The sequence below is a fragment of the Lontra canadensis genome, unplaced genomic scaffold (genome assembly GCF_010015895.1).
Source record: "Lontra canadensis isolate GAN:19392208 unplaced genomic scaffold, GSC_riverotter_1.0 scaffold32, whole genome shotgun sequence".
Lineage (NCBI taxonomy): Eukaryota > Metazoa > Chordata > Mammalia > Carnivora > Mustelidae > Lontra > Lontra canadensis.
The window spans coordinates 8,942,503-9,014,131 of record NW_022631026.1 but is presented as its reverse complement, the minus strand read 5'-3'; the positions used below and the strand labels follow the sequence as shown (position 1 = coordinate 9,014,131).

The window sequence follows — 71,629 nt, the reverse complement described above, 5'->3', positions numbered from 1 at the left end:
CCACTTCCTTTCATTCCTTTCCTTTTTTGCTCCTTCCCTCCCAGCCCCCTCCCTTTTCCCTTCTTTTCACCTTTTCTTCCTGCTAGCTTTCTTGCTTTCTGAGGGCCCACCCCTAGGGTGTTCAGCATAACCCATGACCTAGTTTTACAAAAAACAAAACAAAACAAAACAAAACCTAAAAGACAAGAGGTCTGACCGTGTATATATTTTTAATATCGTGGAGATCTTGGTTTCCTAGGAGCCAAGTGCTGCTCTCTCTTCTGATTGTGGAGAAGACTTAGGTCTCTGGGTCTCAAGCCTTGGGGGTATCTCAGAGAACATCTCGTTCATTCCCCAGTGGAGGCCGGAATCGCCGTGGCAACACACACCACAGGTATTCTCCAAGGAGCTGTCGAGAGGGCTCAGATGTGGTAGAAGAGAGCGGAAAGGTGAGGGAGAGGCAACTCAGTAGAGCACCCAGCGCACCCTGGAGGAGCAGAGACTCCACTGAAAGCACCAGCTCCAAGGTGGCGCCCTTTGCTGAAAATTATTGAGTCCTTGGAGAAATCTGAGAGATAAGACATGCATCATGGCAAAGTGAGCCGAGCACATGAAGTGGACCTGGCCGTTCTGTGGGGTTCCATGGTAATGGAGCAAGACATTACAGTGGAAGACTCTCATTGAAAAGGCCCTTGCCCATCCCCGATTTTACAGAGGAAGAGAAGAAGGGAAAGGTTCATGTCAGTTACTCGCAGAGCTGGGACTAGAGCACAAGTCCTGTGATGGTAATTACTACGTCAGCCCATTGTACACAGTGATCTCCCTAAATAGAGCGGGCTGGCGTTGCTGAAAGACTTGGCTTCTGAAGATCTACCATTCAGGCACACGTGGCAACTACTCTCCTCTACCAAACCCTCCTACACATCCTGGCTCCTGCTTCCTCCTCCCCTCGCCTTCTGCCTGACCTCCCCTTAGTTCCTTTTATCCTTGTTGCTCAGATCTACTCATGACATATGGTGGCCTTCCCAGACTAGGGCCAGACTTTTGTCCTGAACAAGGAAGAAGGCCATGGTAACATGAAAAGGCAGGAGGCTTTCCCCAGTCACCACCTGCATGGAGTTCCAGAGCAAGCCTGCATTCCGGGACTCCAGCTGCCCCTGCCTATGAAACGGTGAGGTGCCAGATCCTGTTTTGGTTCACTCACTGTGGTTGCAGGGGCAAACATTGGTCTCTAAGATCCTACATGTCTAGATGCATTGGCCTGGAAGACCCTTAGGAGATCATCTTCCCCCGCATGGAAAGACAAAGCCCTGGGAGGGAAATGACTTGCCCAAAGTCACACATCATTGAATGATGAATCTGTGCTAAAAGCAGTCGGTCTCTCCTCCCAGTCTCGGAGTACCCACCACTGTGCAAGACACAGGAGTAGGTAGCAAATGCTGGTTTTATTTGTTTACTCCCTCACCCCTCCCTAGCCCCCTCCTCCCCTTCCTTCTCATTAGATTAAAGTAATTTATAAGGACTTTGTGCTTTTTTTCCTGTGATTTTTTTTTCCCAAATTTGGTTAGATTTATAGATCTATAATTGTCCCTTTTCATTCATGTCTGTAAATGCTCTCAAAGGCGTTCTGAGATCCTTCTGGGCCTCTTCCCTCTTTCCTTCCCATTCTAGACAGATTGGGGGATGCACCTGAATGAATGACTTCCTGCTTCTTCAGACTCTGACTGGGCTCACACAGGACTCCCTGTGGGATGGAAGGGGACTCAGGCAGCCAGACGCCCTCTCACTCAGTCTGCAGACCCCCACGCTGTCAGCATGGCCCAGGTCTGTGATCATGAGGAGCGGGGCAGACAGGGAATGAGCCGAGGACGTTGGAGGTGGTGGAGTAGGAGTTTCCCATTCTCTTTCGGGCTGTGTCAGTATGAAATGTGCAGTTGGGTTGGCCAAAGACAAAAGTGGAATATTTGCCTATAAATTCCAGAGGATTGAAGCCATTAAAAAAAAAAAAAATCTCAGTGCTGGGCCAATGACAGCAACAATCTTCTTGCCTCACTCCTGAGATGACTATCAGGGTTCCTTTCCCTCTGGGGGCGATGGGGGCGATGGGGGCAGGAAGGTGTAGGGTGTGAAGTGGAGCATGGCCGGGCCCTGATTCCATCCCCACTCTGTCACCCACAGGCTGAGGGACCCCAGCACAGGCAGTCAGAGAACAAGGCTGCCCCAGGTCCACCACTCACAATTGTGTGACCTTGGGGAGGGGATTTAACCTTGGCAAATCTCCATTTCCTCACATACATAATGAGGATGATGACACCTACTTAGCAGAATTGTTATAAAAATTAGAAGTGATTAACAGAGTACAGAATAATTGTTGCTGTCCTGATTATTATGATGATCATTATAGAGGAGAGAGGGAGGGCCCTTTGAAATCATCCTCCATTGAAGTGGGATTGTTCTGGACAGGACCCTGGCAGGCAGTTCAGCTGTGGCAGAGGGAGCCTTGGGCTCCAGCAGAAGAACTTGCTGTATTGGAGCTGTGTGTCTGGAGGGAAGCACCCAGAATGCTCACCAGATGGGTGTTGTATAAATAGCATCTTTGCCACGCTGTGGTTGCTGCCCAAATTTCCTTACCAAGAAGTAGGTTGTGTCTGCCCTTCTCACTGCCCCAGGCTCTCCCCCTTGGCTGCATGGCCCCTGGGTCGCCCTCGGACTTGTCCCCACTCCAGGGACTCTCCGAGCCGTGCGTAGCTCCCCACGGCTGCCTCCTCGACCACCTCTTCCATCAAGAGAGCAGCACCCAGGATCCGGCATCAACCACAGCCCCATCCAAGTTAACAGGCGCGTCTCCATCTGGCCCCGAGTCTTCTGTCTGGGCCGCGGCCACCCACACCATTCTCCTCCGATCCGCCAGCCGGGCGTGTGATGATTCAGCTCAGCCGGCGCTGCAGGACCCGTTCTCCTCTCCTCCGAGGCCGGCAGGCCTGTCTGATGAGTGAGCAGGAAGTGTGGGCCGCTCGGCGCGCCCGTCTCTGAATTTCGGAGAGCCCACTCACATCCCCAGGTTGGGGAGACGTCTCTCCTGTCATCATTTGTAGCCTTGGGAGCTTCATGTTATCTTCGCAAGATGAAGCCCGGGGAGGCTGAGAGAGGGAGCCAGGCCGTGTGGCTTCTACTTCTGGTTTTGTGGCTACTAACTGCGTGACCTTGAATGCTCATTTATACCCCTCTGAGACTCAGTTTCCTCATCTGTACAATGGCAATAGTACTGTCTGCCTCTCTTCCGGAGGGGGTTGTTGCAGACTCCGAAGACACGACCATGTGAAAGACGAATGTCAACTGCAAAACGCCAATGTTTAGTTGTCGTAAACTCACTACCCCCCAGTGAAAAGATACTTTTTTTTTAAATCCCCAAACTGTCCCTGCAGGTGGCTGTCAGCTGGAGGCAGGGCTTGTGACCGGGCTTGGGAGGTTGGAAGGAGAAAGAGGCTGAAGGTCTTCGAGCAAGTGGGGAACACATTCCAGATTTCTGCAGTTCCCTACATAGAACCTTCCTTTCCTGCTTTTCCCGCTCCCCACTCTCCTAGCATCCCTCTTGGAGGAGACTCCAAGAATCCGCTGCACATGCTGTCTGACCGTGACGTGAGATCTCCCAGGAGCCGAGCAAGTAAAAGGGGACAGGGCAGCAAAGCAACACTGAAATATGGCGGGTGTGGCGTGACAGAGTGTCAGAGAGTGAAGGGGCCAGCCTCGTGTGGGCGGTCTCTGGAAGCTTTGTGAGAGAGATCACATCACCTCTGTGTTACAGAGGAGGAAACACAGACGCAGGAAGTTGGATGACTTGCCTCAGGTGGTAAATCAGTACGTGGTGTAGCCTGGAGTCAGCCCAGTTGTGTCTGGTTGCAAAGATGCTTCTCTTTCCAGGATCACCGTTTTGAACAACTTTGGGAGCAAAGGGAAGAAGTAGGATGCTATTAAAAAAGAAAAAAAGAAAGAAAAAAAAAAAGCTTTTTCCTGTATCAAGATTCTTGGAGTAAGGAGGCAAAACCCTCTTCATGACTTTCTTATTCACTAGCAAAGGCCTTTTATTCTGGGACCTCCTTCCTCGCGTAACCTTTACTGTGTTCCATTGAGATCCAGGGGTTACTGAGATGGCCCTCCTGAAACTAACCTCTCTTCCTCCCTGTCTTTCCCATTCACAGAGGTGCTGCAGGCTCCGAGGGGCAGTACCTACAGGTCACCAGGCAGACTCTTGAGTCCCACGGAAGCTCTGTTACCTGCATCCCCCCTAACTTAACCCTCTGCAACTTTCTCTCAAGTTCACCCAACCAAACTTGATCTCTGCTCTTATTTCCTGAGGTGCCAGTAGCAGGTGCAAGGAGTAAAAAGAAAATAGCCCTTAGAGTCACAAGATCTGGCCTCGGCTCCCAACTCTGCCATGAATCCTCATCTGTCAACTTGAGAAAAGTCCCTGGGGTCTTTGAGCCTGTGTTTCTTTGTCTATAAAATAAGAACATGAACATTGACCCATAGGCTTGATGGGAAGCTTAGGTGATGTTCTTTATTACTGAGAGCCTGGGAAAGTGTAACATCTCCGATGGTTATCAACATAGAGGGAAATCCACAGATAGATAGGCTTCTGATCTGGAATCAGCTCTTTTTCTTTTTCTCTTTCTTTCCACTCCCCCAGGTTTACTGAGATACAATTCACATATAACATTATGTGAGTCGAGGATGTACACCTAATGATTTGTGCATATATATTACAAAATGGTCCACAAAACTGTTAACACCTCCATTGCTCACATAGTTACCATTTTTGTGTATGATGAGAACTTTAAAGATCTATTTGCTTAGCAACTTTCAAGTATATGATACAGTTTTGTTAACTATAGTTACGATGCTGTAGTTAGATACATACAACCTTCCAGTTATAAGCTCTTTTTCTTTAAAGATAGGACCATGCTGAATGCTTTCAATTCTATCTGTTTTGAAATGATCATCTTTCCAGCAGATGCCTCTTGCCCTTTAAGCTCTGAACACATAAATCAGTCCAATCCCAACTTGCCTGTTTCCAATCAATGCATAATTTTCTCTTCCTCCTCCTTCTCCTCTTCTCCTCCTTCTCCAACTTTCCCTCCACCTCCTTCGCTTCCTCCTCCTTTTTCCTGCAAAACGCATTTCTCTTTTCTAATGAAGAGTCCATCCTGATATTAGCTGGTTGGAGCCCAAGAGCACAACATTTGGAATGAGGTTCAGTGACTACATGCTAGGACATTTAGGCCCAGTATCAAGAGTGATCGCCTCCAGCACAGTCCAGACTGTTGACTGGGGTTCCAAGGGGAAGTAGTGGTAGCAACGCTGTCTGAGTCATTGAATCTTTGGGCCAGGACCTGAGTGAGCAGCCTGCATCTTTCTTCTCAGGAATGCTCTCTGGCTGGCAGCACCAGGCATGGGATGACTTTAGGGAGGGAGGCTCTGTCTCTCACTTCTTCGAATCTTCCTTGCATCTGTATGACATGGCAGCTAGCTGTAGGTTTTTCTGTGTCATTCCCCTGGAAGGTTTAGCCAAAAGGGATAAGTTACCCCTTGTGAGATTCTTTATGTCTCCTGCTCAGTCTTTAAGTGCTAAGCTTACCTCGAAACTGAGGCAGGGGGGAGCACACATCTCTACCCTCCTTCGAAGAGCCTGATAACCGTCATAGTTCACCTAGCCCTTCTTAGCCCCATTGTGTGTCTGGGGGAGAAAGCCTGTATGATTCCCTTTCAACATGGTAGCAGGAGGTCAGGAAGACAAGTTTAATTGCAGCGTCTGCCACCTCAGGCTAGAGACGAGACTTCCCTGAGCCTATTTTCTCAGCTGTAGAAAATATATAATAATGTTGCATTTCATTGAGTCCAAGCTGCCATTATTTTATGCAGTTCTAAGAAAGAGAAAAAAAGAAAAAAACTGCTGCCAATTATACTGATGCATATTGACAATGAAATACATCCTGAAATCAGAGATGTTGGAGTGTTAAAAAGGAGGGGTGGGAGCGTGCGAGAACAAATTAAATGTGGCACCTATCTCAGAGGGACTCCTATGAAGATTAATTAAGATCATTCATCTGAAAGTGTTTTGAAAACTGTCAAGTATGGTAGATAAGCCACTATCTGTAATAGAGATACCACATTGCAATAGAAAAGCATGGGTCTTGAGATCAGCAGCCTGGGTTCACACTCCAGCTGTGTGATCTCGGGCAGTGTCTCTCCCCCAGTGGATCTCAGCGTTCTGCTCCATAGAGGAGTTGTGATTCCTGCTCTGCTCCTGTCACATGTGTGTGATCACAAGGATATGCAGGACACACATTGCCTAAAAATTTATTATCTGAAATTCATATTTAACTGAAGATCCCGTGTTTGTATTTCTAAATCTGATAGCCCTGTGTTAACCACAGGGATTGAAAAAATGTAAAGTATCGGCCACTCTGGGTCAAAGGATTGACACTTGAGTACAAAGGGCAGAATTAAAGGTGAATTGATGATAATCTGAGGCTAGGAATTCTTTTTTTTTTTTTAAGAATATTTATTTATTTATTCATGTGTGTGTGAGAGAAAGGGAGAGAGAGCAGAGCAGGGAGCCTGATGCAGGGTTCGATGTCTGGACCCTGAAATCATGACCTGAGCAGAAGGCAGCTGCTTAACTGACTGAGCCACCTGGCTGCCTCCGAGCCTAGTAATTCTTATAAGATCCCTGGGCAGGGCCAGAGAAGGGGTGAGGGGGCTATTCTGACAGTGTGAAGGAGGGGGGTATCCCATGAGACAAGGAAGCGAGTAGACACCATCTCTGAAGGCTGAATGCTTAGGTGGTAGAATTCAGGCGGTGCTCTGCTGGTGTCTTAGGAAAAGCCAGGAGCAACAGACTCCAAACAAATGTCTTAAAAAAAAAAAAAAAAAAAAAGAGGAGGAAGACGATGACTAAGTGAGTACTAGCTTGAGAAGGAGAACTCAAGAATTGCATTAAGAACATGTTCCAATGTTTTTCAATAAATGAAGGAAAAGCTGTAAATTATTCATTTGTTATTTTTTAAGATTTTCAAATCTCTGATTTTTTTTTTTTTTTCTTATTTCATCTCCAGTTTCTGCATCCGCCAAAATGTTTCTCCTCCTCCCTGGTAAGTAACTTCTTTTTTGCAGACAAGGTCTCAAACCACACCAAAACTACAGATGTAAAGCTCATTTCTCCCACTTGGGTCCCACTGGACAGAATCCGAGGTTGGCTGTGGGCTTAATACTACTACCTTGTTCCGAGGAGAAGACAGAGTGTGTGTGGCGCTGGGTTTGTTTTGACTCTAGGAGTTGCTAAATTCGGGTCTTTGATATTTGACCATGTTGCTGAGCTATTGAAATAGACTTGGATTTCAGTCAATAAGAAATGAATGGCATTTGTATTTTCTCAGAACACACTCATACCTGTGAATTAGGTAAGCTGGGGTCACTGTTCCTGGCTCACCATGTGGGGAGACTGAGTCCCAGGGCCATAAAGTGCTAGCCCTCGCTCTCGCAGTGGGTTGGCGAGAGCTGGATGGCAGCCCTGGGTCTCCTCCTTCCCCACTAGCTGTCTTGGCACTTCGGCTAAACCATCTGGGTCTCATTGCCTCATTGAGGAAACAGGATGAGTACTGCCAATGTGCAGGGTTATTTGTGCAGATCCTGTGAGATAGTAGGTATGGGAGGGTACAATAAACTGCAAAATGGCATATCAATATAAGCAAGTCTTCCATACTTAGTTTATGGGCAGAACTGGGAGGAGAATCTCAATATTTTTAGATGAAGCCTTTATTCCTTATTTTCAACATACACACACCCTCATGTAGGTAGAAGAACTATCTTTCCAAGGTTATGACTTGTTCCTGTGTTGAGATGTCTATCCCTTTCTTTGGAGTCAGGAAAAGCTAACCATAACATTCAGATGCCCACATGCAAGGTGGGGGTGGGGTGGGACAAACCCTTTGAATGACTGACAGATTTAAGTGCATAACACAAAGAGAAGCTACAGAGAAAAAAAGGTCTTTCAGGGCACTTTGAATCTTAAATTCTATTTGCATATTGAGGGGGAAGACTGTTCATAAAGAGTGAACTATTAAGAGCAATGGACATTCAACATCTTTTTCAACACAATGTAAGTTTTGTTAAGAAAAACAGAAAAAAAAAACAATAATATGTTGGAAATATGAAAGCTGACTGCCAATGAGTAAGACCAACTTCCAAAAACTACATGTGGAAAGCAATATTTTCACTTAACCAAACAGACATCATTTTTTCTAGAATTTATATTATTAAAAATATGATCTAGATATGGACATTTAAAGCCAGAAGAAATCTACTAATTGTGTAAACCAAGACCTTGTATTTTTCAGATTTTGAAAACAAAGTCTAAATAGAAAGAGATTTCGACAGCCCCTCATAGCAAATGAGGACAGAGTCATAAAGAGTCTACGTTGCTTGGCTCTCAGGATCATTATTTCTTAAGTGCACCAAGCCCTTTTTCCCTCTAAGTGGAATTCATGTGCATTCTCCTACCTAGAAAATAGAAACGTTGCTTCTTCTTTGTAGTCCTTGTCCAAGGAATGACAATGCAGCAATAATGCACCAGCATTATACTATGGGTATCAAAATTATCTGAAGGTGACTCCTGTGTAGTGACTTTCTCAATGAAGTTGTCCTCGTTTACAATGAATTCTCATGGTCCCCGTATTCTTACTGAGACAGAAGGAAAATGATTCCGTCTGAGGAGAGCATGGTTGGGGCTGGTACTTCCTGTGGCTCAGAAACTTCTAGAGTCATCAGCTGACCCTCAGCATTGTTACCTTCTTCAACACTGTCCAGCTCTCAGTAGCATGGTATTCTCATTTGAATCATGTTTTTATTTTTTTAAAGATTTATTTATTTATTTTAGAGAGAGTGTGCACATGTGAATGGGGGGAGGGGAAGAAGGAAAGAGGGAGAATCTCTGTGGGGCTAGACCCCATGACCCTGAGCCAAAACCAAGAGTTAGAGGCTTAACCAACTGAGTCACCCAGCACCACTGAAGCACATCTTTAAAAGATTCTGGCTCTGTTTACTTTTTGCAAAGGTTGGATAAAGATAAAGAACCTTCCAGGGTTGTAGAGATTGGATAGAAAGATTATCTGCTGGTAAAACAAACACACATACACAAATTACACAAATTCCTCATAGACAAAAGTGTCTGGAACAAACTAAAGTCAGATCTCTGTGGGAGAAAAAAAGTTTGTTATACCTTGGCAGCTAGATTCTAATATTAGTAAATGAAAATCATGCACCCAATATTCTCCTTCTACTTCTTTATCTCCTTCTTCTTTTTTTCTTTTTCTCCTCTTCCTTCTCCTCCTTCTTCTTTTTCTTCTCCTTTCTCTCTTCCTCCTTCTTCTTCTTCCACTCCTTCCCTTTCCCCTTCTCCTTTTCCTTCCTTGTTCTCTTCCCCTCCTCCTCCCCTCCTACCATCTCCTCTGCCTACCTCCTCCTCCTCCCCCTACTTCTCCTCCTCCTATTTCCTCCTCCTAATACTACCTCTTCCTCCTTCCTCCTCCTCCTTCTTTTTTCCTCCTCCTCCTCCTCCTTCTTCTTCCTTCCCCTGAAATTCTAGAAACTCACAGCAAAGATGGTATTCTCAGTTTTTATGTCTTCTTCCAGCTACCTCATCTAGGAAGAGTGTAATGTTCAGTCCGTTTTGCCTTTTACCTTGAAATCAAGGATTTGTGTTCTAGCTTTGCTATGCTTTAGTTTGAGGGGCATGGAAGCATTTTTGAAGTGAGTCAATATTAATAAAAATGGGTGATAGGCTACAAAGAATACTATATCAACTGAAAGAATGAAGTAGTATAATAGACTGTGATACCTTAGCTTTGGTCTTCCTACCTGCGCATACTCATCCTTCTTTTTTTTTTTATTTATAAAACTATTCTTCCATTTTTGTTTAATGTTGGTGAGACTATCCATAATAGTGCCTAGTCCTCTCCACTGGGGTTGGCACCTGAGCAATTGCTGGCTTCTAAGAGTGTCCCTCTGCCCTTGGCTTCACTGATTCATTCAGAGATAATCAAGCAGAACAAATAATACTCTTCCCTCGAATGACTAAATGCATATAGGGAGAGAAGATATTTCTTTCTTCTGGAAAGTATAAATCTAGGGCTGTCAATAGTCATATCATCACTACTGGAGGCCAGTTAGGACTAATGAAGCTGATCGGAGATAAGCAGAGTGGAGAAATGAAGAGGGAAAAGAAGAGAGAGAAAATCTGGATGTCCTTGTTTACGTTCTCAGACCTAGACTTATTTGATGCCAAACTAAAGGGAAAAGCCCTGTCAGTTTGAGCTCATTGACCTGCCTAAACTTAAAGCTTGATGCATCCAAAGATTTTTAATAAATTATACTGTTTCTGTTATCAAAATAATTTGAGTAGGTTTTTTGCACTTATGGATGAAAATTTTCTGAATAATAGAGGCAGTCTGGATTGACTTAGTAGATTAATCAAAGGAATCATGTCTTCAAGTGAAATTTTACATGAAGTCCCAGTATCAAAAGACACAAAATGGCACCTCTAAAGGTGACGTGGTGATGAGTGGAGGGAGCGGTACGGAGCCCAGCTTGATTTCCTCTGCATCCTCATAGTAGACCTTGAAACATTTCTGTGGGACCCGATTGCTTCAAACAAACCGGTTTAAAACCATGTATGTGGTGTCAACTCTAGAGCTCACTAGATTATAAACTTAGTGAGGGCAGTGTCCGTATCTGTCTTATTCTCTCCCATACCTCAGTGTCTAGCTCTGTGGCTGGGGAGTAAATGCACAAGTAAACTGATGTAGAATGAATGATAGAGTTACATTCTATTTTTGTCTCCTTCACTAAGTATCATATTTCCCTTCTTATCTTCCATCACTGCTGAGAGGTCTAGCAGGAACATGATGTGTATAGTATCTAGCATGATTCCTTTCCACCTAGACCCTCCTAGGAACTCTGTAGATGTCTGTTGCATTTAGTAGATTACACATGAGATGGTGTGAACTAATGCAACTTCCTCTCTTCTTTGAGCCTCCATTTCCCCATCAGTAAAATGAGGGAGCTGGGTTAGATGAGCCCTGAGATTCCTTCCAAATCTACCACTCCATGGCTTAGTATAGAGCAGGATATTGATGACTCACTTAGCAGGATAAACAAGTTCTCCTAATGTGCAGTCTGCTAAAGTAATGAGCAATGAGTGGAACTCTTTCTAAACAGAAAAAATTTTCACACCAGACAGAGTCCAAAACCTCTGAGGGTTAAATGAGGGGAACTATAATACTAAGCAGATGAATTCTCTAAAATAACATTGCAACACCTCCTGGCATTCCTATCCTTGTTTCCATAGGATCTCTCCTGAGTGATTGAACTACTATGCATGGGGACACCTGAGGTCACCTCCACCTCTGGCACTGGCCCTGGCCCCACTCAGCCCAGACCACTTTGCATATTGGGCACACGGAACATCCAGAGACTTCCTAGGGAAACCATGGATTCATCTACTGCCAACTGGTAGTCATGGTTCCTTTTTCTTTCCTCTTAGCGTGTGTTTGGTTCCAAAGATTGAGAGGGTTCATAAGAAGCAAATTAAGATAGAAAGACTGAAACTGGACATCTAAAAACCACAGGATGCCATTATTGAATCTCTTGCATGACTTATCCCAATATCACAATAGACAAATGAGGTAAGTAATATCATCCCCAAATTACCGAGGAAGGAACTGAAAAATAGAGAAGTAATTTAGACAACGCTCTGCTTCAAAGAGATAGAGCCAAAATTCAGACCAATTGTATCTTACTCCCCTCTTTTGCTTTCAACTCCATTATGTCTATAGGCCTGGGAAGCTGTGTTTTCTTTTAATAAATGTGAGAAAGTAAGTTTTTTGAAAAACAGGAAGAATCTATTTCTTCCAACTGCTACGATACAGGCAATATAACCTGAGTCTTGGTGAAAGAAGATCATGTGCTGGACTTTGGATCCAGAAGATAAAACGGCCCAAGAGGACGAGATTCTCCTTGAGCAGTGCTACCTGAGTTGATGGTGTAGGATGGAATTCGTTCTAAATGTTCCTGCTTGATTTTGCCCACTCTGGGCTGTCCTCCACAACGTTCTACAACAAGAGCATCTCGAAACTAGAGGGTGAGGTCCAGCTCTCAGCAAATTCAGAATCAAGAGTTACATAATCCCTTCTGGCAGAAATTTTAATCCTAGGAAATCAATAAAGGCTCAAATTTAGAGGCATCTTTCCAGAATGTCTTTCCAGATGACCTCAGTCCCCATGGAACTGTCTCTCTTCATTAAGCTTTTACATTCTCTGGCAGGTTGTACCACCCGTGTCAGTGCCGAGCACACATTCGTTGGGACTATTAGGGTTGTGAAATCTGATCAGATAAAATTTGTGTCTATGCCTGGGACAAAACTGATCCTGAAAACATTGCTTATCGTATTACTGTATGCTCTTTATAACACCTGAGGGGGGAAAAATTGTCAAGAGTTTGATGACAGGAAAAGTGTGTTTTCATGATTAATTCTTGATTTTTTTTACTCAGACACAGCAGATTTCATAACTAATCGTTCCAGCTTTGGGCAGTCACAGTCACGTAAGGCTTTCTGATAGTTCTGCCTAAAAATACTTATCTACCTTCTTGGCTCACATATTGTTACTTATCCTTCAGGACTTGGTCTGGCCATATTTTTTTCAGTGAGTCCTGCTTTACCTCCCCTGAGGCTATCAAGAGGTCCTTTAATGCCTCCAGCTTACCTGTATTCTAGTAATTCTCAAAGAACATTGTGATTGTTTCTTATCAGCTGCCCCATCATACTCTGAGTTCCTTCTGTGCAGGAATGATGTATCCTTCATGTCTACATATCCTGAACAACGTATGATGCACAAGAAGTCATTGGGGATATTTGCAGATTTAATGTCTGACTCAATAAATATACAAAGGAAGGAAGCGAGGGAGGGATGGAGGAAATGAAGAGAGTGGGAGGTCAGAATTAAATTTATGTTCAATCCTAAAAATGATTACCCTAGAGTTTTCAGCTATTTACTTTTTCTTCCTCTATCCTTTTTTTTTTTCTTTTCTTTTCTTTTAGCCATGATGGTCATGTTTTATTTCTGAGGTTGAATGAGTACCCAGGTCCCCATTACAAAAAATTCTGCACATTCTTTAAAATCTGAAAGATTTCATAACATGTTTTTAAGACCTCTTCCCCAACATGTACACACTCTCCAAAAACAGATACAGCAGTAACTCTAGCATCTTCCTCTATCCTTTTATTCTATGGTTTCTATTTTTAAAGTTGTATAAAAATAATTTATTAAGAAAGAGTAGAGGGGCACCTGAGTGGCTCAGTCAGCGGAGGATCCGACTCTTGATTTTGGCTCAGGTCATGATCTCAGGGTCCTCAGATCAAGCTCCACAATGGACTCTGAACCTAGTGCAGAGTCTGCTTGAGATTCTCTCTCTCTCCCTCTTCCTCTGCTCCTGCATGCTCTAACTTTAAAAAAAAAAAAAAAAAAGAGTAGAGTGATATAAGTAAATTCATAAATATGCGTAAAATCTCTGTGGAGTCACTTAGCTATAATAATACCAATACAATTGACAATTCTGCTAACCCCAGGACTCACCATAGCCCAGAATCACAGAGATGTGAATTGTTGGGACATCGGTGTCCTGAGAGGTAAATGGACTATAGGAAAACTGAATCAATAAACTTTATGGATCAGAACTGCAAAACTGTACCTTGAATCAAAGAGGCAACTGCAGTTTTCAAGCCCTTCTCCCTAATTCCAACCTGGTGGGGTGTGGGAGAGAGAAAATTAATGCCTTGAGATAGTCTACAACTAAGCGGTTCAAACTAAGAAGGGAGGCAAGTGCACTTGTCAGCCTGGCCTTCCTCTTGGCCTTGATGTTTGCAGTCCTCACCCCTACCCCATCCTTTCCAGGCTAACTCCATTCACAGAGTGTTTTCGAAATCAGCAAAATAGTTGTCAATACTCCAGTTTTATAAATCACACTTGGGCCTGGAGAGTCTAAGTGATTCACCCAAATTCACACATTAAAAGAGTCTCAGCACTGGAATTTGAGCCGTGACTTTCTCATCTCTCATTCATTATACTGCCTTTCAACTGCCAAGGGCCCCTGAAATTTCTGTGGGACTCCATGATACGGGTTATTGAGTCCAGGGTTCTGCTCTCATGATTGGATGGTTTAAGACTTACAGAGACATTTCCCACGGGGGAAGGTCAAAATGCCATTTGAGGAGGATGATACATGTGTGGCTTAAAAAAGCTTGTTTAATAACATAGCAAACTTATATTTAGAGAGATATGCATTCTAGAAATATATTAGTCTCATGCAGTTGAACAAAAGTGTCCTTGTTAAAATAAAGTTAACAAAAATCTCATCTTGAAAATAGCTGGAAATAAACTCGTGGGGAAAATACCAGAAAATCCAGCTTGATGGATGGGGAGCAAAGATTGCCAAGATTTAACCAAAGGAATACTGTCCTTCAAGAGGTTTGTCTAGCAGGAACGGCCTCCTATTTATACCACATTGAACATCTCCAGGCCACTACCCTAAGTATCTATCTCAACAGATTTCGAACTGGCACTGATAAACGTTGTAAAAATAACTTAATTTAAAAGAGTCTTAGTCACTTTGAAATGACTTCAAAATTACTCTCCAGAATAACATCCCTGGCACAAAGTTCTCCAGCTGCTTTGGCTTTGTGAAGATCCAATAGTCTGTTAAACCCCGTGTTTGTTCTCTCTGTGAATATTGGTTGATGGCCACTTACCAGATCCTGTGAAAGTTCAAGGATATAACGTGGTGCCTGCTTAAGATGCCCATAATGTCTAGATGTCAGTCCCTTAAATGGTATGAAGAATTCAGACATTCAATGAGATAGTGGCTACACTGCAGTATATTCAACTGTGTACAGCATCCCAGCTGCCAGCTGGACTCAATATGGTAAAAACTACAAACTTACTATGCCATAAAGAGAATTGTTAGTCATCTTTAGAAAAGATACTTTCTTCTACCCACCAGTTGTTCCTTGGTATCCTCCCTCTAACTGCCCTCCCCACAACTGCCCATCCTCCCTACCTTGGCATTATCATCTCAGCTGTGAGATTCCTATCAGGTTCCTGTGCTCTGAATAACTGTGTTCAATGTATTTCTCTGCCTTGACCCTGAGAATGTCTCTGATCTATCTTCAATCATTCAACACTCATTGGATGGGTATTGACTGTGCTAAGACTTCTGTGGACCACTGGAGGTAGAGAGAGTTCAGCCAAATCCTGGCCTCCAGGAGACCACAGTCCAGAGGTAGAGCAGAGCTCTTAGGCAAGTGACAACTGGAGCGCAACTTCCTGGAAAAGGTGACTGCAGATCCCTGTCTTGAAGGTTGTTGTGAGAACAGCTTCTTTCCTTCACTGACTTTCAGTATCCTCAATCATGCAAGGAGGGGGCAAAACTAGATGATTCTTAGGTTTCTTTGCCATCCAAGTAGGGAATATTTAAGGATAATTATTGTACAGGATAAGACATATGGAAGATTTCAGATACATGTTCATTTTTATCACTAATAAAAACCTTATATTTTAAAATTCCTTTTCATGTCCTAAGTGTGGTTAGGTTAGATGCTCATTCTACTAGAAGTCAAAATACTTGGCCACCAACCCTGGTATGGTGTCTTCCTGGGAAAGGAAGCTGTTAATCAGTGTCGGGAGCTGGTTTCAAAGGACAAATCCCTTCGTTTCCTACTCCAGTTTCCAGGGCCTTGTGGGAATAGCAGTGTTGGCAGCAGAAGGTGTTGATGAGCAGTACTCACTTGGGGGGAGAGGGGGTGTCCTCCTCTGAAACCTCCTCCAGGGTTCCTCACCAAGAAGTCCACTCAGACCCCCTTTCAAGATTCCTCTGGGTCCCAAGCCTCCGCCACCACAGCCAGGGGGAGGAGGGAGGATCTGGAGCTTCAGCTTCCTGCCAGGCCCTGGAGATGTCACTTCCTTCCCAGAAGAAGAAAAACTGACCCAAGGATGTGACCCATTGTTTCTCCTTGCTATGGGTTGGGTTGCTCCAGGGAGGATGTGAACTTCCCTTTGAAGTTGGAATTTATTACTTTTTAATGAGGAACAATCAGAGAACTGGGAATCCATAGGCTCTGAAAATGTAATGCCTTAAACCTGGGTCTCTCCAACAAGCTTATAAGCTCCTTGCAGTAAGAGCCATGCCTCATGCCAATCTCCCAGAAGGGGCATATTTAATGGAGAAGCCAAATCTTCAGAGTGGAATTTACATTTTCCTAAGAGTTATCCACTTGATCGACCCCACAAATGGTGTGAAAAGAGGTGGGGAACCCAGGGAGGCTCGCACTCAGATCCCCCTTCAGGGAAGGATTCCTTGGGTGAGACTGGTGGGCAGCCTGCAGCTTTTAACAATCCCAGGTCCTTCTCAGGATGGCCCAATGGAAGACTAAGCAAGATAGCGGTATAACAGTAATGATCACTGTGGGTGGGCTGCCCAAACCTGAATTTCCCAGATTCCTTCCACAGGAATTTTACCCTGGAGATATCCTACATGTGTGATTCTGACTTAGCTTTTTCTTCGAGCAGCCCCAAATGGCATGGTGGTACCAGAAGTAGCAGGACCCAGAAAGCAGGTGTTAGGATGGGATTTGAAGACTGGTTCACTCAACACTCACTCAACCTCCAGCTGGAGGACTCCATACCAGGTGGTGCATGGGACACAGATGGGTTCTACTACAAAGTGGTGCCCAAGTACTAAAACTTTCATGAGTGGTAGGTAACTCTCAAAGAATGTGTGGTGAAGAAGTATGCCCTGGCCAGAGAGCTGATTCAGACATTTAGAGAATGGGGGTGAACAGTGCACAGGGGAGTGAGATTGCACAGCAGTGGGGAGGATAGTGACAAATCTTGGGCAGTTAACAATTGGAAACAGTGTGAAAACCAGAGAGGCCTTTCAGAAGTTTGTATCTGGGTTAGTGAGAGCACACGAAATACTGAAATTTAGACTTGGAATTTAATACTTAGTAGAGACCTTCAAAACAAATTAATGTGCACCTAAGGAGGTCCATTGTATCAAAGTCAAGGCCCTGGCTGGGAAAATCTGGGTCACTGAACATCTTGGTGGGTTCCTCCAAAGATTTTGGCTCCTCAGAATCCTGATGTCTCACAGTGGCCCTGTGAAGAAGTGGCCCTCCTTTTCCATTAGGAAGTAGCCCTCCTCCTGTGTGGGGAGAGACCTCAAGGCTACAAGGCCTCCTTCAAACTCTCTTCTTTTGGAATTACCAAGCCAATAAATTATGTGTAGCAGCTGCTTCAACCAGCTACAAATATGTACCATCATTATCTTCTAGACATTTCAAGGACCTTTGGTCATATAGTAGGATTGACAAAGATAGCCAGAACACAAAGTGTCATCATGGCTCCAGATGGCACCTGATAAGGGAAGACCGGGACTATACCCCAAATGTATTAGGGAACTGGTGGGTATTTATGGTCCCAGAGTTTAATGATTCTTGATCAATGGGACTAGAACATAAAACTAGATAAAGGAAAGTCTATTAGCTTCGGGATATGCTTCTTGGGTATAAGGTTTACTACCTGCAAGAGGCAGAATAGTGACCCACCCCTGACGATGTCCCAGCCCTAATCTCTGAAACCTCTCAATATGTCAGTTTACTTGCACTTGGGTTGCAGAAGGAATTAATGCTTAAGTAGGTAGGTCCTTAAAAGAGGAAGAGGAAGGCAAAAAGGGTCAGAGTTGGAGACATGATAATGAAAGCAGAGTCAGAGGGATGGTGTGTTGCTGGAGGAGGACAGGAGCTCCAAGCTGAGAAAGGTGCATGGCCTCTGAAAGCTGGAAAATGCAAGAATGAATTCTCCCCCAGAGCCTCCGAAAAAAAGGCAGCCCTGCTGATGCCTTAATTTTGAGTGTTTACTAGGAGTGAGTCCTATGTGTTTAATGAACCTATAGAACTATAACATAATGGGGCACTGGTTTGCTTTCTTGGAAGAGCACTTGACTCTTGATCTTGGGATCGCATGTCCGAGCTCTATGTTGGGTGCAGAGATTACTAAAATAATAAATGAACCTTAAAAAAAAAAACTATAACATAATAGATTTGTATTATTTTAGGCCACTGAGTTCATGACACTTTGTTGCAGCAGCAATAGAAATCTCCTCCCCCGTCCCAGCGAGGGTCCTGCAGATGATACCAACATGTTATTAGGGCGAGTGTTCCTAGAACCCTGGAAAAAGCAAAAGCCAACATCAAGTCGAGCTAAGATGCCCAAATTACTAAGGCAAACAGTACAGAAAGGGATTGAAGTGGTAGGGAGGAGAACATGCTGGAACAGGTGTTATGTGAGGCCAGGAGATCCACCAGAAGACTTTGTTTCATGGTGGCTCATAAATTAAAAAAAAGCAGTTTGTGCTGGCGTGGAAGGGACAACAATATATATTCACCAGTTTGCCCAGAGCTATGTTAATGCTACTGCTTTGTTTCACAGCATTGTCTGGTGAGCGCTGGGCCATCGGGAAACCCGTAGAGCATAGCCTTCAGCCTTCCCATTGATAACATTCCTTGCTGATAGCAGTCAGGAAGGAAGAGCAAGGGCTGGCTAGCCTTCATAAGATGCCTGTAATTAAAGGATGGGAGATGAACCTTCTGAAGATTCAATAACCTGCCCCTTCGTCAGTTTTTAAAGATCTGATGGTCCAGGACACCATCTTCAAAATAAACTATATATGGCTCGTTCTTTCGTCGGCTACTTAGAAGAAAGTACAATGTCTTCTAGGCCTCCAGGTAGAGGTAAGGTGTTGAGAACTCACCATGGTTAATGGAAGAAGGGTTGGAAGTTTCTTGCAAGCACGTTCTAGGCTCAGGATTTGTGAGGTTAAGGTCAGAAACAATAGAGCTAGGGAGGCTCAGCCTGGTGGCCCAAGCTCCTTTCTTTGGGGGTCCTCCCTGAATCACTACCTATTCCTCAGCCTCTGCGGTAGTCTCAGAGCCTGGACTCGTAGACTAGGAGCTCAGAGGGTGTTGGAGGAGTATTCTCACTGGTGTAGAAGCTGCACCATGGGAAGGGGGGCCTGGGGCCGTGCCCCCGGCTGCTTCCTCACTTCATGGTAGTCCTGTTGGCCCCAACCTTGCATCTGACTTAGAATTTAATTTTAGTACCTTAACGATGTAACATGTCTCAGGCCATCTGTCCTTGTAAAAGCACGTGTGGACCACTTTACAGTTTACATAGCATGTAAACTAACAAGAAACCAGTTAGCCTCACAATAACGCTTCTTCCCATTTCACACACGAAGCCTCCGGGACTCTGCAATGGAAGCGACTTGCCACACACTGTGCGGGAAACAGGCATGCGGACTGAGGCCATCTCTCTAAACCGTGCTGTCTTTTCATTAAACCTACATGTCCCTGCTTTAAAAGCTTCAACAGTCTGGATGAAGAGAAGTTTCTCTTCAGGGAAGGAAGGAAATTCAGGTGTGCAAAAGCTGCTGACCAAATACCGCTGAATTGTGAATCAGTTCAGGGAAAGAGGAAAACTTCATTTAGCCTCACTATGATACCCTAGCTCGTCTCCAGTCCCAGCTTCTGGGAGTTGCAGGAAACATTCTCTGCAGGATTTGGGAATGGGGGAGGGCCAGTCTTAACTTTCCCAGTTTTAGAATTTAGGTCTCTGTGCTGAGATGCATCAGCATTTCCTTCTGGCAGCGTGGAATGGCTTTACAGACTGTAAAACCAGGGTTCAAACACAGGATTCAGCATTAAGTACCTGGATGGCATCCTTCAATTACTTTAATCTCCTGAAGACTCACTACTCACTTGTAAAACTTGCCTCCTACCTTGAGAGGCTTATGCATGGATTAAATAGGAAATGCTGATTCCTATTTCCTTCTTGCCTTCATTTTTTTCTGGCCAGGCCTTTGTTCCAAAGTTTGGTTTCCTGCAGTGCCAACATATAGAGACTCAGTAAGCAGAGAAATTACACAGACATGGCTGGGGTCACCTATGGGCTCAGCAAGGAACTCCATCTCCAAAACTGAGCTGCCTGACTCTTGTATGTACTTGTGACACTGAGCACTTCTCTGACTTGTATAAATGGGGACACCTAAAAGGCAGAGATGACGAGTGAGAACACTTTAGGTTTAGACAATTGATACAGTGGTATATAATACATAATTATGGGAGATTGTCATCTGATGCCCATTAAAGACCTAAATATGGGTCACTGAGCTAGTCACTGAAAACGCACTGGGTCAAGGACAAGGGCCATTGTGGAAAGGACCTAAGGTCACAGTGAGAGAAGTCAGGTGAATAACAAAACCACTGATGCTCATTTAAGGCCACCCACCTATAAAGCCCTTGCACACCTTGGTCCTCCAGTTCGAAGTCCATTACCTACTTTCTGAATGATTCTAGCGATGCCTTTGATTTCTCTGGACGTTGGATGCTTTATCAAATTTCGTTTGTTACCCCTTTAACAATATTGGGACTGCTTCAGTAGTTTTCAAACCTATCTTGCAGCAGAAACTTTAACTTCTTGCCTATAAGTGTACATCAGAAGTACACTCGGAAGTGCAATTGCTTTCACTGTAGCATGGGGTGAGTCTCAGTGGGTCTCTGTCACCTCTTCTTGAAGGCTTTGATAAAGGCTGATAACTCTCAATTCCAGGAGCATTCCCCAGCCAAAAGAACAGCACCCCATCATGCCCTTGGCTGATCAGAGTAACAGTCTCTCTTCTGGCTGATCACAAGACACTCCTTTGTCACACCCTAAGTTGGTTTCATCTTCACAATACCCTGGGTTCTTATAAAAGTGATTTTCCCAGTCACAGCTAATGAGGGTAAAGCTTCAGAGCCCTGGCCTACTACTTCCCCAATTCCAGCCCTCACTCCCAGCGGTCCAGGCCCCTTGCCCTGCCCCAGATCCAGATTAAGTAGCAAGGAGGTGAAGTACCAATGCCCAAAGGAATTAAAGAAATGAAAGATTTCTGCTGGCAAAGCCTTGACACATGAGTGGGGAGGGAGCGTCCTGATTCTGGGTTCCCACCAAGGTGGAACCTCAGTACAGAAAGGCCAGAACTGTGTGTGCCAATGCCCCCAGCCTCCAGCCCCCACACAGGCAATGGGTTGACAGAATGCAATTCAACCAGGCATCCATTGGGCAGCAGGTCCATTTCTGCTTAATCACAGGGAGTGAAAGAGCAAAGAAATTGGATCAGACTATCTGTGCCCTAGCAAAAGCCACCAGTGGGCTTCAGTACTCACAAAGGCTGTTTTCTAACAATGTGCTGCTTAGAAACCTGGGATTGGGAGGGAATTTAGCAGCATAGTGTCCCCACACAAATTATACCCCAATTCACAGTTGTTTACTGAACACCTCCCATGGGCCAGGCACTGGGTCAAGTGCCGCTGGGGACAGACAAGGAAGTGACACGGCAGGGTGACAAACATTTTGTGAGTTTAGAAGATAGGGCCAACTGGCTAGGAAGCCTCTGCTTTAGCCATGTCCTTTCAGATTCCACAAACCCCAGTCTTTGCAAGGACTTCGATGAGATCTATCCACAGCTCGGCACCAGTGGTGCTCACTTGGGCGTGTCTCCAGAAAGTTCTCAAGGCATAATTCCCCCTGCGTTTGCTACTGTTGTTTGTCTTCCATCATTACCCAAAGCCACCACTTCATGGACTCTGATTCCACGGTCACCCCTTGCCGGACACCTGCCGGCAGACGTACTCTTAGGAGCTTCTGTGGATGTGTTGACCCACCACTCCGTTCTGGCCATCGTCTTTGTCTGCTTTCTTGTCTGTTCCCCATCCTGCACTGAAGGGACAGGGGAGGCACGCGTTAGACATTCCAGGATCGAACTGACCCTCTGGACTGTAGTTATTTCTAGTAAATGAGGTGCAAGAGAGAGATGGGATTGCCCATGGAGCCCACGAGTGTGACAATCTGTGTGTCTGACCGGGGGAAGGGCTGCTCAGTAGGGATTAGTTTCTGGGAGTTCGGCGGTCTCCACCTTGGAGGTTTCCAATGGGGTCTGCAGCAGACGCTGCTTTTCCCAAGGAATTGTGTGGAAGCCTGGGTGATTTGAGTCCAGGAGAGCCTGACTACTCCAGCGCTCCTAGCACACTTACCCTGGAAGCCTCTGGGCTCTAACATCATAGAAAGCATAAAGAGCTTCAGGATCGAACGCACCATGGTCCATGCCTACTCGATCGCTTACAGGTGGTTTAACCTGGGGCAAGTGATGCACCTTTCTAGGCTTGCTTCCTAATCTGTGATAGGAACATAATTCACATCTCCCCAGGCAGTAGTGACGGTTAATTCAGTGAGATATTACCTCTAAATTGGCCAGCATATGCCCGCACATGACGGAAACTGGCTTTGGCTTTGTATTAACAGTCGAGGTGGCTCACGCTGAAACAGTGAGCCGCTGGGAGGACGGAGGTGTCCCTGGCTGGTGGGCGGTGGCCACAAACCCCAGATGGCAGAGACTAAGCATTTGCAGGACCTCAGCATTTTAGTTAAATACGCACAATTTTATTGATTGAAGAGATTAGGACAAAAACATTAAACCAAATACAGGACAAAGCACCAGAGGCCATAGATTCCCACCATGCACGTCACCAATCTTTCCTCCTACGGGGTACTGAAAAAAAATAGGGGACGGGGAAGAAAAACGGGTCCTTCTTGACACAGCACCATCTTTAGAATGTAAAAAACAAAACAAAACAAAACAAAAAACAAACAAGAAAACCCCCAAACCAAAAAAAAAAACCCTCTCCTTGCTATCTTCCATTATCAAAATAGAATCAAGGGCAAATCCATGGCCGCCTTGTCTCCTGACTATGAACGGTGAAGCCACCCTTCTGGGAATGTGAAGGCCGGGCTCCTGCTGAACAGGCATAAAGCATCCAAGATTTGCACACACATGCCACGTACTATAATGAAGCACAGATTCAAGTAACATTTACATACTAGAGTCCACGTGTTACCTACCCAAAAACAGGACCATTTCACAAAACGTATACAGGCAGTAAAATCCAAACAAGTGAGGTACTGGAAACACAAATATTTATGCCAAAAGAGTTCTGTATCATACAGCAAATAGAAAAGCCGTAATAAAAAAACGTTTGCCACTCGAAATCAAATAAAGCTATCTAGAAAAGCCAAACAAAAGGTTACTTCAGGGACAGAAATACTCAAACAAGAAAAAATATATAGATGTTATTCACTACAGCATGTAACATGTCATCCCAAGTCAACCCGTAATTGAAAAACTGGCTTAATACATCACAATGTGACATTTTCCTTAATAAATAGAAGGATTCATGAAAATACAAAGGTGCGTATTGGGATAGAGAGCTGTTTTTATTTATATCATCCTAGCTTCCAGCTGATTTTTCTCCCCGCTTATCTCTACCGAGGGTTTCTGTCCAAACCAGAGGGCCTGCCAAGCCAAAAGGATCATTCTTCCTAAAGAAAAGGAAACAGCTGCCCTGTATTTCATACATGTGGGACAACCTGCTTGGTTTCACTCGTTTCCAATACAACAAAGAAAAAAGGTGTAGCTGAGACCAGAGTGGCATATAATCTTCAGACTCCAAGCATCTCCCGTGATCTCGCCCCCTTTGCCCCATCCCGGCAGAGAGGACCCCCTATGAGGCAGCCCTCATCGTTCAAAGGGAAAAAAAAAAAAACAAAAACCAAAAAACTCAGGAGTGAATTTCTCCTTTCCTTTCCCCTCCTTTTCTTTCTTTAGACTATGAAAGCAGTTAATGCATCTAGAAGTTTGACTTCTAACAGCTTCCTGCCACGAACCCATGGACACAGAACAGAATAGCTTGTTAAAGGACAGATTTTTTTTCCCCCCCTTCAGGGAGCAAAGCATCAACATGTCATTTCCTGACCAGGATATTAAATAGTTTATTTAGAAGAAATGAGTTAAAAGAGCAATTAAGAGATTAAGAGACACCAACTGGACTTCTATTTTCTTTTAGGTTAGCACCCAGGTTTCTGGTCAGTCTGTGTGCACCGAATTTTGTTGTTGTTGCTGTTTAATGAACCGCATTGATTATCAGATAGGTGGTTGTCTTGTTTTTTAAAAAAAAAAAAAAAGAAAAGAAAAAGAAAAAGAAAAGAAAAAAACAAATCCTTGGCCCATTGTACCTTCCCTGAATCGTGACAAGAAGTTAAAAGCTAACAGTGCGATGCCAAGATGTGTGTTTGAGGCAGAGAGTTTTGATTCTGTTGGGCTCTGCAACTATTCTGGAACAAATGAAAAGTGGGGTAGGCAGAAGCAGCCCAACGGACCGGGGCTTCTCCAGGGGGCTACGTCAGGGAAGAGAAGCTCTGGGGCACCCGCCCCGCGGACCCGACCCCAGACCCCCACCCCGCGTCTCTCGCGCCCATGCTCCATGTTCAGTCAGCTCCTTGAAGGTTCTCCTTCTGTGAATCGAGAAACTTGAGTGTCAGTGTCTTTCTTGCTACCAAGCCAGGCGATCCGTGTCCCCTGGAAGGACTCTCCGCAGCCCTCTCTCGCTCCTGGTACCTGCTAAGTCTCTGTGGGGCACGAGCTCAGTTAAAGAAAGGGTCCAAGTTCTCTTCCATGTTGACATCCGGCACCAGCTGATCTGACCCTTCCTTAGCACCATATCCTGAATTTGAGACGCTAAAATCTGTAGAAAACCAAGGATGGTCCAGAATTTCCTGCGAGGTCAGCCGCTCTGAGGGCTCCCGCCGCAGGATGCTTCGTATGAGGCACTTGGCCTTGGGCGACAGAGTCTCTGGAATGTTGAACTGGCCACGTCGGATCTTGCTGAAGAGGGAACTGGGCTCAATGTCATGGAAAGGGTACCGCCCTACCAACATGGTGTAGAGCATCACGCCCAGGCTCCACACGTCAGCTGCTTTGCCCGAGTAGCTGCCACTGGTGTTCAAGATCTCTGGGCTCACGTAAGCCGGGCAGCCGTGCTTGTCGGAGAGGGAGTCGTCATCTCCCCGCAGAATGTAGGCATCTTCTAGGCTTTCCAGCTTGACCCGAGTCCTGCAAGAAAGAGAGAAAGGGTGAGCTCCCATGGGCACACCGAAGCACGTGAATCCCATCACCGTATCTTAGCTCCCGCTCTAATATCTCCAAGACCATGCACTCATTCATTCAACCAGTCAAACATGACTGGTTTAGTGAGCGCCTTCTAGGTGTCAGACACAGTTCCGGGGTGGGGGGACCCAGGCGTGAATAGGACTGACAGGGATTTTGCATGAAGCTTAAGATCTACTGTGGGAACCCACACCTCTAGCAAGTACACAGACCACAAACAACATGACTGTCTCCCCATCTCAGCGATGAGGCAACGGGAGATTTGTACTATTCTCAGACACATCTAGGTAGTTGGGGATCCCCAGGATTTTACTCAGATCCAACCAATTAGGAAGCTCCCAGGAGCTCTGTCGACAACTTCTGAATGATATGATAAACAGTCTGAAAGGACCTTTGATTCAATGGCGCCTTGGCTTTATAACAGTCTTTTTGTTAGACGTGCAAGATTTGATGATTCCATTTTACAGATAAGAACATTAAGGTTCATGGAGTTTGAGTAATTTGTCCAATGCCTTTTAGCTGGGAAAGAGAGAAGACTTGGTCCCACACCTTCCTTAGTCACCCTGGGGCTCCTTGCCCACTACCAAGCTGCCTTTCTTTAGGACATAGACCGAGCTGGGGAATGTTTGAGTAGACAGGCATTACCATAAGCCGTTCCAAGGCTGACATCTTCATATCAAGCCCATCTTCTTTCCAAGATCTGCTGTTGAACTTGCCTCCCGTCTGGCCTATCACACTCCCAGGGGCTGGTCCCTGACCTGATAGTCATCTGAGTTAGTTACCTGTATCCTCTACCTGTGTCAACATGTACACCTGTGTATGTGTGTCCATCTTCCCCTTGCCATTTAAGCACAGCTGAGCTGGCTCACAGGTTCTAGGACCCTCCTGGCTGCACTCATGAACAGAGGTGGAGAAACTCCACATTGAATTCTGAGTCCCTGGGGCCCAGCACTACTCTTTATACAGCAGAGCCTTATATGACCACTGGGCATAAAATAAGTGCTCGGTAAATACTTCCACAAGTAAGTTAAATTCTTAAAATTAACTACAGTAACATGCAGTGAACAAAGCTGAAGACCAAGGCATGGAGTAACTTTCTCAAGACTGGCGGCTGTCCCCTACCGAGCAACAGAAGCTCCTAGACCAGAGTCCCTCTTTGGTTCAAGGCTTCTGAAGAATCCTGTTCCCCCGTTCTGCCATTCCTTGAGGGGAAACCTAGGTATTGTGACTTTCCAGTGCTTAAATGGAAATCCTCTTCTATTCTCCTGGCCAGAACCCTCCACGACAGAGCTCTTGTGTTAAACCCTGCAGACTCAGTCCCATTCCATCCCACGATGAAGACTTGCCACAAAGGTGACATGGGCCAGGGAGGAGGGGCTGGAGTGAGGATTCAAGGCCTACAAGGTCACGATCATTCACACCAGTGGGTTCCTTCATCTCAAAAGTGCACATCACAGTTTCTACCCTGTTGTCCTGAGGGGTGACGAGGCTCAAATGAGCAGAGAACAGGAAAGTGCTTAGAGAAAAGACACTGGGGCTTTTGCCTAAATCAGAGCTTGTGACTCAAGTCGGTAAGCTGCTTCCCTCTTCCTCCCCCGGTCTACAGGTCTTAGCCTATGGGAGCCATAGAAGGAAGGTGAGGTTCAAGTTAATCAGTTAGCTCTGTTATAGCAAAAAATCGGATGAAATCCCAAGATTCTGAGATCTCCTTTTTGAACTGCAGAAGTTTCAAAGGCCAAGGAGTGACTGCTTCCCTGTACTCATTTCTTCAGTGAGCAATAACATGGTGGTGTTCTCTGGAAATGGTGCTGGGCTGGGAGCTCGGAGAGCAGACTCCAGGCCAGATGACATCTCTCATCTGCCGTGTGGCTGTGGGGAGGTCACTCAACCTTTCTGTTTCTCCAACTTAGAGAGGAGCATTGGACAAGGCCGTCTTCTTTTTAATCATTATTATTATGGTTCAATGTACATGAAATTTATCATTTTAACCATTTTTAACTGTACAGTTCAGTAGCATTAAGTACATTCCCACTGTTGGGCATGCATCTGGACAAGCTGGTGTGAAAGTCTCTGCCAGTTTTACCATTCTGGGTGTAATACAAAACAACACGTCTTCTTTACTTGCTCTCCCATATTCTGCTATAACCTGTAGCACACACGTTCTTCTCCACCCCCTTCGGCTAACGATCTACAGACGCGGGAAGGGTCTAGATGAGCTCATCTGGAACTGGGCTGATGGAAAGCAAAACCCATTCTTCCTGTTGCTCTTTCTAATCGAAGGAGGCAGGTGAAGTGGACCCACACCAACTTCCCTAGATATTCCAAGATCGGAGGTGAGTCAGGGAAACCCAAGGGGGCAGAGGAGAGGGGGCACACACCATGGGGCCAAGCGGGTTCTTTCAACAGCTTCCTTCCTCAGACCCTCACTGGCAGCAGCCTCCAACCCGGAGCTCAGGAGCTGGCCAGCCTCCTGGCCTCCAAGGTCACTGTCATGGCAGCAGGATAGCTACGGGAATAACGATAGCCGTGGCAACGGTCATCAGCTGTGGGACAAGGGACAGTCCAGTGGAAGGAGCACTAGACGTGGGATCAGGTTTGGGGCTGGGTTCCTCTGCGGCAGCCCTCCAGTTTTGCATGTGGGGCTGACATCTTCTCTGAGGCTGCGTGGTGAGCCTCGGGCCTCCTGACTACACCCGCAGCCCCGCCTCCTCTCTGCTCCAGCCCAGTCCCTGCTCCTCCAACACAATGACCACCACCATCTCCAACACACTGACCACCACCACCCTGCCTGGGGCCTCTGTGCTCATTCTCTCCCAGCCTCTGCCTGGAATGTTCTTCCCTCGGATACTTGGCCGGCTCATCCTGCTCACTTCTTTCCGGTCTCTGCTCAAATGAGCTTGTCTAGAGAGCCCTTGCCTGACCATCCTCTAGAGAGGAGCACCCCGCCCCTGTCCTCTCCTGCCCCTGACTACCACCCGGAGTACTGTGCATTCCTATTTGTACGGTCACGCATTTATACTCTGTATTACTCCCGTGGGCACTGCAGGGTCCTTGCCTTAGTTCCACATCCAGGAGCTCAGGAGCAGGTGGCTGAGGTCACTCTGTATGTAAAGCACGTCACCGGTGTTGACGGCTGTTTCTTCTGCACTGAGACGAGCAGGGCCACCCAGCCGACAGTCTGAGACTGAAGCGGCATTCACACCACCAACCCCTGGGAGCTCCAGGGTGCCCATCTTTGAGGGAACGACAGTCCTGCCCTGCGTCCCTAGCCAGGATTAAGTGGAAGTCAGGGGAAGTATCCATGGGGAACAGGCTTTGTAAATTCCAGTACCTCAGCCCCTGGCAGGGGTGAGGGCACATGCGGATGTGCCTCCGGAGACCTGAGCGGCTACTAGCTCAGCCCTTGCCGGGGACAGACGTCAGCCCTCAAGCTCCTCATGCTGCACCACATCTGAAGCCCTTTTCCATTCTTACGTCCTTCCAGCCCACAACCCTAGACGGTCAGTCTCACCTTCCCTCTGTGACCCAACCAACCTCCCTCCCCTCGGGGGCACGGACTCTACTTCCAGCCTGACCCCCTTCTGGAATCCTTCTCCAGTTCAGAGAAAAGGGCCTTCAGAAATGGCCAAGGGTTCGATCTTGTCCATTAATGCCCTTCCCAGCATTCACATCTCTCCTCCCCACTATCAAGGACTCAGGGGCTGTGCAAATGCCCAGTGGACCCAAGAGGCCAGTGGAAAGCGCCGTGCACATGCTGTGGACGTTCGGCTGCCCCAGAGCTTCCCCACCTGCCACATCAGCCTCCTCCCTCCCGAAGCCAGGGTCTAGGTGGCCTGAGTCTGGATCTGCTGGTCATGTTCGGTTCCGTGCATTTGGTGCCTGAGTGGCCCCATATACACCAGGACAGCTCTGTCTTGAAGTCAGAGATCCGGGTTCCAATACCGGCTCTGAAAATTACTAAGTACCAAATAGTAAACACCATCTATGTACCTAGATAGGTGCTAGTTATCTTCAGATATTTCTTCTCTAAAGCTTATAAAATCAATGTTCAAGGCAAGAATTATTATCCCTTTATGCGGACATGGAGCTTGATGCTGGGAAAGGGTGCATAAGCCCATATGAATAGCGAGGCCCATCGGGGCTGAGCGCTCATCCCTCCCTGGGCTCCGATCAAGCAGCCCGCCCGCAGGCCTGGTCCATCCAATGCAGCAGCGAGTGCAGGAAACCACAGCCAGATGTCCCCGTCGGTGAGGCCTCCTCAGAGTGGGGAGCACACGTGCACCCAGGGTCAGGGAGAGCCAGTGCATGGGGCAGGAGCCGCTCCTCCCAGGGAGAAGCCCAGACATCCCAGGCAGGTGCAGTGAGAAGCGAAAGAGAAGCCTCGAGAAAGACGGGGAGGAAGTGCATACTTCTGCCCCTGCCTCCTCCTCAGAACTCCCTGAACTGGTTTACATCACTCCTAGGCAAGGGTCAAGGAAAGTGGTCTGGATTGCGTCTTTAAACAAGGACCTTTCAGGGTGCACGCATGGCAGGAACCCGAGGCTCCTGTCCCAGCGCCAGTCCCCATGGACTTGCTGGACCATTGCAGGGACTCTCAGAAGGTCTCTGGGGCTTGGTTGCCCCCTCTGGGGAGCAGGTTGCCTCTGTCTGCACTGGAGAGTGTGGGGGGGGGGGCGTGCCTAGCAGAGCACTTGCTCGTGTCAGCATGGGACAGACAATATGAATGAACAGTCTTTCAGCTTCTGCTGTCCGCTGCACAGCCTGAGGGTTATGCATTCCCCGGCAAAGGAACTGATTTTCTGAACAATCCATGAGAGCACTGGTGGTCCTATAATAATAATTCAAATGCCCCATTAATCATTAAGGCATTGAAACTAGGCACCAGGGATAAGGCCATGACAAGTAACACCGAGCTTCTTGGGTTTTTGTGAGGACTGAGACAATGGAACAAGGAAAGCATGATCTCTACCAAGCTGCTAAGCGTAGGAAATCTGCAAAAACCTGGCGGCAAATCTAACTGATCTTATTAGTAAGATAACCCCCTTCAAGCCCAGAGCCTAGAGAAGACAGTGGAACAAGCCGCAGGCAGATCCAAGTGGATGTGAATTCTGTGCCCATGTTTTTTTCTTGGGCTCATAGCACTGGCTTCCCACCCCTCCCCCAGAATGTTCTTCCCACTCTCCCCCAAGGTGCCCAGCTCATTCTCTCACTTTATTTACGACGAAAGCCATCAGAATGGGCCTCATGAAGGTCATGGGAGTAAAGATGGTACATGAACAGCAGAAATTTCTGAAAAGGACAAGGGAAGGGTGGCAGAGAATTTTTGCGACCAAAACGCTATGAATGGTCGTGGAGATCTCCTGTGACTTCTTGGAGGAAAGAGCCATTAGCCCGGGGCAGGACTGACTTGGCCAAGAAGCTGTACACTGCGTGCATCTTGCAACCTATCCCTGGCAAAGGCAGGAACCAGCCTGCTTTGCATTAACTTCTGAATGAAAAAGGCTTACACAGGGGCAGCCTGTGGACTTGGCACCAGGCCTGGTGTCATCGGATCCCCAGCCAGGTGAGGCAGCCAGGACCAGCAGGATGTGCTTCTAGTCCCTGCCTCGATAGAGCAGCACGCAGCACAGGCCTTCAGGGTCCCAGTGCCCCACAGCCTCCCAGCAGAGGCCCGCGAGCCTCCCTCGGGGCCCTTACAACCAAGAGCAGCAGGACCATGGGCCCGTCTGGCCTCAGTTTCCCTTCTGTAAAATGAGAACAGGGCTGCATGGCCTGAAAAGGGTTCTCCTAGCTTCAAAACTCCTGAGTTTAAGTTTCCTTCCATCTGAAACTATCGGAACCGCAAGACTTCCTCTTGGACGTGGTGGTCCTAACAATAATAATCACAGTAGCAACAACAGCGGCCGTGAACTCAACACCTACTGCCACTGCGACTGGCTTCGTGGACATGACTACTTCTCACAACAGAACTGAACGTCAAGTATTACAGTACGTGAAAACTTCTTACACGATAAGGAAACTGAGGCACAGAGAACTGAAGGTCCCAGGCCATATACGGTTACCTGAAAAAACCCAGGATCGTCCTCCTGGGGCTCTCTCCATCATACCTCCTGACACCAGCATCACAGACTTGCTTAGTGTCAAAGACAGAATCTGTGGAAGGAAGATTCTGGGTTTTTGCAACCAACATGGCCCCGGGTTTATTTTACAAAGACAAAACCTTCGCATCCGTGGCTGATCTGCTGGAACTCATGAACTGGAGAGAGGTGGCTGGACCTGCTCGTTCATTAGAAAAAGAAACCGAGGTACAGAAAGCAGAGGGGACTTGCCCAAGGCCACCCTGCAAATGAGTGGCAGAGCTGGGATTCAAAAGCAGGTTTTCAATGTCCAGAGTCGTGCCCCATCCAAAACGTCAAAAACGGCCTCCCCCAGCAAATGACGCTCTGTTTTGAAATCTTTAAAAGCTGCCCTGGGCTCTCGCAGCAGGAAGGGATCAGGACAGGGTGGGCCAGGGTGGGGCTGGGCTGTGAGCTCAGCCAGACCAAGTGGGCCAGGCCGGGACGGGAAGTCCGGTGGCCTGAGGTCAGTGGAATTCAAGAAGTCGCTGAAGGCCATTCCACAGGGTGGGTCCAAGCAGGCGAAGGGTCAGCTGAGAAAGGTCGGCCTCCACCAGGTCTGGCCTCGCTCTGCCCCTGACTGCAAAGCTACCCTTTGTTGTCAGTTCGGTTATATGAGCAAGGGTCCCCCAGGGGGCTGTCATGGGGGGAAGAGGACTGTCACAGCCCCCCAGGCCACATCCAGCTGATCGGACAGCCACCACTGGGACTTGACAAATAAACGAAGCTAAATTCTGCCAAATAAACTGTCACTATAATTCTCTGTTTCCTGTGTGCGCAGATTTTTTTCCAGCAGTTGCCTCTGAGAGCCCCTGATGTGCCAGGTCCCGCAGATGCCGTGAACAGACCCGACGCCCAGGTCAAGCTGCTTCTGCAGCAGCAGGAAAGCAGCAGGTGACCCACAAGGAAACACTTCACCTCAGGGTGAGGGAAATCTCCAGAGAGGGGCCTGGCTGGTTGTCCTAGGGGGTGTGTCCCCCTTACTACTGGGCGCCACCGTAGTCAGGGAGGTGGGTGGGAGGTGGGGGTCCTGAACTAGTTTGATCTACCGGAAAATCGCAGCTTAGCAAGATGAAGCGACTAGCTCGGGGACAGCGCTGTGGGGACGAGAAGCCCGATCCAACTCAAGCACCCAGGTGTTTCCACAGCACCAGGGTCCTGTTGTCTGTGCCCTGACTTATCGTGGCCCTGAGATGGGGGTAGGGGGCGCGGGGAGCCATCTCACCTCCCACCTCCCACCTCCAAGGCCTTCCCGCCGCCGCAGGGAGGCAGCTCTGGAGCGCAGCCAGCATCTCCAGAGGAACAGACAGGGAAGGAAGGCAGTGCAGCTCTGGACCCCTCATTGGGACTCTGTTTGCCTCTTGCCCCTCTGCATGAAGATCCTAGTCCCAGAGGATCCCCTGACCTCGAGTCAGAGAAGCTTCTGCAGGCACCCCAGCGCTCGGTGCAGGACGGCGCTGCTCCAAGGGCCCACGCAGCCTGGACTGTTCCAGGAAGCCAGAGCCAGGCACACCTCGAGGCACACCTAACCTTGCTGCTTAGGCTGATTCAGAGTCCAGAACATTCCTATCATGCACCATTGGCAGGGCAGGAGCCTGGCTCAGGCCAGTCCTTCTGACCCCACCAACCCAGGAACACTATGAGCAGCCCAGCCCTGGGCCAGACAGGGATTTCCACTTGGCAGAGTCCTGAACTGTGGCTCACCCAGATGGCCCAGGCACATACTACACACATTCCGGGAGCCAGAAAATCTGGGCTGTGCTCTGGGTCACACCACTAACATGTTCTAGAACTTTGGAGAAAGATGTTTCCTCCCCATTTCTTCATTTGTCAAGATCAAAGCGTGGGTTTAACCCTGCCTCTTACCCACCCCTCCTTGGTACCACCTCTTGGGTCCTGGTTCAGCCTCAGCATCCTGAAGTACCTACCCACCCCCAGGCCATCCTGCATAGACAGGATCACAACCAGACCCCACCCCATCCTGTCTAGGAAAAACAACAACAACAACAACAAAACAAAAAATAAAACAAACAAAACAAAAAAAAACAACCCTTCAATGTCTCCTCCTGGATTTCAAGTCAAGGTCAAGGTCATGGGCATGCCTCCAGGTCCTAAACCTTGGCTTCCCTCTTCAGTCTCATCTCTGACCCCCCACAGTGTTCTCCACCAGCATGCCCCTCCCTGCCCAGGGTTCCTCTGTGTCTCTTGGCCTTTATTCATACTTTCTGGACACCGTTCTTCTTCACTCAGAACAACCCAAGAAGGAGCCCATCTCCCCCTGACACGCCCATTTTCTACACCCCATTCTGCCATTAGGACATTTTCTTCTTGCCCCCAGCGAGCTCTCTAACGCACACCCATCCTCTGTAACACGGTATGAAGAATAACTTGTTACACAATGTCTTCTGTTAGACAAGGATTCCCCAGAGGTGATTTTCGTACCCTCAAGCCCTTGTGCCTAATGTACACATAATAGATGCTTAATTAACATTTGTGACAGGTGTGGCTCCCATATCATGTGGCTCCCATATCATGCTGCCTAGAGCCCAGGGTATCTGGTTGTGATACTGCTTAAGAATTGCCCACTCTCTCAAGTCCAGAGAAATTTCAAATAGGCTTGACTCTATCTATTTCACGCTTTAGAGAAATTCGCAAGAGTCCCGGATGACGAGCATTTAAAATGGGTTTCCATCCACTGCCTCCTGCCATCGTATATCCAGGGGGTTTTTCTCATAATATTTATGCCTCCAAGGCCCAAGGGGCTATTCACACACCCACGTAGTCAATGGCCAGACATTCGTGAAGTGTTTACAAGGCCGGTCCTGTGCTAGGAAGGGGAGACAGAAAGATCATCGGACCCTACTTCACAGTTCCATGGAGAAAGCAAAACCCACTCCATAAGCTGGAAACGCAGGACCTCACAGGACTGCCTGTGGGCTTGGTGAACCGATGGCCCGTGACCCCTCAGAGAAAGGTAAGTACTGAGAGTTAGTACTCAGTGCTGATCAGGTCCTTCTGGTGTTCACTTCTTACCCACCTGCATGAGAAAGTCCCTTCTCTAGTGGGACACAAGGGGTGGTATTCTACTTGGTGTCTCTTTCCTAGAGTCAGGGTGGTGTTTGAGGGCCTGCACATGGGACACCGGCATCCCGGGTGCACAGCCCGAGGTCTGCCTCTGATTAGCTGTGGGACCCTGAGCCTCAATTTCCTCATCCATAATGCGGTGATAACAGCATCAGTTTACTCGCTGGTTTTAAACTGGTTCATGTAAATTAAATTACAATAAAATACAGAATTTAATCAGTTCTTTTGAGTGTCGTAGTTAAAACAGGGCTTGGAGGCCAGATAATGTTTCCCTGAAAGGTAAGTCCCACTGAGTATCTGTGGCACCTAGAACAGTGCCTGGCACATGACAGATGCTCAGTGCTGTCTGTGGAATAAATAAATCTCCAGGTTGTTGGGTGATGAGGCCCAAAGCCATTGGCTGGTGACCAGGAGCAGTCAGGACAGGTGCCTTTTGAAGGCTCTGCAGTCCACTAGGCATGGTGCTGGATACTGCAAGTTCATGATCTCCGACCCACGCCAGAGAAGGTAGGCCAAGATGAAATGGCTCAGTGAAAGAGTAAGAAATCTGACAGCTGTGCCCTTGGCTCTGGTTGGCTAGTGTAGCCACTCACCTGATTTACTAAGCACAAGCAGTGAACTGCTCAGCCAGTAGCTCCCAGCCCAGCAGGAGATGAGGCATGAGGACAGTGGAGGGATGCACATGGACAATTCTTGAGTAGAGGGAGGACTATGAGGGCGCTGTGGGAGGGGGATCACTTACCCACGCAGGGAGAAGTGGGGGAGTGAGCTTCCCCCAAGGGCTGGCAGTGCCTGAAGCACACAGAAGTGGTCAGCACAAAGAAGGGAATTCCAGGAGCTCTGTCTCCTTCATGGCAAAAAGGTCAGGTCTTTTGCTAAAATACAATGAGCCTACGAACTTCATGAACTCGCTATTGATGAAAGAAGGCAGGGTCTGGTCTCCAGTCTGGTCTCCCTATTTTGTTAGATATGAAAGCCTCAATGGAGGTTGAAGATCCACAAGAAGAACCAGTACAGAAACTACTGAGAAAGAGAGAGGGCACGCAGACCTCAGCTGGTGGGGGAGGCAAAAGGCCTCCCCCACCCCGGAGACTCAGGTCCAGTGCCTGGGAAGATGGCGGCAGGTGACACTGAGAGCCCCGGGGCTGCAGGGTTTCTACAAAGGGTCCAGCCTCCCTACTGCAGAAGCAGGCACTGACCAGCTTCGACAAAGCAGAGGAAATGCAACCCGTGACGTCAAGAGATAACAATCTTCTAACCAAAGAAGAACACGGACAGAGGCATATTTCTCCATTCACAGGGGGTGATTTCTGTGCAGGGAAATGTCAACACTGAATGGAGATTGGGGGCAGGGAGCATGGGGCGGAGAGTGACAAGGAGCCTGGTCCTAAGGGAGAAGAGAAAGCAAACGGGCAGAACAGGGGCTGCTGTAGGAACACTGGCTCGCTCCCGGGGCAGCCCGAGTTTGCATCTGCTTCCTGGGCTCTTCACATCCTGACTCAGCAAGCTGCCCTACGTCACCTGGTCGGGAGGCGGTGGGGAGGGGGGCTGGTGTGGCAGGCACTACACGCAAGGGAGGTGGAGACGGTGGGAGCTACGGCTTGTCCATGGCCAGGCGTCTTTGATATGTCCATGCGCCAAGCCCTGGGTTCACCTGCATTCATTTCATTCATTGTTCTTTCCACTCTGCAGATGAAGTGATCTGGACAAAAGAGGTTATGTAACTTGTGAAGATTGAGTTTGCTAATAAGCGCAGGAGCAGGGACTAGAATCCAGACAGTGACTCGTCCTCCACACAGGAATAACCAGGTCTTCTCCTGAAGCTCAGGCCTTCGCTTGGAGGCTCTAAGTGAAACTGGGGGCCTCCTGGAAGAGGCCACCCAGGCAGATCAGCCTATTACCACAACAGGGAGGGGGAGAGGCTGGGGAACCTGGGCACTGCCCTCTAGCAGATTCAGGTTCCCCTCCCACACACGCCCCTCCCACTCTACAGGCCACCTCTGATCTTACCACGGAAACCGTGGATGCAAAGGGTGCGTCCACACTGAGTACAATCTGGGGAGGGGTTTAACTTCCTCAAAAAGAAAACAAAACAACCTTAGTCTGGCCCTGCAGAAACATCCCAGGGATGGAGGAGAAGCAGCAGCACAAGGCTGGGAACGCTGTGGCCAGTCCAGGCCTGGGGAGTGGGGTCTTTCACTCTCTGCATGCACCTGGTATCCACCTTCCCCTGTGCGCATCTGGTCGACCTTCTGGCCTTTCTGAGCCGCAGGTTCCCCCAGCACTTGCCCGGTCTATCACCCTCCCAGCACTGATCTAATATTGCAATTAAACCAGAAAGGAGAAACCCTCACATCACAAGAGGTCCACTCCTCGTGAAACGGCTGCCCGGGAGGCGGAGCTCATTCTCCATGAGCCTCAAGTGCCCTGGGAAGGGCTTGTCCACAATGGTACCGTTTTATGAATGACTTTAGGACCAGCTGGCTACTGTGAGCTCCTCCCCCACCCCGTACACGTCTGGATCATTTCACAGCCACCCGCAGAGATGCAGTCTTAATTTCTGCTGGGAGGAACGTGCAGCTCGGAGGCATGAAAGGACTCATCCAAGACCAGGTAGCTAATGAGGGACAGAGAAAAAATCCGAATCTAGCACCCAGGTCGAAATAAAACGGAAGCAAAGGAATCGGCGGTGCTGCTAATTCAACAAAAATTAGCAATAGAAGGCACATTGACAGCAGGCCTTCATGTAACACGGGTGCCATGCGTGTATCATGTCTTCACAGGCGCTTGGGGGAAACTGGACTGATGGCCCTGACCGTTCTACCAAGAACATGTTCATGGGCGGTCATGGGTTCGGTTACAGATGGTCCAGCATTGGAAATCCACACGTAAGGAGTCAGCACACAGGCCGGCCTCGTTCTGAACCCAGTGGGGCTTAGCAGACTTCACTCTATAATGCTTTCCCCTTCAGTCTCTTGCAAGAGCATCAGACAGTAAGAGGCACATCCTTGAGAGAGAGAAGACCATGCACAAAAGAGGGGGCCTGCTGATTTGAAGCTTAATAAAGTAGTACTTCCAAAAGCCTCTTCTGTGTTTTTCCCCCCAAAGGACCAATGCGTAAAGGACCAGAAAACAGACATAGTCCCCATCCTTCAATGTTTCAAAAGCCTTTCAATTTAATCCCATTGTTTTCTCACACGCCAGGCGTTGTCAGGAGAGGCATAGACTCTAGTCCTATTGAAACACCTACTGCGGAGGTCATATTGGTTAGGATGCATGGTGAGGGTTGCCAGGAGCACGGGCCCTGTGAGGTCCCAGGCTGCTGTCCCCCTCAAAACACAGGCAGCTTGCTTCATGCAGGCCACTGTGCAGACCGACAAAGAGAAACTCTGCCACAAAACTCTACAGCAGCGGGGACACGCGGAGGGAGAAATTCGCGGAGTGACAAAACCAGTCTCCTCTGAAATTGAGAGATTCGAAAGCAAAACAAAGAGGAAGGCTACAAGGCACTATTCCTCTTTCACAAAAAGTTGACAGCTGGCTGGAGAGAAAGTTCTTATCAGCTACTGATGAGAACATTTGGAATGTCCTTGAACATGACAGTGACCTTCTCAGAACTGCCCAGACAGAGACACTTGTCATGCCAGGAACGGCCAGGTCCTCCAGGACTTCAGCGCGGTGGGGGCAGGGAAAGAGCTCTGGAGTGAAATGATAGGATTTCCAGGCCTGCTCCAGCAGCGTGCTGGCTGTATGACCTTGAGCAAGGTCACTTAACTCCTGTGCACCCTAGTCACCGTGCCCAGCAGAGGAGGAGCTACCATTCTCCCTGCTGCAGGGCTGCATGGGCTCAGATCCTGTCAGACAGGTCGGGGACAGGTGATGAGCAGTTTCCTCCCTGTCACTGCTGCTTCCTTTTTCCGAAGATAATGCTCTCTAGAGTTAAAAAGGATTCGCTTTGACATGCTTACTCCAGTGACGTATTCTGGTTTCACATTCACATGGGATACTTCTTTCCAGATTTTTCTAGAAAGGGTCATGCTCTTTTACAAAAGTCAAACTCAGCTCCAAACTCAAAGTCCTTGTGTTGGAAGCTTCCAACGTCTTGGGATTTCTTCCTTAGGCCCTGGGACGTCAAGGATTTCAGCTTTGTCACCATACACTCCTGGGCACTCTTAACTTCCCCTAAAGGACAAGCTGGGCCTGGAGGAAAAGGCCTTCAACAGCAAATGTGAGGTGTGACTCAGTCCCGCTTGCTTCCAGCCAGCTATGGTCACTGAGGCCAGCATTCTCACCTTGGGGTTCTGATTCCAGGCAGCAACAGGAGAGGACTGAAGGATGGCCCCTCGGGAGACCCTCGAGTCCACATGTGCTCCCATGTTCTGTGACCTAGAGATGTCCACCCTACTATGACTCACTTCATAAACACGGAGTTACCATGCGTACGCTCTCAGGGGACACACCACCCTGTATATGCGCTGGTGCCTGAAATTCCTCTCAAAAGAGCACAATCAAAGGGGACATTTAAAAACTTGGATCCCTGCCAGAAAGGGCATTCGTTGCCCTTATTCCCTGTGGCAGGCAAATGAATTTCTTGAGAGCAGATTTAATAGAGAATATGTCCTCACTTCTGCTCTTTCTAGCCAATAACTTCAAGACTTCACACGAGGTTTTGAAGTTTTCCTCCATCAAATGAAATGATGGTACCCACTGTACCCCCATTCACAGAGAGAATTAAGTAAGGTCAACAATAACCTCATACTAGGTCTTTAAAGTGGTCCCAAACAACCACCTCATATTTTTGTAGTTATGGTTATTACATTTCCAAGAAAGGTGGAATGCAGAAGGACAAAGAAAGCATCTTTGGCAGTATTCTGCTGGGGGTCAAGTATCTATTTAACTTCCAATGAGAATTTTCAAAGAAGCAGACACCTGATGTTGTAACTCAGAAGACCTCAGAACCAATAAAACAGAGCCAGGACAATACAGGGAAAAGAAACTTGAGGCCAGGAGGGAGGCCAGGAGGAAGGAACCAAACTAAAAGATCATAGAGAGCATTAAAGGTGAAACCAGGATAATAACCAGAGTCTGCAGGCTCCAAGGGCAGGTCCATCTGGGCCAAAGAAGAGAAAAGGTGTCACCCCACACTCGAGATCTTAGAATAGCTCCCTCTTCTCCATTTATTAGTAAGGATGCAAACCATGCACTATCAAAGACCAGGCTATTAGCTGTCACGATGCCTAAGACACTTGTATATGAGAAAAAAATATGGAACATAACCAATCTCTGCAGCCAGCAGCTCTCTGCACTTTCTATACTCAGTTGCATTATAAATTGTCATCAAATTATTTCATTTGGGTTAAGTAACCACAGACCCTTTACCTTTGCTAATCCCAAAATGCTTCCCAGATATTTGCTTCCCAATTAGCATTAACCATAAAATGAAAAAAAAAACAAAAACAAAAACAAAAACAAAACAAACAAAAACAAAAGCAAAAATCAAAGCAAACACCACGAGATCTCATTATATGTCTATTCTATAGGGTATCATTCTATAGGACAATAATCGATAGCCTAAAATATCACAGGCCATTGGGCTACACGGCACAGTAAGTGGCAGGCAGAAAGGGCTGACTGTCAGATCTGCACCAGACACATAAAAGATACTCCAGATTTAAAAAAAAAAAAAAAAAAAAAGTACTCCAGATATATTTGTTGAGTGAATGAATGAATGACGTGCACTGGCTTTGCACTCAGATGGTCCTTAATAGCTTCGTGACCACAGATCTCCACTTCACGAACCACTTTCCTAGGAGGAGCCGAGGATACCCAAGGCCGTCATGGTAATTCCACGACCCACGTGGGTGGAAACTCTAGAACAATTTTTGGAGTAGTCAGCAGTGAATGTAAATCACTTGCCTCCACGCCTCTAAAAAAGCAGATGCTTCAGAAGAAAAGGAGTGGCTCGGAAGAGTTTTACAGTCAAAGTCAGCTGGAAGAGAAAGCAGGCCCCAGTGGGTTTGCTCAACAGAATGTCACGAGTGAATGGAAGAACCATGAATGGAACCCAGATGCCCAGCGTCCTGTCCTGTTGTCTCCTGCAATAACACAGACCTTCACATCACTGTGTTCGTGTATTGGCAGCTCCCTTACCTGCAACACCAGTCCTTCCCACATCGTCCGTAATAAACTCACCTTTCTAGGGAGGTCCAAAACACCTCTTCTATAAATACTTTCTTGACTTCCAAGTCCTACTTAGAGTGGACATCCCAGCCCCCAGGTCCCATCTGACCCCGTACATAATCTCCATTGAGGGCTTGGAACATTCCTTTGTAGGTGAGTTGACTCTCTAATGCACCCTGATATTCACAGTACTGAGAAATGTGAGGAAAGCACGCACAGTTTATCCGTGCGTACTCACACACTGGGGAAACATCTATTGAGTGAAGGAATGAACGAATGAATTAGAAAGGACTGATGCCAGGCACGGAGCGTTCTCAAGGCAGGATTATTTCCAAAGCAAAATTGTCCCTTTTCTCATATTAAAAATGTCACACCGGCTTGCAGCCACCTTCACAATTCACGACACCAAAAAAACAAAAAACAAACAAGCAAACAAACAAACAAACAAAAAAAACCACAAAGAAAACAAACAAAACAAAACCCTAATCAGGCTATCCTGGCGCCCGAGCTCTGACATTCACTAACACCACTGGAATAGCGGCAACTTGGTTTCCCAGGGCACTTTAAGACATCACAATAATGCATTCACCTCCCTCTGTCCTCCCATCCTTCCTTCTCACTTGGACGGCAGGCAGCAAAAAAATGTCCATTCCAACCTCTCAAGCAAGCTACTCCTGAGCAGCCCGTCAGAGTACCAGCTCTGGACACGAGTGACACTCACCTTTCTTCGTCCTTAAAGATGAATTTGCGCAGCTTTAGATCCCGCAGCACCAGCCCCCCATCGTGGCAGTGGGCCACGGCCGAGGCGATCTGGTAGAACAGTCTGGCTGCCTCCTCCTCCCTCAGCTTCTTGCAGGTGCGGACAAATGAATGCATGTCCCCATAGCTTCGCTCAAAGAACACATAGGCTTTGGTCTCTCCCAGGATGATTTCGGTGATTTGGTTGATGTTGCTGTGGGCAGACAGGCAAAAGCACGGGGCCAGGGATTCCTGGTAGCAGCTTATATCGAACACCTAGGACAGGATTCACAACAAGACCAAGAGTCAGGGGTGCCTCTTAAACCACCGAATCACAGAATGGCACAGGCTTTTGAGGAGATAGAAGGCAGACCGAACTTGGGACACAGACCACACTGGCCCTGCCTGCTCCCAGCTGTGTAATGTTGGATAAGCTGCTTGACCTCTCTGAGCTTCCAAGTCTTCATGTGTAAAATGGGCAAACGACACTTGACTTACACCGTTGGGAGGATTATAGGACAACATGGGGGCAAAAGCACTTTGCAAGATGTAACATGGGACACAAAGGGTTAAGTCTTACTATTTTTTTCTCTCTACCCCCATCACCTGTTTATAAAAAACACTAAGGAAAAATCTAAAAGTGACCTACCCCAAGCTACACAGACAAAGCCTTGTTTTCCTTCCAAAAAACAAAACAGAACAGAGACGGACATCACTATACAACTACAGCAATTGTGTACAACATATTTTATGGTATGCAATTGTGTCGTATAGCACTCCACAACATATTAGCAATTCACAGAGTAAATACGTAGTCTTTGCCTTACGGTCCTCTAATTCAATACCTTCATTTCACAGGTGTGGATATCGAGGCTCAGAGAACAAGTCGAATGGAGCCCCAGCGGCCGAGCTAGGAATAGGGCACATGGTCCTTAATAGGGAAGCAGACACGTTTCTCGATTCCCTCCACAGCTATCTAGCTCAATGAATCAGTTATGCAATGATTTTCTATGAATCAAAATTAGCCTGCGAAATGCCACCTCATTGTGGGGTTATTTAAAGAGAAAATCCATCCTCAACACCCTTTTGAAACCAACCTAAGAGGAATTAACACTGCAGAGAATCTTTGAGGTTATAAGAAAAAAGGCTTTCATTCATTTCAAGACCTCCACTAAATCAGGAAAATCCTGGGTTTGGAATGTGGTTTCACTCTCTGCCTGGGAATGGAGGCACATGACTCTCTTCTGTGCCTGCACGAGTGAGGGGCAGGCACGAGGTGCTTTGCTGGAAAGCCCTACAGGCCAAGAATGCCCAGGCAACAAACACTTAAACGGTCCCCGTGCACCACCATTTAGCTTCTTAAATCTTTGTCATTAGTTGGAACATCCTCTCCCTCATCCTTAATTCGCAGCCTGGCCTAGAAATCGCCCAACTGAGACTCTAATCCTGGCGTGGCCACCAATAATCCGGATAAGATGGATAAAGCACTCAGTGTCCCTGGGCCTCCCTCCTCTTCCTAACTGGAGATGTGATTTCGAACCCGGTTGACCTTTTTGGGTCCGGAGCCCACGTGGGAACCTGAGAAAAGCTCTGTCCCCTCTCCGAGGACAATGCCCATTCTCCAAGGCACGCACAATACTGGATTCATTTTCGAGGGATTCACAGGCCTTCAGAAACCCTTCCAGGGACGCAGGCTGCCATCTGAGAGCCAGGATTGAAGAGAAGTGGCCCTCAGGTTCAAAAGCTTGAAGGTATCTGTGAGTCAAACGAGGATAGTAAGAACCTCAGGAGGGCTGGTGCTAACCCAGGGCGAGGAAGCAAAGTAACATTGTGAATGAACCATAATGAGGCATCTCAGGAAGGCGGCACAGCTGCTGCCACTATAACCTAGAATTTAAGAATGAATACTTCAACGTCTCTGGAGACCACAAATCACACCGTGATACTGTCAAATGATGACCTACGAGCCGTGACCTCAGAGGTCCGTTCAATTAGGAATCTGAAATGCCTGAGTCAACTCTAACACCCAGACTGCGGGCAGCAGAAACATAGGAAAGCCTCAAAAATTTCACAGAGAGTAATAAACGTTTTGCAGTGGCTAATGTCAACACGCTGTGTTATATAACGGGGGAGGAGGTTGATGTGTTCTGGAGCACCAGGCTGCAGACTCTCTCTCCAGTGCTCCTGGAGTTACCATGACTTATCATATACTTCCTCCTTCAAGTTGCGTTTAAAAAAAAATAAAAGGTGGTTTTTACTCAGCACCTTCAGTCTGCTATTCTGTCCCACTGATGAAAAACTGAATGGACATAAACATTAAAAGAAATAATAATAATTCATGGCAGCTTCAAGAAATAGCCAGTACCCACTGTAGAAGATCAAATTCCAAGATGGTGGACAGAGTATGAAAAATTAAACAAATACTTCTGTTATCCCTAATGGGTAGGTACCAAACTTTCAGTAGCAGCTGTAACAGGCATTTATGGGGTTGGACTGGTATTTAAACCATCACCTTCAAATGCAAAATCAAGCCATAAGCCTGGTTGCCAGCTTCTTTTAAATGTTTAATTTGGAGCCTTAGTAATATAATCTGGCAGTTGAGATAAGGCAGTAAGATTAGGCCATCATTAGTAGCATTTGCAAAAACAAAAAAATAAACAAAAAAAACAAAAAGCAAAACCACGTGCCCATTATGCCAAGATAGTAATTATGTCCATGGGCACAGTAGCTCCCAGCATTTTCATAAAAAGGATAAGGTAAAGACCATCTAAAGCTGCCTTCCTTCATTTGCCTAGCTTACAGTGGGCTCGGGGAGACAATGAACAGGCTTGATTATCTTGGTTAAATGACCCCAAATAGTGTCCTGTAGAATTTCCTTCTACTGTCCTCTACAGGAATGGCATCTTTACATTTGGTCTGTTTTTGCAAAGCCTTTTTCCTTGGGTCAACACAGAGCTAGGAGACAGGAGCTCTGTATTCTGAGACATCAAAAGGAACTTGATTCAACGTGTAGATTTCACAGTGCCTTGCAGTAAGTGGAGTTCACGCTGTGTATCTGAGGGAAGCTCCTGGAAGCAGCCTCATAAAAACCCCTTGGAGCTTCCTAGGATATACACAGCTATGCCTGCATACAAAGTCACCCACCCACGTCACCCCTGGTAAAAAGGCAGGAAAACAGGCCGCCGTGTCTTAAAGGGATGACCTCTGCCAAGCAGAACAATGATACTGCACTTAAACCCACTGGCAGCCCCACAGTAATTGGTGAGGGGCTGATTCACTCTTTGCAATAACTAAACCGGCAGATTAAGTACAGTTTCAGGCCAAAGAGCACGTCTACGAATGACACCGAGAGGTCAGCCCCAAGTGAAATATGTCTTGAAGAATCTGGAGGGAGAAAGAAAGAGCCAGGGCAGGTCGCCCTGCCTTTAAACAAACAAAAAAAAATACCAGCAAGATGCTCCTGCAGAATGTGAAGGCAGAGTCCCTCTACTTAAAAGTGTCTCCAGCCTTGGAGAAATACTAAAATGCTATACCCAAGTTAAGCAAAAGGAGGGAACACACTCACTGCTGGGGGACTGTGCGTATATCATAGGAGAGTAGCAGCTCTGTGGAATTCATTCATTTCAAAGGACGACTCCCCTATTGTGCAACCTTCTAGGTCTTTGGAGAATTCAATCCAGCTCGTAATAGCCTGCTGAATTTTGGTTAACCGGGCACAGTTGCTCACTCAGGGTCTCAGTAACTTAGGAGAAGATGCAAAATACCAAATGCTCCGGAGAAGTGGAGGGCTGTATTTAAAGCGCCTCTGATTTTCCCAAGGTCTGAACTGAGGAATTGCAAAACTGACTGAAGACCTCCACAAAACACATTATTTACAATGAAAGACTCCAGCCCCCTACAAAATAAAGCAATCTGTGGTTAATGGTAAAAGTGCAATGTATTATTTGTAGCATAGCTGTGCGGGGCTCCTCACTCCTCACTACCCCCTGAAACCGCCCCCCCCCAAGAAAAACCAAGAGTGACCAAATGTAAAATTAACTGATAATGAATTCTTGATCTATGACCAATGTCTGGGGAGCAGTATGCTCTACTCTATCCTTTTTCCTTCTTTTTTTTTTTTTTCCCCACTGTTTCCCTTCTCATCCCCTCATCTGGAGTGCGCACACACAAAGACACACAGACACACCAGTCCCTGTTGGGGGTCAAAGACAAAAAGGAAACTGAAGTGTCCATCTCTGTATTAGCACTGCTAATCCCTGGGGCTCCAAACGCTGGCCTATAAACCATCCTGGCAAAGGTGTGTGCTGGGGGTGGAGGGCACGAGGGGGGTGTTCAGGCCCGGAAGTCTGGAGATGAGAAGAAACGAGACAAGAGAGGAGGACCTAGAGGACTCACTCTTTCCTACACCCAAAGGTGCGCCTGTGGCTTTGATTTCCACCCCCAAATCTCCTTTCAAGGCTGCAGGCAGCAGAGAGCTCTTTGTAAACTCCTTCCCCGCGCTGGGCCCCTGGCTCAGCCAGAGGGGACACCTTTGTGTGTCTCTTTTAAAGGGCACCTTCCAAACAAAGGTTTAACACCTGCACGCTTCTAAGAACAATGGCTGCGAAAGGAACCCAGTCATCAGTGCCTTAAAATTAGCGGGGGATTCCCTACTCCACGGTGGAAGAGGAGGGGGCTGGCTAGACCCAAGGAGAAACCCCTCGGGCAGCGGAACCCGGCCCTGAGCTTAGACGCTCCACGAGCCTTTGGGAGAACGCGTGTGCTTGGCCCCCGCGCAGTCCCGACCCCAGGCTCTCCCCGAAACGCCCCCGCCGCAGCCCGCCCCATTGTCTGCAACGCACTAAAAACTTCGCAACTAGTCGAACGTGAACAAATAAATAAACCCATTTAACGAGGCCACAGATAATTATCCCGCGAGTCTCCCTCCTCCAGGCTCCGGAGCTTGGCGACCTCCCGCCCCCTCCAAACGGCCGGCCGGGGAAACCTTTTTAAAAAACAAAAAGCGAAAACAAGCCCCGGGCTCTTTACCTTGCACACCAGCTCCTCCGCACTGTGCAGATGCACGGCACGAAAAACGTGGTCTCCCTCCAGAGGTTCCAACAATAAGTATTTCCCGATGCAAGAAACGCAATGCGACAAGTTCGGAGTCTCGGGCGGGCTCGGGGAGCCGAGGTTCGGGCTGAAACTCTGGCTGGGTTCGGCGGACCTTATAGACGACAACTCCTCGAAATCCTGGGTTTTGTTCCGCGATCTCCCATATCTTGCTATTGTGATGGGGGTAGACCTGTGTATGTTCATGAGTGTGGGGATCGCGCTCGGCAAACAAAAAACCCGCTGGAGAGATAAGTCGCCGGCGAGCGCGGCTGCAGGCGCCTCCGTGCCACGGATTTTAAAACGGAACGAGAGGGGAGGGGACGGGAAGGGGGCTACGTGGAGAAAAGAGTTGGAAGCCCCCAGATGGGCGCCGCCAGGCACCTTGTCGGCTCCGAGCCCGGCTCCCGGGGGTGCTCAGTCGGCAGTAATTCGGGTCCTTTTGTTACCCCAAAGCAGCCGGCGATTTGCAGAATCTCCGCACTTTTAGTTTCTCTCTCTTTCTTTCTTTCCAGCGCGGATCTAGACGAGCGACCAGATTGCTAAGGTGGGGAGCTGCAGCGCCAGGTCTCCCGAAGCGATCCCCACGCAGGCTTCCGAATCGCAGACGGGGCGGGGGAGCCCTGCTGTAGTTTACGTGATCTTCGAGCCGCGCGCGGCCGCAGCTCGGTCTCCACGCGTTAGAAACCAAACAAAAAGAAAAAGGAAATAAGCACGGGGCTACCGGCTCGCGCCGCACGGCAGACAGAATCCGCGCTGCACCCCCTTTTTTGGTGGAAAGGGTGGGGGGCGTGGAAGGGGGGGGACGCCGGAGAGGGTAGTTACCTACGTTTTAACTGTAGATGGCGTCTGAGGCTTTTCCAAGGATCGCAAGAGCTCTCCAAAATTTAAACAAACAGACAAAAAAAAAAGGGGGGGGGAGAAAAAAAAAAAAAAAGAATAGCAAATGAGCATTTAACTTAGAGCGGTCAGCGCTGCCAACAAAAGATTGCAAAAGCTGGGCACAGAGTTGCGGCGCGGGCCGGGCGCAGGTACCGCGACAAAGCCCAGGTTGGCCCGCCGGGCGGAGGTCAGCACAGGCTCATGCTGCCGCTGCTCGCTCGTGCTCCAGATCGTCCTCCGAATAAAGCGAGAACTGCGGCCAGGGACGAGGGTAGATCCGTGGTCTCCGATGCCCCCGGCACGAGCTTCCGGGGGGGTGGGGGTTCCTCCGGGCGCTGGAAGGGGATGAGCCCCCAGCCAACCTGCGGCGTTCCTTTCCCGCTGGATAACTGGATCTTGCCTTGGAATAATTTACAACCACTCCGTCTCCCCCGACCCTAAACCTAAATTGCCCGGTGGGGTTTGTTTTGGAAAAAATTGATGGCTTTTCTTCTTCGTCTTTTTTTTTTTTCTTTCTTTCTTCCCCAGAGGTGAGAAGAATGTGTATTTAAAATTGAAGGGGATGGCCGATGGTGCCCGAGGCCAATCCCCGAGCTCAGCACGCCCGCAACTCCCGGCGAGGCGGTATTAATAGTTACTTACGTGGCCGGGGATCTCGGAGCGAGCCGGGCCCTGTGTGCGCGTGTGTGCGCGCGCGCGCCTCGCTCGCGCTCCGTCTCCCCATTCAATGTCACCGACACATTTCCACGGAGCCTCCGCCCCCCCGCGGCACCCGCGACTGGCTCAGCCCAGGGCCGGCCCCGCCCCACCCCCGCCCGGGCCCCCCTCATTGAGCCGGGCGGCCATCAATCAGCCCCGCCGCTGCCAGTCCTCGGGCTGCTCCCCCGCGCCCGCCGGCCGCTGCCACTGCCTTTGCAGCTCCCGGTCCCGGCGCGGGCGCGGGCGCCGGCCTCACCGCTCCCGGGCTCGGCAGCCGCGCAATATCCTTCCGCGGCCGGGCTGGGAGAGAGCGCACCCGCGACCCGGAGGGAGGGTCGCGGCACCTCTGCAGGCCTTAGACTGCGCGCCCCGCCACAGCGGCTGAGCGGGAGTGGCGGGGCCGCAGCTGCCCACGCGTCTCCCCGGAGCGGCTCCATCGGTGCTCAGCGTACTTCTGGGTACCTAGTTCCTCTTCCTGGCACGTTTCCCCGGAAAGCCGGGCATCCTGAGAGCATCGGGCCACTGCGCTTCTGATGCTGCTCGGAGCCAGGAGCCTTTCCCTGCTGGTGATCCCTTGCATCCGCGGTGCTGCCTGTAGTTTCAGAAAGTAGTTTCATTATCTTTCCCCAACACTCACGTCCCCATTTAAAAAGAAAACAGTTGCTTGCTTTGGGTTGATATCGCCCTCATGTTACCACCTCCCTACCCCTCCACTCTCCACCATCGGGGCTTTGGGTGTTTTCAGCTTGAAGACACCTTTGACTCAGACCGAATTTAATCACTAATACTTCTCCTGTCAGGGCAGTGCCCAGAGGACCTTGGTGGTCCAGTGAAACAGACACCTGCATGCACGCTTTCAAGTGCTCTTGGCTCCCACCAAGCGCGGGGGCTGTGCAAGATCTCTTCCGTTATCCACCCCCATTCCGTTCCCCCACCCCGGTGCACACAACTACAACAAACGCATTCAACGTTGAGAATCAGGTGCAGTTTCACAGGCCGCCCCTTCTGGTCAATTTTTCTCAACTTTCTAGGGAGGCTCCAGTCCTCTGGTTTGGGCAGAAGCACCCCAGGCCAAGGTCTTGAACTCCTCCAGAGGCTTGGGTCTCAAGGCCTGAAACTAGTATATCTTGGGAAACCAGAAGCAATGCGGTTGGGGATGAACATCTTTAAAAAAAAAAAAAAAAAAAAAAGGAAAGAAAGAAGCAGAAAAGAAAGAAAAAAGCAAGGGACTGGGAAAGGTGATTTAAAAAATTCTTGGAGTCCTCTGAGCTTCTATATGGATGTATCCATATTTTCTAATACAGGAGGGACAGGGGACCATACAATTTATTGTCCACGGTAGGACTGTTTTGAGTAGAAAGGGGACCTATTATAATTATGTGCAGCTGAGTTACTCTAGAGATAAGAAGTTCCTGGAAGTTGGCCAGAGAGGACATTGAGGAGTATACAGAAGGCCACCACAGGGCCAGAGTTTGAAAAGAAGGTCAGGAAATGGCTTTATGGGTCCTGGCACTTCTCACCATCGTAGTGCTCTCGAAAACCTACCTAGGACTCTGTCCCTGGCCCCATGGGAGTTCATGAGTTCCCGCAGACTATCACCGTGACTGCCAAGCAGAGTCCTTTAATCCAGTTCTGTCGCCTGAAGACACTCAAGTGTTTGTGTCCATCTCGGGAGCAGACCTGAAGCAGCCTCTGCAGATGGGTCAGAAAGACATTGGCCTCCTCTGTGACAGTGGCCACCAAGACTGCTTTATTATAACTAGGGGCTGGGAGCATTGTCCCAGTCCCATCTGGGCCTCTGATTTCAAATGAAAATTGAGTCAAGACTTTTTTCCTCCCTGGGTCCCTGTTTCTTCAACTGTAAAATGAGAAGCGTAACACCCGCCCTGCTCAGCTCACGTGATTGCTTTAGAATTATATTTTCAATACCAGGAAATCTATGCAGACTTACTATAAGCCAGGCCCTGTGCTGGTTGTTAAGGACCCACATATGAGTAAGATTTGGTCTCTGCCACCCAGGAGCTCAGAGTCTAACCCCAGAGAAGGCATGGAAATACATCATTTCATTGCATAACAATGTGGCAATTAGAATATCAGGGGAGCATACAGGAAGAAACAACTTTTCCTGGACTTTAGGGAGTTTTCCCAGAAAATGTAATTCCTTTTTTTTTTTTTTTTTTTTTTACCTTGAACTAATCCAGAGCAAATATTTACTGAAACCTACTATGTGCCAGACACTGGGTATGGAGAAAAATATATATGTGCTGTCTTGGTGGGCCTTGGAAAAATTCTATGAGCCATAAGATAACATGAATAAGAGATCCTCGTGGACATTTCAGGCAGAAAGAAAAATGTGCAGAAGCAAAGGAGTGGGATCCTCTGAAATTTCTAGTTGACTCACCACGCTTCAGTATTGGCAGTTTGGGAGCAGTGGCCAGGCCTGCAGCTGGCCAGATGGGTTGAAATTAGAATGGAAAGGGACTGGAAGGCCATCTAGAGACCATGCTCTTCTTGGTAGAGGAGATACAGCGTCAAATCTGGCGTTAAACTGGGAAGTGGCGGGGTCTGATTGGGGTTTTAGAAAAATCAGGCTGCAGATCATGTGCATGCTTTCCAGAACATTCTAGCGAGTTTCCCGGGAAAGAGAGAGCTCTGTAGCTAGAGATATCAAGAAAATTATAAACTGATAGTGTTGTGTAACTGATGCTTACATGGCTGATGGTGTATTTATTACTTCTGATGTGAAGTATGCAGTGACTACTTCCTCCTCATTCTCCAAGGCCAGGTTCATGTCCTTTGCAAGCTACTGCCATACACGGTAAATTAGATAATTATACCAAGTGCCTTCAACATTCTTATGCTTATTAACAGTCATCCTGGTCAGATTGGAAAAGCAAGTAGTGGGAAGATCTAGGTGGGACTTCTCATTCATGCACTATTTAGTCAGATGGCCTTGGATGAATTTAGAATATCTTAATTATACAGTAAAATTATTATCTGAATTTTACCTAACACATGAAAATTATGGAAGATGTGTATAAGGCAACAAGCATAATGTCTTGCATGTAGTAGAAATAGTCATTATTATTATTATTATTCCTACTTTTATTATGATTAGAATATACATCTGCAGAGCAATCCAGCATGCAATGATTCATAATAATAATAATAGATAGGGGTGCCTGCATGGCTCCGTCAGTTAAACGTCTGCCGTCAGCTCAGGTCATGATCTCAGAGTCCTGGGATCCAGCCCCTGATTGGGCTCCCTGCTCAGGGGGGAGTCTGCTTCTCCCTCTCTCTGTGCCCCTCCCGGCTGCTCAAGCTCTCTCTCTCAAATAAATAAATAAAGTCTTCTTAAAAATGGGAGTAATTGATAAAATAGATAAAATGCTTAGAGTATCAGTAAGATGTGTGGGAGTGGTTAAACATACAGAGGTAGGAATGGCTACATACCATATGTAGCTATGATTAAAAAAAAAATGCAGCAATTAGAGAAGGGAGGCCCATTTTAACCCATCTACTTTAATCCAGACTGGATCAATCCAGTTGTCTTACTTTATTAGCCTGCTGTGCATGCTTTCCAGAATATTCTCCATTTTGCAATGAATTTAACTGCTCACTCCTTTACGTCAAGGCTCATTAGTTCATCCATTCAGTAAGCACATAGTAGTAAGTACCTGCTAGGTGTGAATTCCTAAGCTAAGGGCTGTGTTTATTGATTAGATAAATGGTTTTTGAAAACAATTTCTAAGATAGATGACTGTATCACTTCAAGTCTACCAAAGGTGATGACCTTCAGCTTTCTTAAGCAGCTCTTACAGCAAACCCCAGCTAGGCTCAAAAATTTGTGACCAACTTCCAGGACAAATTGTAGAGAATGCACCTTATGCCAATGTTCAGACTGTGGACCCCATGACTTCAGAACAGTCTGTTTCCATTGAGGTCTCTGTAAATGAGAGCCCTGGAGGCATACAGAGCAGTTTTCCCGGCTGGATGTGGAGTGTGGAGTTTAGACTCATGGGACTGGAATTCAAGAAGTTGACCACTTTATCTCCTACTCTCATCTGTTCTTTATGTAAGGAGGAAGGGAAATAGCCAGGGAAGAAGGTGCACTCGTCCACTGCTGTACCCACTGGAGATGCATTTCGCCAGGTTTCCAGTCACCGTGGGGTTTAAGTGCAGTCAGGGCTGGGAGATACATTTTCAGTGGCAATGAAGCCTGTGGTTTTCTTCTAGGTTCCATGCCATAAATTGCCCCATTACTTTGGAATCTTCTCAATTACTAACTTTAATGTTAGTTATATTTAATTATGGCTTTTGAGTACGACTTTCTTTCTCTCTGGTTCTTACACAATGCTTCAAAATGAGTATCATTATCCTCACTTTATGGATGAAGGAACCAAGACCCAGATAGATCAATTAAATTTTTTTCCACGGTGACCGTGCAGGGGTGTGTGTGTGTGTGTGTGTGTGTTGGAGAGGAAGAGGAGCAGGGCGATGAGTTTCTTCTGAAACTCTGATGTTTTACTACATCATGTTGCCTGTCATTAGGCATTCTAGAGAGTTCTAAACCTTTGGGTTGAAAAGCCAACTCAAAACCTTCCCATAATAGTGACTTCTTTTCTCAATTTTTTTTAAGCCACTCATGCCCAGAAAGCAGTTGTTTATTTACAAGGTGATTCCTAGGAGTACCTGTTAAAAGGTGACTTCTTGGGGCACCCAGGTGACTCAGTGCATTAAGTGTCCATCTCAATCTCAGCTCAGGTCTTGATCTCAGGGTCATGAGTTTTAAAAAAAAAATAAAAATAAATTAATAAAAAGTGGCTTCTTGTTTGTTTTATCACGGCAAGGTAAGGGATGTGTTTTTCTTTTTGGATAAATGGTCCAATGTATAAATACTAAAGCAGAAGAGAAGTGTTACTGTTCACATTAAGAGGAAGGTAGGAACTCCAGCTTCTGGGAATTTTCTGGGTCTTGGTGATGGTCTACGATCCTATTACCCATTGTTGAGCAGCGAACAGAAAAGTGAAAGCAGGTAAAATAAACCGGCTCCTCCAGGAGGTGGTCTCCATTTACAAGTCATTAGAGTGCTAGGTTTCTGTCCAGAGGAACTCAGCCTGAAGCCGTTCTGGTAAATCCTGGGTGTGTTTCCATACATGATAGGAGGAGGCCCCACAGGCTGGAGGGCTCTGAAGGAAACTTAGCTTTCCTTCCCTTCTCGGCATGAAGGTAATAATACTTTGCTGAGAGAGGGAAGAGGAGAAATAATGATGATTGCTTCAGTCCCCCTCCAGCTTTTAAGATCCAAATTTCAGTGGCGGGGCGGGGGGGCGGGGGGTGACGACGACAGTCTCGTCACCAGGAGACCAATGTCCGAACAATGGTGCATTGAGTTTTCTTCCCATTTGGGCTCCAATTCAGCCAATTAACAACATGGCCTTGGATGGCCCTGATTGTTCAGATTCAGTTTTCTAAGAATTAACATGTGCAACAGGCTTGCCCACTTAGAGACCAGTTTACAGATTTGCCCCCTTCAATCCTCACAGCGCCTCCATAAGGAGGTTTCATTATCAGCTTGGAAGAAGAAAGTGAGTCTCAAGGAACAGAAATTGCCGGTGAATAAGCCCAAAACCAGTCCTTCTGATCGCACAGCCTGCGTGTACTCTGTAATCCAACTCTGCTTCCCACCACTGCTCCTTCTTGCCCTCAGTCCTTTTGTCCCTTTTCCTCCTCTGTGCGTCTCCTCTCTCTCTTCTTCCAACTTTGTCCACGTATTATCTTAAATTTAAAGCCCTTTTTGGATCCTATGTTGTGGGACCTTGCATGGGATTTCATGTGATGAAAACCATTTAGTTGCAAATGAGGAAAGTATGTCTGAACCAAATATCGATAGAAGAACAGTTTCCACCTTGTGAGCCCTGGATCCCCAGGTGGGCGTGGAGCAGAGCACGCCCAGCGATGGGGACTGAGCTCCACGTGGGGAAGCCCACTCAGCAGACTCCGGGGTGGGGGGTGGGAACATGATGTATCTCACGCTTGTCCATGGGATCCACTTTCAAATATGCATGAGTGCTTTGGTGGTTAATAAAATGTAAACAAATCACCGATTTCATAATACATTTTTTCTAGGTAGGCAATTAAAAATATATCTCAGCATACTTTCTATCACTGGAGAAAACATGAAATTTTATCTCCTTCGCCGTGGGTCCCAGAACTTGAAGGCTGAGGCTTGCTCGGCACTGGATGGTTGGTTCCTGACAATTCACCCGACATTGAGAAAATGATGGCGCAGTGTCCTGAGTGTGTAAATTGGAGGAAAGGTTGCTGAAATAAAGTCCCTTATAAATATGAGTGGTGCCCCAGGGCCTAGGGGTCATTCTTTTCATTTGCATGATAAAAGATCCTACTAATAAATATGACTTTTAGGGGGTTTTGCCACAGGGAAGTAAGCCACTTTCTCTGTGGGCCCCAGGGTTGCTCAGTAACCACAAGGCTTGATCCCTGACAGACGTGAGGAAACAAGCCTCTGGGAAAGAGCTCAGTGCAAAAGTCAAACAACTGTCCCTCAGCAGGCAGGTCCAGAAGACACTGAGTGAGCCCTTATTTAGAACTTCAGGAGCTCTGTGACCTTCAGTCAGTTCCAGGACATCCCTAACCCTTAGTTTTTTGCTTCTTTAAAATGGCCGCCATCATGAGGATTCAGTGATGTGGGTGAAGTGCTCAGGTTGGCCCTTACTTACCACAAAGCTACCACCACCATCACTACTCAGTCCTGCCAGGACCCATTTCTCCTCCTCCTTTCCCTCCCCCTTCTCTTGCTCCCCCTGCTTCTCTCCCTGCCTCCTCCTCTCTGTTGTCCTTACTGACCCTGCACTGGGCAATATCCTTGAAGGTAAACTAAGGCCCCCCACCTCCCCTTGAGCTGCTGTCAGCCTGGTGAGGAGAGACAGCACATCAGGGACTGGTGTAAAGACCAGAGGCACCGCTGGGAATCCCAGTCCAAAATTCAATTTGGTTTCCATTGGCTGGGCCCATTCCTTTTCTTAATGTTCACTAAAATTCCTCAGGTAAAACTGACAAAGGATCACATTTTGAAAATCCTTTACTTAGCTCATCATCTTCTGTCCTTGCAGAGCCCCTTCCTATGTCCTCTCAGGGAAAAAAAAAAAAAAAGGCCCTGACATATGTCAGGAGGCCTTATCTCCAGATGACAAGACAGAGTCAGCCCTCATCTCAGACCCTGGTGTCGTTCACACAGCCCGCTAGACTCAAGCATGAGGCTATTTCAAAGGTAGGGACAATCCCAAAAGAATGTGAATCAACTTTCAGGCTAGAGGAGGCTTTCTTTGTGAGTTATGTAACCAGGGCCCAAACTAAGTAAGAAGAGTAAAGATCTCTTGTCTCAAGTACAAAATTTAAAGGAACACCAGAAACCTCAGTAATCAAGAGAAATAGTACTTTAAAGCAATATTAAAAAAAATAAAAATCAAGGGAAAAAATCCACAGTGAAAAATACATCCAGATTTTAAAGAAAGAATAAATCAGAATCTGTAATATTTCTTTTTGCCTCAGGCTCCAAAAAGTCTTCTCTGGCCCTTTTACTGATCTGGGCTTTCCCAAGGTGAGGGAAGAAAAGAAAGAAGGAAATGAGTAGCTTTTTCTGTGTTTAGTTTATAACCAGCACTTTGCAAACACGATCTCCTATTTTCCTCAAGAGCCCAGTGTAAAATAGGCATGATTAACCACATTTAAAAGAAAGGAAAAGGAAGAGTTGTTCTTGTTGGCTAGTGCAGGGTAGAGAGAGAATTCAAATTCACACAAGGCTGAGCCCACAGCTTCTGACTTTTCCACACCACTGTCGACCCACTCAGCCTACTGAAGCTCTTGATTGTGTTCTTGTCAAAAGACAGTGTATTAGTCTGCTCAGGCAACCTAACAAAATTCCACTGACTAGGTGGCTTCGGTGACAGAATTTTGTTTTCTCACAGTTGTAGAGACTAGAAGTCTAAGATCAAGGTGCTGGCTAACTTGGTTTCTCCTGAGACCTCCTCCTGACAGGGTCACTTTTTCCCTATGTCTCCTTGTGGCTTTTTTCTCAGTGTATGTGCGTTCCTGGTCTCTCTCTCTCTCTCTCTCTTTCTTCTAGTCGTCGTCGTCGTCGTCCTCCTCCTCCTCCTCCTCCTTCTTCTTCTTCTTCTTCTTATTCTTTTTCTTCTTCTTCTTCTTTTTAAAATTTTTTAAGGATTATTTATTTATTCCAGAGAGAGACAGGGAGTAAGCAGGGAGAGCGGCAGAGAGAGAGAGGAAGAAAGAATCCAAAGAAGACTTCCCACTGAACACAGAGCCCAATGTGGAACCCCATCTCAGGACCCTGAGACCATGACCTGAGCTGAAACCAAGAGTGAGATGCTTAACAGACTGAGCCACCCAGGCACCCCTCTTTCTCTTATGAGGGCACCAGTCTTGACTTCATTTAAACTTTATTTCCTCTTTAGTAGCCCTGTCTGCAGATACAGTTGACCTTCAACATACAAATTTGGTGGTGTTGGGGGGAGGGAAGGGACACAATGTAGGCCATAACAGGCGGTTACTGTGCTCTGGGATTTCGTTACTTTAAACATCACAGAGATTACTAAAATGATATCTCTGTCTTCCGAATTAATAATTGAGTTGAGGCATGAAAGATATACATAAATTATACTATAAAACCAGTCCTAAAAAACATAATTGTAAAATATAAACTAGAGAAAAGCAGAGGATTTTGTGTGCCCCTTCATCCTTTAAAGTATGGGCTGCCTGGGTGGCTCAGTGGGTTAAAGCCTCTGCTTTCGGCTCAGGTCATGATCCCAGGGTACTGGGATTGAGTCCCGCATCGGGCTCTCTGCTCAGCAGGGAACCTGCTTCTCTGTCTCTCTCTGCCTGCCTCTCTGCCTACTTGTGATCTCTGTCTGTCAAATAAATAAATAAAATCTTAAAAAAAAAAAAGTAGTCCTTGGCACAAAGTAGGGGGTATATACATATATAAAATTCTGGAGAAGAAAGCTAATTTCTCCCACCAGGAAATGAAGCAAGGGAAGCATTCGAACGGACCTTGAAATCTGAGCAGAACATCAGTAGGTCAAGATGGAAGAGTGTCTTGGAAAAGGAACCATTTGGGGTCTTGGAGGGAGGAAGGCATATGGAGCCAGGTACGCCTGAGACCAAGGCCAAGGCTACAGGAGGGAGACAAGGCTGCTGTCATACCATCGGGGTGCATGAATGTTGAGCTAACATGCTTGGACATTGTTCCACTGGCTAGATGTTCCCCTGGCCTCTGGATGAAAGATCCTTACTAGCTTGAAATTACATGGAGTAGTAGAGTGTACACTAGCTTTGGAGCTGACCTAGTTGAATTTTCTTCTTCTTCTTCTTTTTTTCTTTTTATTATGCTAGTTACCACACAGTACACTATTAGTTTTTGATGTAGCATTCCATGATTCATTGTTTGTGTATAACACCCCGTGCTCCATGCAATACGCACCTTCCTTAATACCCACCACCATACTCACCCTGCCCCCACCTCCTCCCCTCTGAAACCCTTAGTCTGTTTCACAGAGTCCACAGTCTCTCATGGTACGTCTCCCCTTCTGATCCCCCTCCTTCATTTTCCCCTTCCTTCTCCTAATGTCCTCCATGCTACTCCTTATGACCCAATTTTGCATCCACATGGATGGAACTGGAGGAGATTATGCTGAGTGAAATAAGTCAAGCAGAGAAAGTGAATTTTCTTCTTCTTTTATACATTTGTATTATCTATCACTGCATTACAACAGCTCCTCAAAGCTTCTGTTTCCAAGGTCACTGTGGAGTTACTGGCAGGATTCAGACCCTTATATTTTGGCCTGAAGGTCTTGTTTCTTCAGTTGATGTTGACTGGAAACCATTCTCAGTTCTTGGCCGCTGGCCTCTCTGTCGAGTAGTTCACAGTATGACAGCTTGCTTCATTAGAGCAAATATTTGAGAAGGGCTAGACAGAGGAGACAAGCCTGATGGAAGCTACAAGCTTTTTTAGTCTAATCTTGGAAGTGGCATCCCATATCACTTGGCCATATTCTACTCATTAGAAGCAAGCTACCAGGGCCACCCCAAAAAGATAGAAGAGGATTACACAAGAATGTGAATACCAGGGAGCAGGGATGATTGGGAGCCATTTTATTTATTTTATTTATTTTTTTAAAGATTTTATTTATTCACTTGAGATAGAGAGAGAGAGAAAGAGAGAGAGGAGAGAGAGTGCACAAATGGGGTAAGAGGCAGAGGGAGAAGCAGACTCCTTGCTGAGCAAGGAGCCTGACAAGGGGCTCCATCCCGGGAACCTGAGATCATGACCTGAGCTGAAACAGATGCTTAACCAACTGAGCCAGCCAGGCATCCCATGGGAGCCATTTTAGAAGTGGTCTGCCTTAGTGTTCTCTGGGGTGATATATCAGAATCTTGGGATGGAGATTATATGTTTAACTGGAAGGGGTAAAAGCTAAAAGGTGTTGACCCACACTGGTAGAACGGATATCCTTCTAATATCCAAGGATTTTTCCCTCTGACACGATGGCTCCATGGCTAGATAATGAGACATCTCTGCTTCTCTGTCCCCTACTAACTTGATCTATCTGGAGACACATGAACATTTCCCTGGATTCTAAGAATTGGCAGACAATGCCCCAATCTGGAGACATGGAGGTCCTTGAGACTTAGGGGCATATTTTATTTCCCTCTATACTCATAGTGCTAGAACAGTGATGGACACGTGTTGGTTATTATCGTTGTGTTCTGGATAAGTCAATCTATGAGTGATGTTCTCTTAGAAATCTAGTGTTATGAAAAGAGCCTGGGCCTTGGAGTGGGGCAGAGGGAACTGGGATTGACCCAAATCAGTCTGTGCCTCTGTATGTCTGTGCCCAACCAGGACGTGCTGTTGTGCTTGAGCGAAAGGGGCTGCACGGTGTCATCCAGTCTTCAAATGCTTTATGGATGTTTCTAAATGATTACTTTTTAAGTCCACATTTCACAACTAAAATGATTCCATTGTGTTCTGAAAATCTCCTTAATTGAATGTTCTCTTTGTCAACCCAATAAACTTCCAGTTTTGCAATAAGATTCCCCTGGCACCTTTCCTGGGAGGTTTAGTGTGAGAAATTCACTCACATAACAAGAAATATAGTAACAAATGTCTGTCCATTAGCTCAGTTCTGTTGATGGATCACTTTCTATGTGTCAAGCATCGTGCTAGCTGCTGGGTTGAGCACAGTGGATCATATAGGAACTCACAGTTTAATGGCAGAAGCTTCTCATACACTGTCCTGTTTTCCCATCTGAGATTTTTCATTTTTTTCCTATCACACTTTTACTTGGTCCATAAATCACCAAGATTTTCTTGCACACATGAAGTAACAGAGTAGGAAGATAAATGTGCCAGCTAAAGATGGCCACACATTTTTGAAAATCCCCTTGTTGAGAGGCAAAGTTCATTCCCCTCCCCTTGAATGTGGACTGGTTGGACTCCATAGATCAAGAGAGATTGGTGGATATTACGTGTGACCCGACCCAGGGCTTACCTTTGAGAAGACTGAAGGCTTCCTCCTTGGGCTCTTGGAGCCCTGAGCTACCATGCATTAAGTCCAATTGACTATCCTGCTGAAGAAACCACACAGAAAGGCCCTACAGACTACTTGTGGAGGAAGGGACCCCAGTGGAACTAAGCCTTCCAAGCAAACCTTGAAAAAGCTCCAGACACAAGAATGAAACCGACTTGACTCTTCCACACCAGAGCAGTACCCAAGAGAGTACCACAGAGATGCCCCAGTTACGCCATCTTTCCAAATCCTTGACCCACAAAAACATGGTCTAATACAATTGTTGTTTTATAGCATTAAGTATCAGGTTAGTTTTTTTTTTACTCAGTAACAGAAAACCAAAACAATGTAGTATAGTCATCTTGTGCAGCCGGCTAAAGCAATTTCCCAGAAGACTTATCCATAGGAGTAAAAAAAACAGAAAACAAACACACAAACAAACAAAAACCAAAAACAAACAAGCAAACAAAAAAACTCCCACAAAACAAAACACAAAACAAAATTAAAAAATGATAATGAGAGAATATTTGCTAAATAGGCTGAATGAATCTCAGGCCCTCCTTCCCCTGACAGATCTGCTAAGGAAATATCTTCTTTCCTGATGAGCACAGCATCAATTAACAATGATTTTATAATGAATTCTGATTAATCTGTCATGTTTGTAGGAAGTGAACACGACTTTCTCAGGGGATCAGGAACTCTCTGAGGGCAAGGACCAGTCTTCTTCTCTTCCTTCCTCCTTGTCGCAGTGTTGGATACATATGCAAGTCAAGAGAGTGAAAATCCATCAAGACAACCATGATTGCTTTGGTCTAGAGGTTTTAGAATTCATCCAGTCCTTAGAAGAGCCTTGACACCATTCAGGGAACCTCACATCTGCTCTTGCTCTGCCCCTAATTTATCAGAGGTCTGTGATCCAGACGATTTTTCTCACTAAAGCTTTGTTGCCTCATCTGTAACACAGGACATGAAATTAAATGATACTCAAGTCCCTTCTTTGTCTAACAGTCTGTATTCCAACCAGGAGTTTTTAATCATTCATTTTTCAAACCTTGGTAACCCAGCTGCCATAGAAAACGTCCCTAGGTCATGGAAAGCAGCACATGTTTCTCGGAGAATGAAGAGAAAGTGTTCCTTTCCTTAGGGATTTGCATACTCAGGAGAATATAGATAAAGTAGGATGATTCGTTTCTCTTAATTCTAGTAAGTTCAGCATTTTACAGCAAAAATTTCGCATGGAGATGGGTACAGTACTTGCCATGGGGGTCAGGGGAGAGGAGCTGCGACTGCCGTAGCATGAAGACTCTCCCCAAAATCCCCTTCTCGATTTTCAGAAAATACCTATATTTGTAGTAATAACTAATATTTTCTGCTAGTGATAAATACGGCTTATTTTTTAATCATTCTGTGCAATGCAATAATTTTCCAATGAACCGATGTTCCTAGTCTTGACTTTGTGGAATGCCCTCTCATCTCTGTAAATCTTGCTAGCATTCATCTTGAGTGCCATCTCTTTCGGGAGTTCTCAGGTAGAATTAAGAGTCTCTCCACCGTGCACAGCTCTATCTTAGCCAAGCTGCATTTCATCGAGATGACCTCTGCATATATTCCTATTTTTGACTCGTTAGTTCCTTGAAAGCATGGATTACATCTTACTCATGGTTGCGTCTATAAGGCTTACCCAGTGCCTGCTCATTATAACTGATGGACCCAGCGCTTGCCCACTGTTACAGTTCATAAAGGGTGTTCTTTATGATCCCCATTAAACAACTGAACTGTGGCTCAAAGAGGAAAGTGACTTTCTTAAGATCACCTAGCCACACACAGAGAGGGCCCCACATAGAGGCTTGCTAATATTCTTCCCAACATCCTGAGAATTTGGGACTTCTCCCTGGTGGGAGGGAGAGAGCTCGAGCCCTGTCCTCCCCATGGATACGTAGCCTTTGTTTTCAGTGTCTGGGAAATGCCCCAGGATTCCCTGCTGCGTTACCCCGGGAGACTGTCGCTCAATCCCGGCAGCTGTTCTGGAGAAAAAGAAAAAGCAGACATTCTGAATGTATCATACATACAATGCAATATTGAATTGAAGATCTCTAATGAGCGAGAACTCTTTTATTGTGCAGTCTACTTCCAGTGAGGTCTAGCTCTTAATTTTCAGTGGGCGTAGCAGGAAGCGCTAGTGTGTAAAAAAATAAATAAATAAAATATATATATTACTAATACTGTTGCTATATAAAACAATATTTGGCCAAGATGGTTAAGATATGATTCAGTCCTTGTTCATCAAGTTGCTAAATATTATTCAGTGAGTGGAGTCAACCATATGGCATAACTGAGTTTCCTCGGGAGGCTGGGTAAAATATTGTGCTGGATATAGAATTTGGACTTGGGCAGGTCTCCGGTGGATCAAGCCTGGATCAAGCTGCAGACTGCTAATTCCATTAAGACGAAAGACTAAAGACATGCAGAGACTAAAATGCACATGCAAATGGAAAAAGCACAGCCCGGCACGGATCGCTGTATGAGGCCGTTGCTCTCAGACACTGATGAGGAGTGGGCAGAGCCACACATCTAGACACAGATGCAATCTTGAAAGAAGAATGTGTGTGGGCAAGCACAGTACCAGCTGGGAAAGTCTAAATGACTGAAACCTATGACTCAGAAATCTTAAATTGCCTTAAAATTAATGAAGCTCTGCAGGGATGACTCAGTTCATTCATGTCCTTAGCTTGCAAGCTTAAAAGCTTGCAGAAGGGGCCATTGTCCGAAGTCTGGAAGGTCAGACCCCAGAGAGAAAACCAGCCTTCCAGGGAGAGGTGGTCTGGGATCCAGGTCCGGGAACGCTGGCTGGAAAGGCAGGTGAGCTGGGGCTCGTTATTCCCACAGGCTGAGGGACCTCGGGCAAGTGATGCTCTCTCACAGGACCTGATTTTTGCACCTGTAAAATGAAAAGGAGATATCAGGAGATTTCTAAATGTTCATCAGCTTTGATATTCTGATTAGCCAGGGTCCCAGTAAGGAATAGAATTTGATCCAGATGGTTCACAGGAAGGGAATTTTTAGGATAGGGACCCCTTGTAGATGTGCGTGCCGGGTGAACAAAGAAAGCAGAGTTAGTTAGGTGCCCAGAGACTAGGGAAGAGAGTAAGCAGGAGGCAGTTAGTCCCACGGCCAAAGGACAAAAGGAAAACAGGGTTCCTGGAGCCAGATGAAACTGGAACTCTGGAGGAGACCCACCCGAACTTGGGAGGAGGTGACCCGGTGGGAGCTCCAGTCCAGAGGGTCACATAGCCCCTCCCAGACACACAATACTGACTCCAGGAGGGAGCAGAGAAGAAATAACCGGAATTGTGTCTTATCCTCTTCCCGGTCCAGTTTGCCACCAGTGCCTCTCCTGTCTCAGACCCGATGATACCTGGCAACGGAGCTCATGTTAAACAGGCCACAGGAACTGGCCTCCTGTGGCACAGAGAACTGAAAAGAAGGGTGGAGAATACATCCAGACTGGGTGAAAACAAAAATACCAGCACCTATTTTCTGACTTTATGCATGTCGTTATGTTTCTACCGGGGGCAAAAGGGCAGAACACATTTCTTCTTCCTGGAGCGATGGAAGGATGATTCTCAAGTGACAGAGTTCTGGAGGGCGGGGACCAGGTTCGGCTTCCTTTCTTCTCCCAAGGGGAATCTATCACATTGTTTGGCACATGGTGGACAATCAGGAAATATGTGTTGAACCAAAGACAGATCAGCAGTCCGCATTTATCAACAGCTACGAGTGCACAGAGCACGGTGCCGGTGGGTGCTCTGTTAATATCTGTTGAATGAATAATGAATGTGTAGGTTCAAAACAAATTACGTAATCTTTCGGATGAAAGGTTCTGCAAACCTCAGGCAAACCCTTGGTATTTTTGTTCTCAGAGTTGTTTCGACTATGATTTATGGTTGTCATTGCACAATCCGTGTAAATTTCCTGGGCTGTGAAAATGGGCGCCACAGCGTGAGGCTCAGTGATGTCATCAATTAATAAGCAAGAGTGGGCTTTAAAGGAGACATCTCCTGCCTACTGTCAGGGCTGAGCTTTTTCAGCAGGAGTGCTTATAAGAGAGGGAAGCCCAGTACATTCAAACCCACATGACATCCTCTCCAGACACGTAGATGTTCTAACGGAGGGATGGTCTTCAGAGTCGGACAAGCCGAAGATGGACACCAGGCTATGCCATCTCTTGGCTTTCTGACTTAAGACGAGTAGTTGACCAAGTGAGCCACAGTTTACATCAAATTTCTGTCGAATGAGGTACGTTGACCCATGGAGTGACATGATGTGTGACAGGCACCTAGGAAAGAGCCCGCAGAGAATAGACGTTCACCCCCTCTCAGTTCCAGTTTTCTAGCATCAGCGATTTCCTTGGAGTCGATGTTAGGTATCGACCAAGGAAGAGAAAATGTGTTTTCTGCATCGCTATGAATAAGATATTTATTTATTTATTTATTTAAATATTTTATTTATTTATTTGACACAGAGAGAGATCACAAGTAGGCAGAGAGGCAGGTGGGGGGTGGGGGGAAGCAGGCTCCCCGCTGAGCAGAGCGCCCAATGTGGGGCTCGATCCCAGGACCCTGGGATCATGACCTGAGCTGAAGGCAGAGGATTTAACCCACTGAGCCACCAAGGCGCCCCCTGAATAAGATATTTAAAAGAGAAAGGAAGAAGCATGAAGAGATAGTAAAAATTACAGACTTATTATTACTTCTTCGTGTTTAGGGACTGTTGTTCACATGCATCCCTTAGCATATAGAACATCAACACAGCTATGGGCAATTCTCATTAGTGTTTGCTTAACTCATGTGCAGACACAATTGTCTGCAGAGCCAACAACCTTTCCCAGACCCGTCCTCTATCATTCTCTCTCTGGTGGTTGAAACGCCAGATGCCTTTCCCCCAGCCTACCTTGCAACGGAGCCAGGCCATATGATATAATCTTGACCAGTGGAACTGAGGAAAGCATTCTTGAGAAAACTTCCCTAAAGATTTTCCTCCCTCTCTGGTAAAAAGAGTGCTTCACAAGGAGAAGCCCTTCTCTTGTCTTGAAATTAATGTGTAAGGATGTGATGCTTGAGACTTTAACAGCATCTTGTGACCACAAAGGGAAAGCCAAGATGGGATAGTGGGACTTAGAATAAAAAATGGACTTTTGGTCTTCCTCCACAGTTCCTGGCACACAGCTCCTAAAAGCCTTGTAACTTCCTATACAAGAGCCAAAGGGGAACCTCTGTTAGAATATTTTGTTTTGTCCTCCCGTTCCTGAAATGGCTACAAGAGCAATAAATGTGAAATGGGTGACTTTGGTTGTTCGTAACAAGCCCCTTTCAATTACACCTGAGTTTATGTTGATGAGGTGATTTTTGGAAAATCCCCAGGATATGTGCAGAGGGGGGCAGTTGCCAGGGGAACCGGCCAGGATTAAAGGGTTGACACTTTCAGCCCCATCCCCAACCTCCATGGAGGGGAGAGGGGCTGGAGACTGAGTTCACCTCTAATAGCCATGATTTAATCACTTATACCTATGTGATCATAAAAGCCCAGAAAGGTAGATGCAGAGAGTTCCAGGTTGGGGAACCATCTGTGTACTGGAGCACAGTGTACCACAGACTCCATGAGGACAGAAACTCCTGTGATCAGGACCCTTGTAGACCCTGCCCTATGTATCTTTTCATCTGGCTGCTCAGTGGTATCCTTTAATACACTTTGTAATAAATGAGTAATCTAGTTACTAAACTGGTTTCCTGAGTTCTGTGAGTCACTCCAGCAAATTAAATTGAACTGGGAGGGGGCTGTAGGAATCTCTGATTTATAGCCTAATCTGTCAGAAGCACAGGTGACTACCAGACTTGGGGTTGGCATCTGAAGTGTGTGTGTGTGTGTGTGTGTGTGTGTGTGTGTGAGTGTTGGGCAATCTTGGGGGAGAGAACCTTGGACTACCAGACTTGGGGTTGGCATCTGAAGCATGCATGTGTGTGTGTGTGTGTGTGAGAGAGAGAGAGAGAGAGAGTTGGGCAATCTTGGGGGACAGAGCCTTGAACCCGTGGAATCCGATGACACCATCTCTGGGTCAGAATTGAGTTCAGTAGTAGGGGTATTCAGTTAGCGTCACAGTATTGCCTGATATGTGGAAAATCTGAATTTCTAGTGTCCCAAGTGGAGTTGGGCTGGGATAGATTCCTGGGAGCAAAGGAAACATACCCCAGGGGTGTTGCTTGTTCCTCTGCAGAAGAACCAGAGAGAAGCTGGTCTAACTGGGCTGTGGAATAACCAAACCCCTGTCTGGAGCATTCATGCACCTAGAGGTCCATTTCCAGACACTTGGGGTCTACGCCTTGTTTCAGTCTTGTATTCTGTTCCGAGCTGCCTAAAGCACTCTGACAGAGTTCTTTTCACATCTGTTCTGGAGGAATAATTGAGTTCCTGTGCTTCTGCTTCTCTTCTCCAGCGGGGAGTTAAAAGCCTAAAGGTTAGACATCACGCGTTAGGTGTTTTTGATCCCTCCATCCACTTACTACTGATCCATTCAATGAACCAATCATTGTTTGCTCAACCAACTCAGTATGTGTTCAAGACATGCCGACTTCAATCTGGGGGTTGACTTCTGTGGGCCTTCTCTCTGCTCTCGCATTACCTACCACCCTGAGGAAGTCTTCCTGGGATGCCCATACCCCGCCAAAGGCCCTTCCTTGGTGCATCCTTAGCAGTCAGCTGTGACATCCTTTTTGGCATTTGTCGTATTATATTGAAATAATTTGTTCGTACGTCTTTCCAACTGGAATATACTTTTCCTAAATGTAGGAACAACCCTAGCCCTCTCCCTCTCTTTCTTCTTTCCTTTCTTCCTGGTTCCTTTCCTTTTCTCCTCCTCTTCTTCTTTTTCTTCTACTCTGTGCTCAGAGTATTGCAAAGTTCTTGGCCATCAATGAGTATTTTGTTCAAAACTCTTTGTAGACCAGAATTGAACTAGATACCATGAGAAACACAGAAGAATAACACAGTTGGTAATTAAGGGCAGAGACGGTGCTTTTTAACTTTGTAATCCTATCGCATGACCCAGAAAAAGTGCTTAGCACATGTTTGCTGAATAAAAAAATTGGACTCAAGGAGAACTGACGTGACAAAACTGATATAAGAACTATTTTAGATATGAGTTAATGTTACCTCATGTAGCATTAGGTAATGGTGATGTTTCATAAATATGCATTAAATAGATAATGTATGCCTTTAATGCATCTAGAATTTAAAATTAAAAATTTCATGTGTTGTGAATTATCACTCTAACCTGATAGGTCATTTTGTGCACAGTTTATTCTTTCTCTGATGATTTAAATTATTAGCTTCAGTCATATGTTAATACACATAGGTAAAATGGATCAGTTTCTGGAATACTTATTTTATTAGCTTGCACCTTACAACAATTCCACACTGTTTCCATCTGGGTGCATCTGAGAATGCGTGTATCGCACATTTGTCTTCCTTTAATTTCCAGAATTTTTCAGTAATTCCTAGACATTTCAGGATCCAGATAAACTTTGGGCTTTGATTAAGCTCCATTAACATCTCAGAATGACTTCCTAAAGTTGAGATAGTACTAAATTTAGAGATTATAAAATGCAATATGGCACAGTGAATAAAAACACAGCTTTAGATTTAAATGCCCAGAATGAGAAAACTGGCTCTACCACTTTCTAACCTGTAGTATTGGACAAGTCAGTGAATCTGTTTCTTCATCTGTAAAATAAAGGTAATAATACTACCTACACATACAGTGGTTAACTAGATAGAATAAGAAAATGCATATAAAATATTTATCCCAGTGTCTAGCATATAGAGAGTATTAACAGGTACTAATTAGATACTTAATTTTCCAGCATTTTCCAGAAAATTCCCACACCCCATCCATGGCTGATTTGGTGAGGGTGACACTCAAACCCAAGGGAACCAGGTCACAGGAAGGGCTGAGTCATTCAGATTTTCTATGTTTTGAGGAGACTCAAAAAATTCTAAAATCTAAGTAGAGAAAGGGAGCAAACACCATGGACACACATAAATTGATTTTTTAAAAAATATTCAACATTAGCTCTGTACATACCATGTGTATGCATTTATTTTTACATTTTGACAATACAGCTTTTGTTTTGATTGGTAGATCCCTACAGTTTATCTGAATGGCTTTTTTTGAGGCACAATTGACAGGAAACATCATATTAGTTTCCAATGTGTATGAATAGTATTGTTAATTCTGTTTGCCTTACAGCCAACTCCAAGCCAGGTTTTGTCATGCAGGTTTCTTAATCTTATATTTACATTACCTTGTAAAGACAAATAATTTGATCTTTAATGATGAACATTTAAACTGAATTTGCAGTAACATTTAAATAGCTCTACCTTGATTTTATGAATTTTAAAAAAGATTAGTTATTGAAATAATATGACTTTCCATTTGAAGTATTTTTTTAATATAATAAAACCAGAATCATTGAACACTCTGTGAACTTCTTCTGCTCATAGAGACAACACATGAACCATCGTAGTTTCACATTCGGTATCTGCACAGAGAAACGCAGAACAAAGCAAGAGCCGATTTAATTTGAATAGTGACTTGATCTAAATTCAAAGTCATGATTCATACAGTGATCACCAACACACCTTCTGCCACTTTGTGTGTTAAATCATGGTGGTCGGGCACTGTCTCCTTAATTAATGTTGAAATGGATACTGATGCTTTTTCAGTACAGTTGGTCTTTTAGTTTCCCTGCGGTCAGTGATATCACAGCAGCTCTCCAGGGTGGAAAGTAAATGTTTGCAAGCATTTTGTGACATAGCATAATTAACTTTCTTGAAAACAGAAACTTATACGGTATATTGCATTAATTATGCAATTTTGGGGGTTCTTTGTGCCAACATAATTAGTAGTGAAAGGAAAAAACCATGTCAAATAAAACCATTAAAAATAGTTGTAGATGTATATGGATGATTAGATGACACCCTCTTCTCCTTGAACATTCTAAGCAGGTTTCTCAAACTATTTCCTGCACATTCCTCATCTCTATCTAGCCTGTATTTTGCCAGTTCCTACACACCTCTCTGACTGGGGACCTAGAAGCTCTGGGAAACCTGCCGGCTTCCTTGAGGTCCTGTCACAACTGGATGGTATACCAGCTGACCGGTGACAGCAGCTACAGCTTCTCTCCCACGGACACTCAGGGATGGAAAGAGTTAGCTATCCTTAGCTGCTAGGGCCCAAGCACATTTTGCTTTATTTGCAAGTCACTTGCACATTGTCACTGAAAGAGAGGTGTTAGTTACATTCTGTCTGGGAAGGTCAGTAAAAGAGAGATGTGTTGTTTTAGCCAACTTTCAGATTTAATCATATGTTAACATGGGTCTCTCTTGAGTGCCCTCCTTTCAACTCCAGGAAATCAATCATGCAGAAGTAGATAGAACATGCAGAAGTTCGAAGTCAAGGTCTACCAAACCCATCTGAGCTTATTTCAGTGCAACAAATAGCAATGCTTTGTTTAAAAGAAGGAAGAAAAGAAAAAAGACTAGGAAAATGTAAACTAGGTGAGACACTAAGACAGACATAAACCAAGGCTGTTCTGTGTAAATGGAGATACATGGTCATCCTATGTAGTGAGGGGTAACGTTAGTTAATGCCACAAAATTACTGCAAACAAACCACTCTCAGACTCAGTGGCCTCAAATAACAATCACTTTTTCCTCATGGCTCTGTGGGTCAGCTGAGGGTCCTACTTCTAATGAGCTTCCACATGCTTCTCACAATCAACTGAGATCAGCTCACTGTGACTGGGCTCTGATCCATGCTTCTTTCCCCCACCCTCCCTGCCAGGCAGCTCGGCCTGCACAGCGTTTTGCTCAGGGCAATAACAGAACCAGAGGAAGACAAGAACAACCCCGCAGCTCTTCTTCAAGCTTATGTCACACCAATTAACATCTCATAACCCAAAGCAAGTCACGTGGCCAATTCCAGAGTCAAGGACTGAAGAAGTTTGCTCTTAAACTAGAGAGAAAATCTTAATATTTGTGAATAGTAACCCAGTCTCCCACCCAGGGAATCCCAGGGAGTCCCAATTAAGAGTTTGTATCTTTCATTTTGTGACTATTTCTCATAAGCCATCTTCCGTGATATAATTTGCAATATACGTAACAATGCATCCCTCGTTTAATCATCACAATTACATATGCTAGTGTAGCATTATTTCTAATTTACAAAGAAAAGAACTAAGGCTTCAGAGGCTTAAGTCTGGGCTGGTGGATGACAGAGGCATGATTCCTCCGGTTTGAGTGAGCTCACACACAGCCTTTCCTCTTAATTTTTTTTTGCTAAAATGCTCTACTTAATTATTTGGCACAAAGAAATTGCTTTCCTGATGGTTGCTAGAGGTCCTGCTAGCAGTTTGGAACACACTCATTCTCATCTGAGCAGAATATAATTATTGATATAATTCTGAGCTGCTGTAATTTCATTCCACTAAAAAATCACAGCGTGAATCTGAAATATCAGGAAGACTTTGGGGCTAAAGGAAACAAAGTGCCTGGAAAAAGGCTGCCATATGTACAGGATTCAAGTGGCATCTGTGTGTGCTCATTACAGCCCACCACTCTGTATCTGTTCAATTTGTTCACCAGGTAACTCAAACAACTCATGGGGTTGATGCTAGGATGTGCCCAAGGCCCTCTGCCACTGGCTAATGCCTAATAAGGTGGTTTGTTATTTTATTTTGTATCCTACAAAGGAGACAGTATTTCTTCTCTCAAACCTATGGGTAAATACCTTCCCAATATTTTTCTCCCTATTGAGAGTGGCATGTTTATTATAATACACATCATGTCTTTCCACTCCATGGCTCTGCCATCAATGGTGTTCACTTAGAAGTGGGCTTCAGGAGTGAGTGGGCTCGAGGATGGAAATTCGGACAGGATTGATAACAACACAGATTGTGGATGGCCAAAGAGGTTTCTGAAGGAAGAGGAGTAAATGAAGACTATCCAGAATCTACAGCCTCTTACTGGGTTACAGCACGGGAAGCCAGGAGCAGAGACTGGCAGGTCTGCCCTTGGGTGTGCTGGAGGCACAGGTGGGAGGTCGGGGCAGTGGGGTCGGGAGAGTGGGGCAGGGTGGTAGTTGCTGAAGTTGGGACTGCTAGCTGGAAATCAAGTGGTGGTTGATTGACTCAGAATTGGAGCCAAAAGGAGATGAAGCTGAGAGGGGATGTGAATCCTGGAAGGAAAGCAGATGTGGACAGAGAGGAGGGGTCCTGGCACAATCCCTAAGGCAGAATGTGGGTGACAGAAGTGACTTCTAAAGCTGGCACTGCATGGTCTTGGGGGCCCACAGGTCCCTAAAGGACCTGGAGCAGTTGGACAGTAGACAGGCCTGGGATTATGCCCCTTTGTCTATCAGTCCATTAGCTTCTCTGGGGCCCCCAGCAGAGAGGTCCTCCTCAGGAGCTACTTCAAAGCCAGCCCTCCTTCTGTGTGACCCTAATCCCCTGTCCCTCCTCACTTCCCAATAGCTTCACCAGAAGGCTTGGCAATGGGCTTAGTGCTCAAAATGGATAAGGGAGGACTCCCTAGGAGCTCCAGGCTTGAATGGACCACAAGGAAAGAGGCTTTTGTTTTCAAGATGTGGCCTCTGTGGACAGATGGATGCATTGCTACCTGTCCCTTTGCGTGGCTATTGGCAACATCTGTAAGTTTTGCTGACCTGTCCTTGTAGATGGCAGCATTCAGGGTTCTTACTAGGAATATGGAATGACCAGGGGTCATGGTGTCAATCAAATTTGGGGGGAAGGGGGTGGCTTGTGAAACAAATTCCATTCTGCACCAGGACGTATGAACTCATTCTTCTTTGTCCAAGTCCAAAAACCAACACATTCGCCTAATGGCCGTATTGCCCCTGCAGGACCTTGGAGAACAGTAACTCATTGAAAAATTGAGTCAGAGCTGGCAGGAGACTCGGTGAAATGGCCACTAGAC

General features: G+C 46.5%; 1 protein-coding gene across 2 annotated transcripts; it reads right to left on the bottom strand.

Annotated features, from left to right (window-relative positions):
* Positions 1–23,952: 23,952 nt before the first annotated feature.
* On the bottom strand, positions 23,953–47,943 carry TRIB2 (tribbles pseudokinase 2). Of its 2 annotated transcripts, none has more exons than XM_032866869.1 (3): positions 47,916–47,943; positions 41,284–41,576; positions 23,953–25,128 (listed from the first exon to the last, which is right to left on the bottom strand). In XM_032866869.1, the coding sequence occupies exons 2-3, from the start codon at positions 41,436–41,438 to the stop codon at positions 24,660–24,662; spliced, it is 624 nt and encodes a 207-aa protein (XP_032722760.1). In that variant the 5' UTR covers positions 41,439–41,576; positions 47,916–47,943; the 3' UTR covers positions 23,953–24,659. The 2 variants fall into 2 exon arrangements, with proteins under 2 accessions (XP_032722760.1, XP_032722759.1); XM_032866868.1 differs by lacking the exon at positions 47,916–47,943 and adding an exon at positions 46,329–47,296.
* Between the last annotated feature and the right edge of the window lie 23,686 nt (positions 47,944–71,629).

Bases quoted from the DNA above. Each gene is read 5' to 3' on its own strand.
- TRIB2 (XM_032866868.1), bottom strand. From the start codon at position 46,598: ATGAACATACACAGGTCTACCCCCATCACAATAGCAAGATATGGGAGA. The intron at 41,577-46,328 runs GTAAAGAGCCCG...ATCCTGTCCTAG, and splicing joins CGGAGGAGCTGGTGTGCAAG to GTGTTCGATATAAGCTGCTA. The intron at 25,129-41,283 runs GTGAGTGTCACT...TCTTTCTTGCAG, and splicing joins ATCTTTAAGGACGAAGAAAG to GACTCGGGTCAAGCTGGAAA.